Genomic DNA, 72,089 nt, shown 5'->3' with positions numbered 1-72,089 from the left:
ATATCCGCAGTAGCTGCTAGTTCAAAAGGAGGCAGGGTGAGTTTTTCCAGCACAACTGAGGTTCCATGCAGGAGTTGGTGATCTTCCGGGAGGCCTTAAAATTTTGGCCCCTCTAAGATACTGTTTTAGCAGAGGATGAGAAAAGAGGGGAGGCTCCATGTTGTAATGAGCCGAGATGGCAGAGACATGGATTTTTATTTAAGAAAAAGATAGGCCCTTGTCAAGCATCTCAGTCAAGTATTGTAAAATCTGAGGGATATTTGGTTTTGCTGTGTTCGTTCCTTGTGCTTGGTTCCAGGCACAGAATCTCTTCCATTTATCAGCATAAGATTTTCTAGTACTAGGCCCTCTGGCTTCCAAAATGACATCCATCACAGATTTACTGAGAGGTGTTGTCTGAATAATTAAATGATCAGCTATGCTGCAAGGTTCAGAGTTTGGAGATGAGTGTGCAGAATTTGAATGTTCTGCTGAGACAGTAGATGAGGTATTTGAGGCAAGTACCAAGGAGGGAGTTGAGACATATTCCTTAGAATTGCGTACCAGTGCTGGCGAGGCCAGTCCGGAGCAATCAGGATCATTTTTGTTTTTTCCTGTCTGACCTTTAGTAAGACCTTGGAGAGAAGAGGCAGAGCGCAGAAAGGCATAGACTGATAGGTTTTTCCAACTGAAGGATAGGGCATCCGCTTTCCATGCTTGTCTGTGATAAGTCCTTGCGCAGAATTTGTCCAGTTGATAATTTTGGGGAGAGGCAAATAGATCTATGTCTGGGCTCCCCCATTTTTGTGTTACCATGCTGAAGATTTGTGGATCCAGTTTCCACTCGTGCGGGTCCATAAGATTGCTGCTTAGGCCGTCTGCCAGAGTATTTTGTTTCCTGGCAGGAATTGAGCTTGAAGATGTACTTGGTAAGTAAAAGCTGTGTTCCACAAGGCCATGGCTAGTCTGCAAAGGGGGTAGGAATGTGTACCCCCCCTGCTTGTTTATGTACCACATAACTGTGGTGTTGTCCATCTTTATCAGTAGTTGTCCTGGATGAAGTAAGTCATTGAAGGCTGTCAGAGCATTCTGAACAGCTAGCATCTCTTTCTGGTTGATATGCAGATTCATTTGTTTTGGGCTCCATATGCCGTGAATGCAACTCCCCGCCAGGTGGGCCCCCCAAGCATAGTCTGATGCTTCTGTAGTTAGGGTTTGGGTGGCAGGGGGTAGAGTGAATGACAGTCCCTTGTTTTGGTGACATGTCTCTACCCACCAAAGAAACTCCTGTTGTAGGCAGGGAATGAGAGGAATCATTGTTTCTAGACTGTGACAACGTTGACTCCACAAATTTTTTTAGGTACCATTGACATTTCCTCATATGCAGTCTTGCATATGGAATTAGTAGAATGCAGGATGCCATGAACCCCAAAGCCTGCAGAATTTGTCTTGCAGATAACTGGGTTTTTGTTGCCATCTGTTTGAAGTATGTTGTCAGTTGCCTTTGTTTGTCTGGCGTAAGGTAAGCCATCTGGGCAGTTGTATTCAAGCTTGCACCCAGGAATGTAAGTATTTGAGAGGGTACCAGTTGGGATTTCTTTTCATTTATTGTGTACACTAGGCATCTTAGTAGCCTTTCTATAAATGTCTGACGTTGAAGAATGTCCTTGTTCTCTGCTTGAATGAGACAATCGTCCAGGTAAGGATAAATTTGTATGCTTCTTTGTCTGCAAAATGCAATTACTGGTGCCAGGCACTTTGTAAAGACCCTGGGCGCAGTAGATAAGCCAAAGGGCAGTGCAGAGAATTGGTAATGCAAGAAACCTGCCTTGAAGCGGAGGTATCTTCTGCACGATTCTCTTATTGGGATATGCAAGTATGCCTCTTTTAAGTCTAGAGTCACTAACCAAGCGTTCCTGCCCAGCATATGCAGTAGCTGTTGTAAAGTTAGCATTTTGAATTTTGGAATGTCCAGGAACGTGTTCAAAATCGATAAGTCCAGTATTGGACGCCAGGCATTGTCTTTTCTGGGTACCAGGAAAAGACTTGAATAAAAACCTTGTCCTTTTCCTGTTCTGGTTGAATAGCCCCCATATCCATGAGGGACGTAACCTGTTTCTGAGCCTCTGCCCATTGATTTTGTGGCATATCTGGCCAACCGTTTGGAATTGGAAAAGTATGGAAATGAAATCTGTACCCCTGGAATACTATGTTTAATACCCACTTGTCCTGGGTTATTACCTGCCAATTTTGAGCATGAAGTGCTAATTTTCCCCAAGGGGGCTACCAAAAGATAAATGCTTGGTGAAGGTACAGGGAAGTCATTGAGACTGCTTACTGTAGGGTTGTGCTTTGTTTCCTCCAGATTTGGAAGTGGAGGCACCCCATTGCTTTGCCCTGTAAGAACCCAGTTATTGGTATCTAGAGCCTTTTCAGCGTCTGGATTTGCCTTGAGAGGCTCTGTTGGACACAGGAAAGGAACAATTTTAGCAGGCCAGTGCCTACTGAACCTGGGTGGCTGCACTTGTAAGAAATCTTTTACAGTTTGCATAGATTTAGCTTTGTCTTCCATTGTCTTTAAAACCTCTTCTGCCTTATTACCAAACAGAGTATCATGCTGTAAAGGGGCATCCAACAATTTAGGTTTAACATGATCAGGCAGATTTTGCTCCTTGAGTGAGGCATGCCTTCTAATCACAGATCCAGTAATTGTGGCCCTGCAAGAGGCCTCCAAGGAATCAAAACCACATTGCAAAGTATGCTTTCCAACCTGTTCTGCTGCATGCAATAATTCCTGTAATTCTTTATTTTCCACACAGAAATCAACATAATTTTCTGTTTCAATAAGGCCATAACATGCTGTTGATATTTAAGTATATGAAACTGGCAGTTTAAAGCCCTAATTGCCAAGGTTGCAGACGTATAAACCTTCTTTCCCCATCTATCCAGTGCCCTGGAATCTCTTATCAGAGGGAGTAGGATTTTTGGCTGTAGAGGCCTTTACACCTTTGGGACCCCGTGAGATAGGATCAGCAGCAGGATTTTTGAATAGAAATTTGTGGGAGTCAGGAACCCTATGATATCTGTCTGGCTTACTAGGAGCCAGAGGTAGGGAATCAGGTGCCATGCTTGATTCCGAAAACACAACAATGTCTAACACAGGAGTTATTGCCAAAGGCCTATGCTGAGGAAAAAGAAGAAAATCCCTAAGCCTCTTTTTTGATTCAGAGAAATCCTGACTCTCCCAATGAAAATGTTCCCTTAAAGTATGTAAGGTTTCTCCAAAAGAATAATCTTCAGGAGGAGATGCAGATGGGATGGATTCTTCTGCATCTGAATCCTCATAGGGTGGAATAGAAAATTCCTGATCAGAAGAAATGGAAACCTGATCTGAAGATTCATAATCAGTGTCTTGCCTAGGCCTCTTAGTGTGTGTGGGGGGGGTTGGGAACCCCTGATCACGGTAATTACGTCCTCAGCCACTTTGATCATCTGTTTTTTAGGCACAGGGGCCTGAGCACGTGGCTCATGCATCAGTTTTAGACTTAGATGTTTTTAGTCTTGTTTTTGAAGCTGGCGTCAGTTTTATATAAAAATGCTGAGGCCTAAAAACACTCTCAGAAGCCGGTGCCTGCTCAGCGGCTCTGGGCCCATCCAAGGGAGAGACATCCGCGGGTTCAATACTCTGAGAATCTCGCAGCATACCGGACTCTGCATGGGTCCCGGTAGAGGCCTGAAACTCAAAAGTAGCTGGTATCAGGAGCTGCAAAGGCACCACACTGCGTACCGGCAAACAGGCGACTGTCTTAGGGGAAGCTTTGTCATCCGTTTTGGACCTCGACGGACTGTCTCTGTCTTTTTCTTTGCGGTTTTTGTGAACTCCAGTAGTCGGATTGCTAACCGACGACATTTCAGGGTAATTAAATCTGGATTCAAAATATTTTGAAGCAAAAATATACAGACGCTTAATAGTGGGTTGGTTAAATCTAGCACAAAACCGACAGCAAGGCACGTTATGGTCTGGACCTAGGAAAGGAATACAGTACAAATGAAAATCCTTATGAGGTAATTTGCTTCCCACAAGTAATGCAATTATTAACTTTTACTGACATCGGTAAGGAGCAAGAAAAAGTTTCCCCAACGGGGTACTTAGCTTTAGTTGAAGACTTCGGTTTTGAAACTCGAATGCGAAAATTTCAGGAGTCGGCCGACCGGCACTTGCGAACTGCTTCTGCTTCGGACACCACGCGGCAAGAAAGACTGAATAAAATGGCATTGGCTGCATGTTTTATACCCCTGATGACCTGACATCATGGAAGAGGAGACAGCAACCGACACAGGACCCGAGACTTTGTTATTCAGGCTGACTGAGGACAACCTGCCAGCAGATTACCCAAATGTAATGACTGCAACAGTGAAACACAAAGAACATCTGAGTAGGTATCTTCTGCAAGACTCCCTGACAGGGATGTGCAGGTATTCTTATTTTAAGTCTAGTGTTGCCAACCATGCATCTTTGCCTAGCATAGGAAGCAGTTGGTGAAGAGTCAGCATTTTGAATTTTGGAATCACCAGAAAGGTGTTTAGAGTAGAAAGGTCCAGGATAGGAAGCCATGTATTGCCTTTTCTGGGTACCAGGAAAAGTCTCGAATAGAAACCTTGTCCCTTTTCCTCTTCTTGTACCAACTGAATAGCCCCCATGTTTAAGAGAGAGAGTAACTTGATTTTGGGCCTCTGCCCACTGATTTGGGGTTAGATCTGGCCACGCGCTTGGTGTTGGTAATGTGTGGAAGTGAAATCTGTATCCTTGGGACACTATATTTAAAACCTATTTGCCCTGGGTAATGAGTTCCCAGTTTTTGGCTTGCAGACCAATCTTTCCGCCTAAAGGAGCATTCAGTTGGGAAGTGCTTGGAAGTTTTAAAAGCAAGTCAATGAAGCAGTTTTCCATAGGGGGGAGTCTTACTACTCCCAGATTTGGGTGTGGAAACCCAACGCTGCTTAGTCTTGTGTGTCCCTTGGGACTGAAACCTGGGGTTTCTGCTGTGTCTGGGTTTGGCTTAAGAAGACCTGGAAGGGGCTGGAAAGGACCAATTTTTAGAGGGCCAGTGACTACTAAATCTAGGAGGCTGAACTTGTAAGAAATATTTAACAGTTTGCATAGATTTAGCTTTATCTTCCATCTTTTTAAGAACTTCCTCAGCCTTGTTACCAAACAGGTGGTCCTGATTTAAGGGAGCATCCAACAATTTAGCTTTAACATAATCAGGCAAAGACTGCTCCTTAAGCCAAGCATGCCTTCTGAGCACAGACCCAGTAACAGCAGCCCTGCAAGAGGCCTCTAATGAATCAAATCCACATTGCAAAGTATGTTTTCCAACCTGTTCAGCAGAATGCATTAAATCCTGTAATTCTTATTTTCAGCACAGTGAGAAATCAACATCATTTTCTGTTTAAGCAATCCAACAACATGTTGTTGATACTTTAACGCATGAAACTGGCAGTTTAAAGCCCTAATGGTCAAGGTTGCAGAAGTGTAAACCTTCTTACCCCATCTATCCAGCACCCTGGAGTCTCTATCAGAGGGGGTAGGATTTTTAGCAGTAGAAGCCTTAATGCCATTGGGTCCTTGTGAAATAGTCTCTGGATCCACAATAGGATTTTTAAAAAGGAACTTGTGAGAATCGGGAACCCTGTAATATCTATCAGGTTTTCTGGGAGCAGGAGGCAAAGAATCAGGGGCCAAACTAGATTCTGAAAAGGCATCATCAACAATGTCTAGTACAGGGAGTTATAGCTAAAGGCCTATGCTGAGGCAGGAGTAAGAAATATCTATGCCCTCTTTTTTGAATCATAAAAATCCTGGCTTTCCCAGTGGAAATGCTCTGTTAGAATATGTAAGGTCTCACCAAAAGAAAAATCCTCTGGAGGGGAAGCAGAGGGAATACAGTCCTCTGCATCAGAATCCTCATAAGTAGATAAGGGCAAATCCAGATCATTAGAAGAATCAGAAAAAAGAGAATCCTGGTCAGAAGATTCATAAACAACTTCAGTCCTAGGTCTCTTAGAAGGGGAGGTTGGCTTCCCCTAATTCGAGTTATAAGATCTTCAGCCATTCTTACCATTTGATTTTTAGGCATAGAGGCCTGAGCATGCGGCCTGGGCGTCGGCTTCTTAGGCATGATTTGAGATTTTGTCCTAAAGAAGAAGGAGGCGTCGGTTTAATATGCAAGTCCATAGGCCTGAATACACCCTCAGAAGCCAGTGCCTGCAGAGCGGCTCTGGACCCATCAAAGGTAGAGAAATCCACAGGTTCCACAGTTGAAGCATCTCACGGCATACCGGACTCCGAATGGGTCTTAGTAGAGGCCTGCGAGTCAGAAGTAGCGGGTATCAGGGGCTGCAAAAGCACCTCACTGAGTACCGGCGAACTGGCAACTGGCTTAGGAGAAGCTTCGTCAGCAGCTTTGGACCTCGGCAGCCTGTCTCTGTCTTTATCTTTGCGTTTTTTCAGAATCCCGGTAGTCGGATGGCTAACCGACATTTCTGGATAATTAAACAGAGAACAGGAATATTTAGAGGCGAAAATATACCGACGATGGATAGTGCGCTGATTAAATAAAGCACAAAACAGACAGCAAGGTACGTTGTGGTCAGGGCCTAGGCAAGGAATACAGTACGAATGAAAATCTTTGTGAGGTATTTACTTTCCACAAGTAATGCAATTATTAACTTTTACTGACATCGGAAAGGAGCAAGAAAAAGTTTCCCCAATGGGGTACTTAACTTTAGTTGAAGACTTCGGTTCTGAAACTCGAAAATGAAAATTTCAGGAGTTGGCCGACCGGCAATTGCAAACTGATTCTGCTTCGGGCATCGCACGGCAAGAAAGACTAATGTAATGGCGTCAGCTGCATGTTTTGTACCCCTGACGACCTGATGTTATGGATGAAGGGACAGCAACCGACGTAGGACCCAAGACTTCGTTAATCAGGCCGACTGAGGGCTACTGCAAGCAGATAACCCAAATGTAATGACTACAACAGTGAAACACGAAGAACATCTGATGATGCATAGATCCTGCCCTGAAACGTAGATATTTCCTGCGCGAGTCCCTGACAGGGATGTGCAGATAGGCTTCCTTTAGGTTTAGGGTGGTTAACCAGGCATCTTTGGACAGTATAGGGAGAAGCTGCTGTAGGGTGAGCATTCTGAAATTTGGTACTACCAGAAATGTGTTCAGAATGGATAGATCTAAGATTGGGTGCCAGGTGCTCTCTTTTCTGGATACCAACAAAAGTCTGGAATAAAAACCTTGGCCTATCTGTTCTGCAGGAACAGGCTGAATTGCCCTTATGGAGAGCAGGGACTGAACTTGGTTTTGTGCCTCTGCCCACTGTTTTGGTGGAAGGTCTGAGAAACCTTTTGGGGTTGGCAGCGTGTGGAAATAAAATTTTTACCCTTGGGATACTATGTTGAGGACCCATCAATCGTTGGTGATGGAGGTCTAGATTTTTGCATGGTGGGAAAGTTTTTCTCCTAGGGGCATGAGCAATTGGGCAGAGGTAAGGAGAGGAGTTGAGAAGTCATTGTGAATTGTTTCTGTAAGGGGGTAACTTAGCACTCCCTGTTTTAGAAGTGCATGTACTCCATTGCTTAGATCTCTGCATACCCTGAGACTACAATCTGGGGGGGGGGGTCTGTTTCTCCTGGGTCTAGTTTGAGATGGCCTTGAGGGGGGCTGGAAAGGACCAATGTTTCGAGGGGCAATGCCTACTGAAACTTGGAGGCTTCACTTGCAAAAAGTCTTTGACTGTCTGCATAGACTTAGCCTTTTCTTCCATCTTTTTTAAAACCTCTTCTGCTTTGGTGCCAAACAGATTGTCCTTGTTCAAAGGCACATCAAGTAATTTTGATTTGACATGGTCTGGCAAGGTCTGCTCCTTAAGCCAAGCATGCCTAAGTACAGAACCTGTGACTGCTGCCCTGCAAGATGCTTCTAGGGCGTCAAACCCACACTGCAGGGTATGTTTCCTGACTTGGCTTGCAGAATGCATAAGCTCCTTTAATTCTTTATTTTCTGCACAGTCAGGAAAGGCAGATAATTTTTGCTTAAGTTCCATAGTATGTTGCTGGTATTTCAGCATGTGGAACTGACAATTCAATGCTCTAATGGCGAGAGGTGTATACTTTCTTACCCCATCTGTCTAAAGTTCTGGAATCCCTGTCCGAAGGGGTGGGATTCTTAGCTGTAGTTCCTTTTATTCCTTTAGGCCCTTGGGAGATGACCTCTGAGTCAGCAGTAGGATTTCTGGAAAGAAATCTGAGAGAGTCAGTGACTATGTGGTACCTGTATAGTTTCCTTGGAGCAGAGGGTAAAGTATCAGGAGTTAGACTGGATTCCATGAAGACATCATCCACAACATCCAGAACAGGAGGAATAGCTAAGGGTCTGTGCTGTGGTAAGTTTAAAAATTCCCTGAGTTTCTTTTTTGACTGGAGGATAATCCTGTCATTCCCAGTAGTATGTACGGTTTCACCAAAAGAAAAATCCTCGGGAAGGGAAGCAGAAGGATTGGATTCCTCTGCATCTGAATCCTCACAGGCAGATAAAGGCATGTCTTCATATTCTGAAACCTCAGAGTCAGCGGACTCTTGGTCAGTCAAAGCTGCTATGGACAGGTCTCTTTTTCTTTTAGCAGGGGAAGACTGGCTTCCCCTAATCAGCATGATCAGGTCTCCTGCCATTTTAAGCATTTGTGATTGTGACAAGGAAGCAGGCGCTTGATTTTGGGTCGTCGTTTTTTTAGGCGTAGCTTGTACTCTTGGTCCTAGAAACTCAGTAGTTTTAGAGAGAACTGAAGACGCAAAAGTAGTCGGCTTATGTCGAATATCGTTAATGCGAAGAACTTCCTCAGAAGCCGGTGTCTGCACTGTAACTCCAGACCCATTCAAGGTAAAGACATATGCAGGTTCCGTAGTGAAAGAAGAGTTTTGCGGCATACTGGACTCCAAACGCGTCTCGACAGCGGCCTATGAATCTCTCGAAGCAGCCTATGAATCTCTCGAAGCAGACATCAGGGGCTGTGAAAGCACCTCACTGAGTGCAGGCGAACTGGCGACTAGCTTAACGGAAGTGTCATCGGCAGTTTTGGACCTGTGCAGTCTGTCTCTATCCTTACGTTTTCTTGCTGAAATTAATGCTAGGAGCAGAGCAGTTTTCCATGACAAGAATTTTAGATCAGCTGTGCTGGCTGGTTCAAAAGGAGGCAGTGTGAGTTTTTTCTAAAACAAAATTGAGGTCCCAAGTAGGTACTGGTGCTCTCCTTGGGGGTCTTATATTTTTTACTCTGAAGTACTGTCGTAGTAGAGGATGTGAAAAAATAGGAGGTTTCGTATTGTAATGAGCTGAAATGCAGAGGCATGGATTTTAATAGATGAGAAAGATAAGCCTTTGTCCAGCATCTCAGTTAGGTATTGCAAAATCCGAGGTATATTCGGGACAATTGGTTCGAGCCCTTGTGCCTGGTTCCAAGCACAGAATCTCTTCCATTTTTCTGCATAAGATTTCCTAGTGCTGGGCCTCCTGGCTTCTAAAATGACATTCATAACAGCTTTAGAGAGAGGTGCAGTCTGAGAGGCTACATTATCTGCCATGCTGCCAGGTTTAAGGTTCTGAGTTGACTGCGCAGAATCTGATTGTTTTGTTGTGTCAGATGAGGAATTTGAGGTAGAAGCCAAGCTGGGCCTTGAGATAAACTCTTTAGGATTGGGTACCAGTGCTGGCGTGGCCAGCCCGGGGCAATCAGGATCATTTTTGAATTTTCTTGTCTGACTTTTAGTAGCACCTTGGTAAGAAGAGGCATCAGAGGAAAGGCATAGACTGTCAGGGCTTTCCAGCTGAGTGATAGAGCATCCACTTTCCATGTTTGAGAGTGATAAGTTCTTGTGCAAAATTTCTGTATTTGGTAATTGTGAGGGGAGGCAAAAAGATCTATGTCTGGGCGTCCCCATTTCCTCATTATCATGCTGAACACTTGTGGATTTAGCTTCCATTCGTGAGGATCCATTAAATTTCTGCTTAGTTCGTCTGCCAGAGTATTTTTTGTTCCTGGCAGGAATTGTGCCTGCAGGTGTACTTGATAGGTCAGTGCTGTGTTCCACAAAGTCATGGCTTGTCTGCATAGGGGGTAGGAATGTGTGCCCCCTTGCTTGTTTATGTACCACATAACTGTGGTATTGTCCGTCTTTATTAATAGTTGTCCTGGATGAATGAGGTCCTTGAAAGCTGTCAGGGCATTCTGTACAGCTAGCATCCCTTTTTGATTGATGTGAAGATGCATTTGTTCCTTGGGCCACGTGCCCTGAATACATTTTTCTGCAATATGTGCCCCCTGGGCATAATCCGATGCATCCGTTGTTATTGTCTGCCTGGCAGTGGGTAAGGTGAAAGGCTGTCTCTTGTTGTGGTGACAGGCCTGGGACCACCATCGAAACTCCTATTGTAGGCAGGGAATTAAAGTTATGATTGTCTCCAGGCTGTGACAATGCTGAATCCAAACACTTTTTAGGTACCACTGTAGTTTCCTCATATGTAGTTTTGCATATGGAATTAGTAGAATGCAGGATGCCATGAACCCCAGGGCCTGCAGAATTTTTCTTGCATTGTTGCCATCATTTGAAAGTAATGAGTCAGTTGCCTTTGTTTGTCTGGCGTGATATAAGCCATCTGGGCAGTTGTATTTAAGCTTGCACCCAGGAATATTATCTCTTGAGAGGGCACTAGTTTTGATTTATTTTCGTTTACTGTGTACCCTAGGCAAATTAGCAATCTTTTTACAAACGCCAGATGCTTTAGAAGAATGCCCTTGCTCTCTGCTTGAATAAGGTAGTTGTCCAAGTAGGGATATATCTGAATTCGTTTTGTCTGCAAAATGCAATTACTGGTGCCAGGCATTTTGTGAAGACCCTGGGTGCAGTAGATAAGCCAAAGGGCAGTGCAGAGAACTGGTAATGCATTGAGCCTGCTATGAATCCGAGGTATCTTCTGCAAGATTGTCTGACTGGGACATGCAGGTATGCCTCCTTGAGGTCCAAAGTAATTAGCCAAGCCTTCTTGCCCAGCATGGGCAGAAGTTGCTGTAGTGTTAACATTTTGAATTTTGGAACATCCAGGAAAGTATTTAGGATTGACAGGTCCAGTATTGGTCTCCAGGCTTTGTCCTTTCTGGGTACCAAGAAAGGTCTTGGGTAAAATCCTTGTCCCTGTTCTTGCTGTGGAACTTTTTGAATAGCTCCCATGTCCATAAGAGCAGCAATCTCTTTTTGTGCCTCTGCCCATTGGTTTTGTGGCAGGTCTGGCATACCTTCTGGTTTTGGAAGTGTGTGGAAGTGGAACCTCTAACCCTGAGAAACAATATACAGTACTCATTGGTCCTGGGTGATCATGTACCAATTTTTTGAGAAAAGTGCTAGCTTTCCCCCTAGGGGTGCTGTCAAAAGGTACGTGCTTGACATTTGTAGAGGGAAGTCAATGGGACCGTTTCCTATAAGGTTGTGATTTGTCTTCTCCTCCTTTGGGGGCTGAAGCACCCCACTGTTTAGGTCTGTAGGAGCCCTGGGGCTGAGATATGCCTCTTTGTGGCCTGACACTGGAAAGGACCAATTTTTTGAAGGCCAGTTTCTGCTAAATCTAGGTGATTGAACCTGTAAGAAATCTTTCACTGTCTGCATTGACTTTGCTTTATCCTCCATTTTCTTTAACACCTCTTCCGCCTTAACACCAAACAAAGTATCATGCTGTAATGGAGCATCCAATAATTTTACTTTAACATGGTCAGGTAAACTTTGCTCTTTCAACCAAGCATGCCTTCGCATAACAGAGCCTGTAACTGCGACTCTACAAGAAGCCTCTAATGAATCAAAACCACATTGCAGAGTATGCTTTCCCACTTGTTCAACTGCATGCAATAAATCCTGCATTTCCTTACTGTCAGGACTTTCTGTATTTGTAACCATTTTCTGCTTTAACAATGACATGAGATACTGTTGATGTTTAAGCATGTGAAACTGACAGTTTAAAGCTCTTACAGTTAAAGTAGCAGAAGTGTAAACTTTTTTCCCCCATCTGTCCAGAGCTCTGGAATCCCTATCCGAGGGGACAGAATTTTTTGCAGTGGAAGCCTTAACCCCTTTAGGACCCTGAGAAATTGTTTCTCGGTCTGCAGCGGGATTTTTGTAACGAAATTTATGAGAGTCAGGGACCCTGTAATATCTGTCTGGCTTGACTGGTGCAGGGGGTAAAGAATCAGGATTCAAAAAACATCAACAACAATATCAAGCACAGGGGGGATAGCCAGGGGCCTGTGCTGAGGCAATAAAAGGAAGTCTCTGAGCCTTTTCTTGGATTCTGAATAATCCTGGCTCTCCCAATGGAAATGCTCCTCATGGTGTGCAGGGTTTCCCCAAAAGAATAATCCTCAGGCGGAGAGGATGAAAGTATGGACTCTTCTGCATCAGAGTCCTCATAGGGAGGGAGAGAATATCCCTGATCAGAAGAGAAATCAGAGGAAATGGAAACCTGGTCAGAGGAATCATAGTCAGTGTCTTGCCTACGTCTTTTGTCAAGAGGGGGATGGGAACCCCTGATTAAAGTAATTAGGTCTTCGGTCATTTTAAGCATCTGTTTCTTTGGCATGGAAGACTGTTCTGGAGAATGCTGTACTTGTTTCATAGATTCATAGCTTAATACTAGGCTAACTGCCCTCATGGGCCATTTTAAGCCTAGCCAATTACCCCACGTGAGAATCAAATCCTGCACCTTCTGCTTCTAAGGTAAGCACCTTAACCATTACACCAATCTCCCACTCCTAACATGCTTTATTGTGCATAAGCCTCCTTCACAACAACTTTCAAACCTTAACAGATTCTCCAAAACATGTACAATGCAGCGTCTCTCTCATATATTGCTGCTTATCTTTGAAGTACACAACTATAGGAAGGCTTTGTTACTCCACAGCTGTTAAAATTTCTCAGCTTTAATAATTTTTAACACAGTTCAAAATAATGTAAATCTTCACTTTACTCCTGTTGAAACTTTGATGCCAGTATTACTTTCTCTAGTTTGTGGATGAAAAATGCTTACTTTCAAAGTTAACAAAAGAATAAAGTAATAAATAAAAAGAAGTAACATCAAGAAAGATGGCAAAACCTAGATCCACTTTACCTGATCTTCAGGCATATACAATATACCCACATCTTTACCTGTACTTGTCAAATGTAGTCCAGTCAACACAGATAATCCTCAATGCAAGAAACAAGAATAGCCTGTATACATAAAGCAACTCTTTACTGGGAGTGCTCAATCTCATGGTCAGTTAACACTCACATTTTTGAAACCAGCATTTATCTTTGAGTTTTCACTTCACCTGTGGGTACTTCTACCCACTATAGCCATTACCCCAAACAAACTGAGGAATCCAAGTCAACACTCCTTGAGGGCTACTGATTACAGGACAGGACCTTCTTCCTGTTGTCCACTAGATCCTATATGAACAGCAGTCCAACTCCTACAAGTATCCCTATCCCATGGTGTTCAGTCTTCATGCTGCATATGTATGCTTTTCTTTAAGACTGCACATCTCCCTACTACAGTGCTTACAGATTCCTTTAGCTAGGAAAGTATATCACCACAGATTCTACCCTGATAGTTTACTTCCTTAATTTGTAATTGTGCTGTTCCTAATCACATCTCTCAACTGTACAGATGCTCGGAGAATGTCCAGATTTTTGCCTCATATTTTTGGTCCATTTTTCATAAAATTGTGGTTTTCTGGCAAATTACTGGCAAGGCATTAAAGTTTGAAATCAGAAAATAATGACGCACACTTGAGATTCAGACTTCATACCCTTCAGAAACTTCATGCTAAAGTAAAACCTGCTATTTTATTAACTAAGTTTGTAAGTGCAATATTTAAAAAATTGTCCTTACTTTTGGGCCTTTGTCCCCCCAATATTTATGACTTTGTCCAGATTTCTTGCTCTAACAGGTTGAGAGGTATGCTCATCATAATGGTCTACTTCTGCTACTTCTGATAGCCTGCAAAGATGTCATATTCCCTTGTGTCACACAGCACATCTTTGCATTGTGTATATGAAACCTCCCGCCACTGTCACTAAAACACATCTCACTGACACTGAACACTGTCTCTAACTCTCAACTTATGACCGCACATCTCTTGGCTGTCCAGTGGCATTCCAATTACAGCTCTCATCTCACTTATATAAGGGGTGAGGGTACTGGATTGATTCTGATCTCTGGTTATTGGCTAAGCATATGACAAACTGCAGATTGATAGACTGTTATTTCCTATGAAGCTTTAAGCTGGTTAAACACATGTAGCTGCTGCATCCTTGATCTGCTTATAACTGAACATTTCTCTGCATCTGTTTCCTTGTCTTTAATGGTGTTTTTGACTTTGCCTTTGCTGCTGTAGTGGGCTTAATTGTAAGCTGTGAAGGTCTGAAAACACCCTCAGAAGCAGATGCCTGCTCAGTGGCTCCGGACCCATCTGAGGGAATAGTTTCCGTAGGCCCAATACCTTGAGTTTCCACAGGCCTCGGTGTCTCCACGTGGCTGTCTGTTACGGCCTGTGGCTCTGAGGTAGCGGGTGTCAGGGGCTGCGAAAGCGCCTCACTGAGAACCGGCGAATGGCCTAGAAGAGGCTTCGTCGGTTTTTTACCTCGGATGCCTGTCCTTTTCTTTGTCTTTGCGTTTTTTTATAAATTCCGGTCGTCGGTTGTTCCGACGGCATTATGTCATTAAACCTTCGGCCAAAATAATGTAAAGCAAAATCAAACTAACGTTTAATAGTGTGCTTATTGAATGTAGCACAAAACCGACAACTAGTAACGTCGTGGTCATGGCCTAGGCAAGGAATACAGTAAAGTGAAAGTCCTTATGAGGTATTTGCTTTCCACAAGAAATACAATTATTAACTTTTACTGACATCGGTCTGGAGCAAGAAAAAGTTTCCCCAACAGGGTACTTAGCTTTACTGAAGACTTTGGTTCTGAAACTCAATTTTTGAAAATCTCAGGAGTAGGCCGACCGGCACTTGCGAACTGCTTTTGCTTCCGGCACCGGGCGGCAAGAAAGACTGAAGGAAATGACGTTGGTTGCAACTTTTATACCCCTGGCGCACTGACGTCAGGGATGAGGTGACAGCAACCGACACCGGACCAAGACTTTAGAACTCGGGCCGACTGCGGGTCACCTGCCAGCAGGATAACCCAAGTGTAATAACCGCAACAGTGAAACACAATGAACATTGGGTCTCGATAGTGGCCTATGAATCTCTCGAAGCAGGCATCAGGGGCTGTGAAAGCGCCTTACTGAGCACCGCGAACTGGCGACTAGCTTATCGGAAGAGTCATCGGCAGTTTTGGACCTGTGCAGTCTGTCTCTATCCTTACGTTTTTTCAGAAGATCGGTAGTCGGATGGCTTACCGAAGCCATTGCGGAATATGGAGATCGAGAATGAAAGTATTTAGCTACAATAAGGGCCCGATGATGAATAGTTCGGGTGTTGAACAAAGCACAAAACCGACAGCGAGGTATGTTATGGTCTGGGTCTAAACAGGTGATGCGCTAGAAATGGAAATCTCGGTGTGGTATTTGCTTTCCAAAGGTGAGACAATTGTTAACTTTTTCTGACATCAGTTAGAACAAGAAAAAAGGACTCCCAACAGGGTACTTAGCTTTAGAGGACTTCAAGATGATTACATTTCGGAAACGAACACTCAGGTAGCGACTGACTGGCACTCGTGCAAACTGCTTCTGGCTCCTTGGCAAGAAAGGCTGATGTAATGGCATCGGCTGCCCGTTTTTCTACCCCTGACGACCGGATGTCAGTCCTGAAGCTACAGAAACTGATGCAGAAATACTAAGTCTCTGGTATTCGGGCTGACTGAGGGCTACCTGCAGGCAGATAACCCAAGTGTGACGACTGCAACAGTGAAACAAGAAGAACATCATCACAATTTTCCCACTGAAACAAATGACTTATCCTGGAAACATTTTCATAGAAAGAGAATCCTTCAAAAGGAATGGCTGAAGACAGACTCTCCTTAGAATCTGAATCAGAAACCTGGACAGACAAAACAATCTGTCCCTTCACAATCATTATAAAGTTCAAAATCTTGAATGAATTCAGAAAATGAAGTCCCTCTTTTTCTTTTACCAGAAAAAGCCATACTGAAAGGGTCAACAGCCTGAATGAAACCCTGAGTTAAGCTGAACAAATCACTCCAGTCCAGAGTAAATGAGACAGAAGAGCAATGCAAGTTTTTGATTCTTTTTTCACAGGAATTTCTGAAGAAAACAGATCCACGTTTGCCAGGAAAATCTTCCCCAGTAATACACACAGGTTTCTAACTAGGCAGAGTGGCATTCTCTGATCTTTCTCCCAGGACAGGCAAGACTGGCTATTCCTTGCCCACCAAGGGCATCCCAATAGTCAGAGAGGACATGTTTAACCCTTGGTCCATGCTGGTAGTAGGAACTACACCAGTGGGAGTCAGGGAAAAAGATGGCCTGAGATACCAGTTTTGGTCACAACAGTTACTCATCTGCAGCTGAGGCACTTTAACAACCTGCTGTGGTAGCAAACTGCATTTAGTAATTTTCTTCATTTTGTGACTGGAAGAAGGAAGAACTGCGGAACCGGTAGGTTATTCTATTTTTAAACTAAAAAAAAATTATTCCCAAGGAAGTCAAGCAGCAGTAGTTGTAAAAAAAATAAAACAAATAAAAAATACCCCCCATTAAAACACAGTAAAAAGCACTTTACAAACTTACGTGAGCTCCAAAAGTAAAACCTCCTCCTTTACCATAGAAAATAGTAGTTTTAAATGCTTTGTAACAACCTTTAACCATAAAAGTAAAAAAGGGACAGTATTGTTTAAAAGTAATTACATTTTACGTGACGGTCAATTAAAACACTTTTTTTAGCTTTAAAAATAAATTTCAAAGAAAAAGTACAATTTCTCTCATAAAAAATAAAGTAGAAGGTTCACCCATCCAAAATGGAACTTATTTACTCAGCATCGAACAGTGTAAGGCAACTGTTGATGCTTGAAAGCCAGCAAGTGCCCTATGGTAAAAGGAAAGCTCTGAAGGGCATGGCATCCAAAGAATTTTCAGCTCAGCTCCAGATGACTAATGGTTTCAGGCACATGGAAGGCGCCCTGAAGCTTTGGAAGCCAACAGATATATCCTTAGCAGAATATAACCCATATAGCTAAGGCTACTGCAGCAGTCATCCACAAGATGATCATCAATGAAAGACAGCTGTCATGTGCTTCAAGGATGCACCAATACCCTGAGCAACTGTTGGGTCCAAGCCTTACATGCCAGCCATCCCACAGTCCATGAAGTTGTTGCATGCCCTGATGCTCTCCATCTTTATCATGGTGTGTGTAGCACTTGCTACGTCTGGATCACGGATCTGCACATTCATTAATGCCACATGTAGTACCTGGGTAAGGGAAAAACCTTTAGTAGTGTAGGCAATGCCCACCAACATTTTCTTCTCTGTAGTGAGTGCATGTAAACTGAAAGCAGTATGGATAAAATAAGCCAGATGTAGTGGTAACTCTTGAGCAGCCTGGGTGGGGCTCACACTCACAGTGTTCAGATCTAAACATAGGTGTCCCAAAAGTTCGGCATGCACTTCCACAGTTGCCTCTTTTGGGGGTGGGCATCTGCAAGCTCTCCAATGGTGGCACTGCTTGCACTGCTGTGTCATGTGCACAATGCCATCATCAGCCATGGTTATCCTGCTAGCATCATCATGTGTTGTCCTGTTTTGCTGACCCCCTCCATCAATGGAAGCTGTGGCTGTACTGCTCCTCTCAACCCATGCTACATATACTGGCACATGACAGTTGTGTGAATAACATGGGGCAAAAACATACCCTGGTGGTACACAGTATTGTAAGTGCTGCCCTGATGTACCTGTGGAACAGACATAGAGAGGTGTTGTTCTGAACAAGTCATTTTCACATGCAAGTCAGTATACATTATTGAAATCTACCTGTTATCACTAAACTGGAGTATTCCGTGCAAACACATGAGCAATCATCACCAGCCCTGCATGACAACCAAGCCACTGTCGGATATGATGGATCATTCACCATCCTGTACAGTGATAACAAAACTTTTCCATCTCTGTCAGCCACTTCTGTGTGTTGATGGTCCACATCCTACGGTGGACCTCTCCCTGGCGATGTCTTGTGTCTTGGTATGCAGAATCATATCAGTGATCCTGCAATGCTCCAATAATAGTGCTCTACAATGGCCACCCAAAGCATTGCTATCCTGCATTACTCCCTGCCATAACTCATCATGGAAACCCTTGGCAGCTTTAACTTTGTCCAGATGCATGTCATGTGAGCATACGGCATGCAATAACACCTCCGTCTCATGGTTGGTGATTTTTTCCATCTGTTGCCAACTCTCATGGGTCCACAATAAGAAGTGTATGCCAGTTTTACACGTTTGTCAGTTTGTGCCATCCCGTGAAAAGTCTTTGGTTGACCGATATTTCTCAGTAATGCCCCTTCCCCCGTTTGGTTGCCACAAACCTACCTCTTGTGTTGTGACCATTTCCACACACTCCAATACCAACAGCAGCAAAGGGCACGATATCACTGTCCACTTTCCTGCAGCACTGTGCTGACAGTTAGTAGTGCCATGCCCATCCTGTGCCTCTCCACTGTCTCTACACACACAGCTATGACATGACCTAAGTACAGCAGCTAGAGTGTCCTCTGCAGCACATATTGCACTTTATTAGATAGACCAGAGTGCGCTCCCAAAAAGGACACTTACCAGTCATGCCCTTATGATGCATTTTCTGTCATGGTGACATTCCATATGTACATTCACATCCATATGTCATAACCTTGTGCTGTGCTATCTGCTAATGAGAGTTTCCAACCCAACTGAACATTTAACGGTCAAGTTCTTGTGTTATTCTACCTCATGTTCATCTACGGGGTTTCCTCCATCCCCATTGCTGGCATCCACGGGTGCTCAGTAAAGCGCAGAAGTACACTACTAAGTTTCTTGTCTTCCTTCACTCTATCATCAATCCTCTCTTCCCCATTTTCTACATGGGGTTGGGGTGTTGCGTCAAATGTCATTACCTCTCTCAATTCACTGCCACTCTCCTAACTTCTTGGACAGTCAAGCCTGTCTGTGGCAGGTCTTCTCTTACACAATCCTTAACTAGGTCTATTTTACAGTTCAAAGTCTTCTCCAATTAATTCTTATTCCTGACTTGATTGTGATAATAATTTCATCTGCAATATGGTAACTGCATTTTTATAAAGCAATAACAGGCTTCATACAATGGGAATTTTGATAAGGTAAGTTAGCACAATTGTCTCTGATTCACTGCCAAAGCACACAACGCTATCATAACCTAGCAGTGGTATATTCTTGTACCTGCCCTTTTTGGGGCAAATTGGATGCATATGCGCTAGGCTTATGCTTGGAGTCTGAGAAGCTCCTATAACAGTGATAGAATGTTAGTAATATATTAGACAGCGCACCAATGCTGACTAATAATGTGATCATTAAGCTATTTAAACATAGGGATATATGAGCAGGAATACAAGTCCACTCACTGTGAAGACAATTAGAGTGGACATAGCTTCAGGCATTTGTCTCAGTAGGGCTCCTATCTGGTGCAACCAGCAGACCAAAGTACCTCAGTATCTATTGCACAGAAATAAGAGCACCCGTTGGGCCATTATAATGGTCCATTACAAAAAAGGTTGCCTGGCATTAGCTTAACAGGGTAGTGAGCAATGCCAATAGAATAATCTATTATGACTAGCAGCTCTCTCTCTCTCTGTATATACATGTATGTATGTGTATATATAGATATAGATATATATATATGCACACACACACACACACACACACACACACACACACACACACACACCTATAGTAAACAAATTCCGCTGTGGAAACACCTTCTATGCTACTGAGACTCAGGACCTGAAAATATTCATCAGACCAAGGAAAATGACATAATTGTTAGCTCTTGCATCCCATTTATTTCAAAATTGGAACTTCTTCAGAATAAAGTCAACTTCCTTCACCAACATTTAAAAAAAAAACATCCAATTCAACACCAGTTTGAAACTTCCAATAACAACTGAATTCATAAGTCATGTGATGCCACAATTCCAAGGAGCCTGCCACCAAATGACATAACCCCTTAGTTACACCCTTCAGATCTGACTCGTACAAATATTTAAAGTCATCATCAAAACAAAGTAGAAAGTAAGAAAAATGTTCAATATAAGGTATGAAAATATAAAATACAAAGTATAAAACTTACCATCACAGGGTATTTAATGAATAACCACATCTTTAATCTGAATAAACATTTTATATTTAAAACCTCATTCAGACCAGGAAACTTATCCGCTCAAACAGATTTGCCATTCAAGTTCCCTGGCCTCTAAAATATTGTAGCTGAGATCCCTCATAAAATCCTCAAAAGCTAGTTACGAAAATAAAATTGCCAAAGATTCCAAAGACAAGCACAAGGCATTCTATAGTTATGTCAAGAATCTAAATGGCAAAGCTCAGATCTGCTCTGAGCTACAACATAATGGCATTAAATATACTGATCCCAAGGATATTGCCAATATCCTGGCAGATCGATTTAGTGCCATCTTCACCCCCCTCTCACCCCCTAAAGGGCCCATCTCAATACCAAAAGATTGCCAAATTCCGATAATCACAGCCACACAGGTAGAAACCGCACTCTCCAAAGCTAGGAATACAGCATCCATGGGACCAGATGACATCCCAGGCTGTGTACTACATGAACTACAAAATGAATTGGCACCTCACCTAAGTGTCATGTTTAATCATAGCCTCACCTCAGGCTTCGTGCCCACTGCGTGGCGCACAGCTACAGTTATCCCGCTCCACAAGGGAGGATCCGCTTTGGATCCCGGGAACTACCGGCCCATCAGTCTGACAAGCCTGATCTGCAAGGGCATGGAACGCATTATCATGGAAATTGTAAACGAAGACATTGGCAACCTTCAAACACTGGACCCCAAACCAGTTTGGGTTTGTGAAGGGCCGATCTTGTCTCCTGAATCTGACTGACTTCTGGGAATCAGTCTCCAGAGCTGTGGACGAGGGTAAGGTGGTCCACACAGCCTATCTGGACCTCGCCAAGACCTTCGACACCATCCCCCACTCTGGAATCATAGATAAACTTACTAAGCTGGGCATAAATCCCTACATCACTCGATGGGTTGCCAACTGGCTTACTGACAGAACCAAGACTGTAAAAGAAGCCGACTCCAAATCCAGCTCCAGACAAGTGGAGTACCTCAGGGTTCAGTCCTGGGACCACTCTTGTTTGGCATCTACTTCTTTGAAGTACAGGCCAACACTAAGGGACTTTGGCTAACAAAGTTTGCAGATGACTGCAAACTGGGAGCCATTATTGAATCCCCAAATGATGTGGATATTCTACAAAAAGGCCTTACAGAAACAGATGCCTGGTGCCAGAGCCATGGGCTCAAGCTTAATGTCAAGAAATGTATAGTTATCCCCTTTGGAAAAAAAACATGTACCCATGAATTACCACATAGGTGGCAAGACGCTAAACATCGAAAGTGTGATGAGAGACTTAGGGACACAGGTGGACAGTGGTCTCACTTTCGATAACCACATCACCACAACAGTCAGGAAATCCTTCTATGTGGCACACCTCATCACTAAGAGCTTTTCATTCAGAAAAAAATAGGTCATTGTCTCACTATACCCATCCCTCATTAAACCCATTATAGAGTATAATGCCCCGTTTGGTATGTACCTCACAAGACAGATGCAACAGCTGGAAAGGCCACAGAAATGCCTCACTAAAAGAATCACAGGCCTAAAGCAAATGCCATATGCTGACCGTCTAAAAGAACTCCAGCTATACTCTGTGGCACATCGTCTACTCAGAGGCGATCTCTGCTTAACATACAAGGCCATGTCAAACCCTGAGCTGCTGGACATGCTCCACTTAAAGAAATCCCAATCCCTCAGAGCCACACGCTCCAGGGATCTAAACCTTGTCATCACAATGAACAAAACATGCTGGAGGGATAGGTTCCTGACCCACAGACTCCCCATACTCTGGAATAGACTGCCCATACATGTCAAGCAGAGTGCCTCATTGGCCCTCTTCAAAAGGAACCTTGATGGTTGAATGGGAGACAGGAAATTCACCCCAGGGATCATGTCAGTCGCCCTGCTAGACAGGGGCCCAGAGAAGCAAATACTGTGGGAAGAAATATCCAGGGAATTGGGAATTGTTATGGCTAGGCTTGCATAAGCCCTAGGGCCGATAGCCTAGTACCAACCTGTAAAACTAAACCCATTAACTTTTTCAGTACAGAAAAGTGGAAATTTCTAAAGCTGCGACAAGCAATACTTTTGTCATGCTAGGGCATTGTTTAAATCCTTTTTACTAATTACATGCACTTATTACCTAATTTTGTTCCTCAGCTCAATCACACTTTTCCCAACATAAAAGCAGGGACATAAACTGCATTCTGCTATATACACTATTCCATAGATAAGGCAAACCAATTTATTAGCTGTGACAGTCAATTTAAGATGGGACACAAAAATCGTGCTGCTTTTACTTATAAATATACATTGTTTGCAGTTTAAACACTGAAAAGTGTCTTTAGATTGACAAAATCTCAAGCCTCCTATTGCTATCAACCAAATCTGACCCTAACAATTTCTTAAAATTAAAAGTTTTTTTTTAGATAAAGTTTGGTGTCTCCCCAATAAACTTACTTAACTCTCGGTTCCCTAATATAATTTTCCAATTATTATGAATAATATTTACTATCTCTTTACCATCAACTGTCATTGGGACTGGAAAAACAAATTTATTAACTTTGGGAATAAAAACCTCTGATCTCTTTATGTTTTGTTGTAACTTTTCTTTTAAAATTGTTGGAAATTTATTCTACCTCTCACTAATAATCTCTACATTAAACTTACATAATTCATCACTAGGATATCCACGCTCCAAAAATAACCCCTGGGTAAACTTGACCTCTTCAGTCAATTCTTCATCCCTCACTTGTGAAGCAACTAGCCCTAATTCACTGACCCCTGTAAACATTCAGTTCCATCCATTTTGGATTACTAAAATGTAAATAATTCTTTTTGAAAGTGGCTTTCCTATAAACAGAGGTAACAAATGTAGAACTGTCTACATCCATGGACATATAATATTAAAAAAGCTGACTTCATACACATTATATATAACATATATAATACACACACATGTACACAAACGCACACACACACATATATATATATATATATATATATATATATATATACACACACACACATATATATATATATGTATATATATATGTATATATATATATATATATATATATATATATATATATATATATATATACACACACACACACACATATATATATATATGTATATATATACATATACATATATATACCTATATACATACATTAATATATATATATACATACATACATATATATATATATATATATGTATGTATATATATATAAAGGTGACTCAAAGTATTAGTTTAAGGGTGTGCACACTTATGCAACCAGCTTATTGTATTTTTTTAATATTTTTTCAACTAACAGATGTGTTTGTTTTTCAACTAAATTGTACAGGTTATAGGTCACATTAAAGGTGGGAAAAGTTTTAAAATTATTTATTGGGATCTCATTTTATATCACAGAAACCTGGCATTTTAACAGGGACGTGTAAACTTTTTATATCCACTTTAGATATACATACATACATACACACACACACACACACACACACACACACACACACACACACACACACACACGAAGGTAAGACTATGCAAGCACTACATTGACATCTTTTTCATATGACAACGTACTTAAGATGAGTAAACAATCACCCCCCCATCTACCTCTCTCTATCCTATAACTATCATCTTTTTACGCATATAGTCTAAATACTTTACCTGACATATAAAAAGGTAACTGATGCGTCCTTATACTTTATGTAAATAGCAACACTACAATGCTATGTAACCATTCTAGTTTTGTTTCCTTTTTGTATAATTGAAATGCTAATATGAGTTTTTAACCTCACATGTGTATTTTAACCTGCTGTTAAAACTCTCATTTTATTTTGTATTTTTCTTTTTATGTAACGTTTTCCGTTTACTCTCAAGTTGTACAATTATATATTTATGTAATTTTCTTTTTTGAATGCATGTTAATTTTTTGCTTTTCTCCTCAGGTCTCCACTGAAAATGGGCCTTTGACTCAGCTGGACTAAACCAATGAACAAATGACAAATAATAAACAAACTGAATTTTTATATGAAATCCAAAAAAGAGTTGGCTTTTTAAATTTTACAGTGTCGGGTTTGGGTGAACAAGTCCAGGTTTTAGATATTAGTCTGACTTCAAACAAAGTGACAACAGAGTTTGAAACTAATATTTTTTAGGATGGATACTTATAGAAACAACTAGAGTATAATATGAAACATAGCGTTGTCAAGGGGCAATATATTCATTTAAGCAGAATTATAAGTGATGATTCTCCATTTATAAGAGAATGTCTTTTTTTTGAAGAAATTGTTTTGTGGACATATTTGTTGAAAACATTATGAGAGATGTTATAAATTTAATATACAAGAAATGTCAACCTATCCCGAAATTCGGCTTTCAGCCTAAGAACAAGATCAGTGACTAGGATGTTGCTTTAAGGTTTCCTCTGCCTATTTCTCATGACTCTAGTTGTATACAAAGTATTATAAAAAAGAATTGAGTTATTATGCAAGTTAACCAGGACTTGTTTAATGTATTAGGAACATCTCCATCTTTTTGTTATAGGAAAACTCGTACTTTAATAACGTTATTTTGACGTTGACGACAATAAAATGGTCAAGATTAGACATGGGAAGAAGGGTACATATAGATGTGGTTGTTGCAAGTTCTGCATTAATATTAAGGTATGCCAAGAACTTATGAAACATAATAATTATAAAATACAAACTGATGGTAATTTTAACTGCAATACCAGAAACATTTTTTACTGTGGCTTTTGTGAGACCTGTGATTCTTATTATGCTGGTAAAACATCAAGGAAATTGTCTCATCATATTAAAGAGCATTGGCGTCAATACGAAGTAGGGATTTGAAAAATGTTTTAGCAAAACAAAGTGCAAATTTTAACAACTTTGTTTCTTTTAAATTTATCATATCAGAAAAAGTTTCACTGTTTAAAAGTGATGTGAATATTTTGTTAGAAATCAAGGAATTACTCTGGCAACTATTACTTCAGATGAACTGTCAGTTTTGGGAAAGGGAAGTACTTTTATTCCTGCCAGAAGTAGTAAGTATACTGATCTTCCTGTGGCCTTTAAATTGTGTGTGCACAAACTGAACTTAAAATTTATATTAAGTGATGTTAGGTTGTATAAACAGTGAATTGTCTGTAAAAAAAGCCTAGTTGCTTTAATCCTCCACTAAGTATGTTAAATGTATTTACTAAAACACATGAAAATGATTACAATAATATGCTACTAAATAAGCCTAGGTCAAGATTGTACAACTTATCTGTGAATGACTAAGAAGCACTAAAAAATGGGTGCAATACTGGCATTTGCTGTTCATGTGAGCAGATAAAAGATGAGATTTAGTAATAATGGAAAATGCCGAGTACATAAAAAGTTTTAAACATACTGCAAAATGTTAATTATTGGAAAGTTAGTAAAGAATTTGTTAGTAAATGTTTCTCAGAAACAGATATTACTGCTTTTGAGTTTTTCAATCAAGGCTACCTAAAATATGATGTTTATGACTTTTTACTATTCGAACAACCTGAAATTAGAATACTTGGAATTTCTAAAATTCATAAAAATGAACCCCCCCTCCCATTTAGACCCACTGTCTCATCATCAAGACATAAAATGGTAACTATTTCTAGTTACATGGACAGTCTGTTAAATCCAACAGTGTAAAAAAGCTAATTTTATTTAAAGGATTTGTGGATGTTTTTAGACTGTTTACATAATTACAAATTTATAGATGAAGAATCTTTTCTTGATGCCACAGATGTGAAGTCTTTGTATACCAGCATTCACCAAGATATGGGTCTAGAATTTGTTGGTTTATACCTTGAAAAGTTTGCCAATATAGATTCAGTAACAATAAACATTACTTCTACTTTATTAGGCATAGTATTAAAAAACATTTTTTATGTTTAATCACAGTATTTACCAACAGATGACTGGAGTTGCAATGTGGGCCAAGGTTGCTCCCGCTTTCACTAATTTAGTATTATGTTGGTGGGAGTCAACCATTTTAGTTTCCCTGTCCTTGTTTAAGTTCATTAAGTTTTACAAAAGATATATTGATGACCTTGTATTTACTGGGGGGGGGGGGGTGATATGCAATTTGAAGAATTTGTCAAGGATATCAATAAAAGCATTACATGGTTAAGTTTTACTCCAAGTGGAAAAGTTTTATAAGTTAACTTTGTAGATACTACCATCACAATGGATACTACGAGTAAGAAGTTTATCAATTCCATTTATAAAGAAACATTTAGAAACAATTATTTACATTTTTCTAGCCAACATCCAAGGTTTATGAAATTAAACACTTTTGAGGGCAATTAACAAGAGCAAGCAGAATCACCAGTAACAATGCTGAATTCCTAGAGATTAAATATACTAAATTTATTTTTCTAAGCAGAGGGTATCCTATAAACAATTTAGATATTATTGAACAAGAAATAATTAATATGTGGAATTTGAAATTTCCCCCAATTTTAACTAAGGGCATTAATTTTATGAAAGAAGAAAGGGATTCAAAGAGAAGTCCTATTGACAAAAGTTTAGCGTTTCCAATCACAATGACAAAAGATAGTCAGGAAATTAGAGAAGTTATTAAACTGAAAAATAATATTACGTAATCTTGACTTAGCTAAGGTCATAGGTCATGTTTCACAATTTGTGTGGAAAAATCCTGAAAAAAAAGTTTTTGGAGTTTGACATGTCAGAGAAAGCAAAGTTTTAACAAGGTGTTTGGCACTTACTCATGCACTAATTGCAAGTAGTGCATATTTAAACATAATAGTAATATTAGCTAAAGGTAAGTTTGACTGTCACAGTTCTAACATAGTTTATTCAGCCAGTTGTAGTTCTTGCCCCCAACATTATGCACGTACAAGTATCAAAGAACTTGGAATCAAGATTAGGGAGCATGCCAAAGGCAATTAAGGATTGTGACATTAGTAATGCCTTGGCAAGGCACAATTTAGAATGTACAGACTGCAAAAATTTACTTTTTGTTATTTTAAAAAACACTAACAAATTTAAGTTAATTAGTAATTGCAATAACGTTGTTGAGGCCAAGGAACTTAAACGGCAATTCTGCTTAAGGATGATAGGTTTCCTGACCTGAATGAAAGCATTAATGTTAAATGCTTATTATTAATGCAATAATGGATTGTGTTTATACATTTTATATTGTGTATTTCTTAAAAAGGTTTTATTATATTGTTTACATATGTTTACATATTTGCACAAGTAATTTAAAGCATTTAATTAATTGTAACTGGAAATGACTGCTGCTTGGCTAGGTCTGAATTACGTCATTTTAGACTAGGGTTATTTAAACATATTCTTTCATTTCTGATGAAGTTCTGTGGTCTTAACATTAAATAAGGAACACGAGCTAAAATAAGTTCTTAGTTCGTATTTATATATATATATATATATATATATATATAGAGAGGTCTACCTGAAAACATCAAACGCCGATAACGCCGACAATGAGATAACAGACACCGGAAGATCGACAAAGGAGATGACCGACGATTGAAAATCCCGACGCTGAGAACACCGACATGTTAAGGTAAGTGTGTGATAGTGATGGACATTAGGGTCAGGGTGCGGGTAAGGTAAGTGTGCGATAGTGACAGACTTTCGGGTTAGGGGCGGGTTAAGTAAGTTAGGGTTATGGCGCGGGTTAGGCGAGTGTGCGATAGTGACGGACCTTAGGGTTAGGGTTAAGGTTAGTGCATACATAGTTGTGTATGTAAGGTTTAGTGTAGGTTTGTAAGGTTTTTGGTGTGCTTGTGTTGTGTGTTTTACGGAAAAGGTATTTGTTTTGTTTTGTTGATTGTCAGGATTGTGGTTTGTCGGGCATGTGAAGTTTCATGTTTTTGAACTTTCGGTTTTGTGGTGTCGGTTATCTCGTTGTCGGTGTTTTCAATTACACACACACATATATATATATATATATATATATATATATATAAATCTACACACACACACACACACACACACACACACACACACACACACACACAGTGGATATTTAAAGTTTACATACCCTTGTTAAAATGCCAGGTTTTTGTGATATAAAAAAATGAGGCCACAATAAATCATTTCAAAACTTTTCCTACCTTTAATGTGACCTGTAACCTGTACAATTCAATTGAAAAACAAACAAATCTGTTAGAGGAAAAAATAAAAAAAACTACAATAAGCTGGTTGCATAAGTGTGCACACCCTTAAACTAATACTTTGTTGAAGCACCTTTTGATTTAATTAACCATTCAGTCTTCTTGGTTAGGAATCTATCAGTATGGCACATCTTGACTTGGCAATATCTGCCCACTCTTCCTTGCAAAAGAGCTCCAAATCCGTCAGATTGCGAGGGCATCTCTTGTACACAGCACTCTTCAGGTCACCCCACAGATTTTCTATTGGATTAAGGTCTGGGCTCTGGCTGGGCCATTCCAAAACTTTAATTTTCTTCTGGTGAAGCCATTCTTTTGCTGATTTGGATGTAAGCTTAGAGACATTGTTGTGTTGAAAGGTGAAACTCCTCTTCATCTTCAGCTTTCTAGCAGATGTCTGAAGGTTTTGAGCCAAACGTGACTGGTATTTGGAGCTGTTCATAATTCTCTCCACCTTGACTAAAGCCCCAGTTCCAGCTGAAGAAAAACAACTTCAAAGTATGATACTGCCACCACCACGCTTCACCTTGGGGATGGTGTTCTTTTGGTGATGCCTGTTGTTTTTGCACCAAACGTACTTTTTGGAATTGTGGCCAGAAAGTTCAGCCTTGGTCTCATCAGACCATAACACATTTTCACGCATGTTTTTGGGAGACCCGATGCACTGTTTTACAAATGTTAGCTGGGCCTGGATGTTTTTCTGTACAAGAAAAGGCTTCAGTCTTGCAACCCTATCTTATAGCCCAGACATATGGAGAATATGGGAGATTGTTGTCACATGTAGTACATAACCAGTACTTGCCAGAAATTTCTGCAGCTCCTTCAGTGTTGCTGTAAGTCTCTCGGCAGCCTCCCTGATCAGTTTTCATCTTTGTCTTTTCATCAAGTTTGGAGGGACATCCAGTTCATTGCAACATCACTGTTGTCCCATAGTTTCTCTACTTTTTCATAACTGTCTTCACTGTGTCCCATGGTATATCCAATGCTGTGGAAATTTTTTTATATTCTTCTCCTGACTTGATACCTTTCAACAACGAGATCCCTTTGATGCTTTGTAAGCTCTCTATGAATCATCGCTTTTGCTGTAGCAGGCAACTGTGTAAATGTCAGGAAAATCCTACTAGGACAGCTGAACTTTATTTGGGGTTAATAAGAGTCTCTTTAATTGATGGCAGGTGTGTACCCAAGAAGACTGAATGCTGTAATTAAATCAAAAGGTATTTTGACAAAGTATTAGTTTAAGGGTGTGCACACTTATGCAACCAGCTTATTGTACGTTTTTTATTTTTTATATTTTTCCCCTAACAGATTTGTTTGTTTTTCAATTGAATTGTACAGGTTATAGGCCACATTAAAGGTGGGAAAAGTTTTGAAATGATTTATTGTGGCCACAAAAACCTGGCATTTTAACAAGGGTGTGTAAATTTTTATATCCGATATATATATATATATATATATATATACACACACACACACACACACACACACACACACACACACACACACATACATGCGGTAGTGGTGCTGCGGTAGCGTTGTCGCCTCACAGTAAGACGCTGTCCGGTTCGATTCTCAGCTACAGCATCTTCTGCGTGGAGACATGCATGAATGGGCGTACCTTCGTTGAAGGTTGTGCGTCAGAGCTGGCAACTCGGCACGTAAAAATCTACTGCCAATCATTAGCGGACCAGAGTTCCGCTGTGGCGACCCCTAACCGGGAAAAGCCAAAAGACACAACAACAACACACACATACATACATACATATATATTAACTACTTCAGATCATGCACCGATAAAAATGCAGGGTAATGATGCAAATATGAGACACTGGCACTTTCCCACCTATCTGTTAAAAAGAAAGGAATTATTAAGAAAGACAGAAATATCTTCAGATAGATAGATCCACCCGGCAGTGTAAACCTTGGCTCTAGATGATTGTCACTATTGAGTGATACTGCAATCCCATGGGAAAAACTGGCTAAAGGGGTTGTGGATGGATGGACAGAAATATCTTCAGAAGTGATAATTAATTAGTGGGATAAAATGGAGTTTAAAAATGGGGTAGAAATAAAACAGAGAGATATGGTTAAGAAGCAATAGGAATTACTTAGAGGGGCTGACAGTATTGTAGAATAAGTAGAATCTCAAAAAACAAGAAAAGGCCCAAATGCAGAGTGCTAAAGAGAAAATAAGGAAGTAAGTGGATAATGCTCATGAGTTTTAAAAGACTGCTGTTAAGCAACTATTTGTTACAGTAACTCTAGAACAGAAAAACGTTTAGCACAACAACTTAAGCAAAGGAAAGTACAGAAGGGTGGTCACCAAACCAGACATCCTAAATAGGTTATTAGAGACATTTCAGAAATTTTATGACAACTACTCCAATCCCTCCAACATACACAGTGTTTTAGGCCTTTGTAAAGAATCTGACTTACTGCTACTAAACTTAAATCTAAGAAATATTTTGAATAAGATTTCTGAACTTCACATCACACTCACCCACTACTCCACAGATATTGCCATTCTAACAGAGACCTGGCTGAAACCACATATTCCTGATAATGAACTACCCCCCCCCCCCACGCTATAACATACTAACAGCTGTCAGCATAAAAAGGAGGCAGAATGGCCATATTATTCAAGAATAAACTCACTCTACAAGTAAATATCAATACACCAATACCCAACAGTACCAAGATGCTACTTTCCAAACTGTAACTTAACAATAACAAGTACAAAATATTTACATCCCACCTGGTAATAATATTCCAGTAATTGAGAACCTCCTCCAATACATCTCAAATGTTATCACCCTTGAAACCATCATCATGAGTGACCTAAACAGACTGGCTCTCATTCAACTAACATACCCCCCCCCCAGCAATCCCATTAACCTTTTCGGATTCTCACAGGCATGCAAACCCTAATCAGAATAAACAAACATACAAATAAACATTCTATTCCTGACTGGACCCTAACCAACAAACCCTCCATCTACCAAACTGCTGGCTGTCTAGCTGATAGTCTAAGTGACCATATACCCACCTTCCTGCTCAGAAACAAACCTAAACCCCAGCAAACTAATAATTTTTCACCAGATTCGGAATAGGCAAATTCAATCCCTAGGAACTAGTAGTCATACTAAAAAAAGTATAACTGGGCTCCTCTCAAAACTCTGCCCCTAAACGATGACGTCAATTACTTTATCCAGACATTCCTTACCATCAACAGGCTGGCACCTCCCAGAACAATTCCTGTTAAGGCTAACTATACCACTTAGCTGTCAGAAGAAACAAAATCCATCCTCAAGCAAAGAGGCAAAAATTGGGCCCTATGGCAATACAATAAAACTCAACCTAATTGCTCAGCGAGTCTATATTAGAAAACTGAATAATCTAAATAGCGAATAGCGAACTGGGCCCTGTGGCAATTCAATAAAACTCAACCTAATCGCTAACGAGTCCATATTAGAACACTGAATAGTCTAAATAGCGAACGCTCACATGAGCGAAAATGCAGGACCTCGAAGTTTTTTTTTGATCGCAGTACAGTGAAGATCGGAATATTTGCCCTTTCGTTATTGTAGTGCGATCTCGGTGTTGGAATATATATTTAGCGAGGGGGTGTAGGGGGCAATAACGATTTCGAGGTCCTGCATTTTCGCTCATGTGAGCATTCACTATTTAGAACATTCAACTTTCTAATATAGACACCTGCTCAGCATACCAACAAATTAGGAACACGTTTAAGAATCAAGTTAAGGTTGACAAAAAAATATTTCACCAATATACAATGGAAACACCACAGAAATTCACAAAAATTCTGGAAAACTATCAAAAAAAACTCCACCCAGGACAAAACAACTCCCACCCCCAATATACCAAAAATCCTCTATCTATTGCCAAAAACTTCAACCACTGTTTCACTGAAAGCATTAAACCTCTAGCTAAATATAATCATTCCCAACAGAAACCATCTCCAGCCATACACAGTAGTAACCAGGCTACCTTCTCTTTTCAACTAATTTCCACCAAAACTATAGAAAAACTTGTGAAAAAAATTAAACCCACCAGGTAACTTCCCAGCCTAATTTCTCAAAATAGCTGCAGAAGGTATCTCCTATCCCATATCAGTCTTGATCAACAGATCCATCTCTGAACATGTTCCATCTATATGGAAAGTTTCCCATACAATACCCCTGCACAAAGGTGGCCAATCAACTGAGCTCTCCAACTGCAGACCCACTGCTTTACTATCCGCTCTTTCTAAATATTCTTGAAAAGTGCATACACTTCCAACTTCTAAGTTACCTCACTGCCAATAACCTCCTGGCATCTACGCAACCTGGTTTCAGAGATTACCATAGTACTATCACAGCACTACTTAGTTTCACCAACACCATTAATCAGCTCTGAAATGAAGGAAAAATTGTCTCAGCAGTTTTATTGGATATGTGAAAAGCCTTTGATATGGTCTCTCACTGTAAACTACTACCTGTTCTCAAAAACCTAAATCTTAACTTTGAAACCAGGATGGTCTCTCACTGTAAACTACTACCTGTTCTCAAAAACCTAAATCTTAACTTTGAAACCAGGAAGGGGCAAAAGGGCTATCAGACCGGATGCAGGCAGCGAAATGGCTTCAAGGCCTTTCTCCCATAGTGCCAGTGACACCGAGTTTCAAAAGGGTCCATTCTCAGACCACTTTTCTTTAGTATATTTACAAACGGCATTAACACTTCCACACCAATCATACAATATGCCAATGACTCCACCCGTATATGCGCAACCCCTATCATTCACCAACTACATAACACAAAACTCCTTCACTCAAACTGAAACATGGCTAACTCCCAACTCATCTTTAACCCTAATAGAAGTAAACTCATGACCTTCCACATCCAACCAAGCCCACAGAACCCCTTCACACCTTCCATATAACTGCTACAGATAACACAAAAATAACCCCCAACTCTCATACCAATTTTTACAACAGATAAACTTAGTTTGACACTCATATCTCAATCAGAAAAGTATACACAAAAAATGGGCACCCTCTATAGAAGCAAAACATTTTCTAAATGACGGCTCCCGTGTAACCATTGCCAGAACCCACCTAATGTCAACCCTTCTCTACGCCTTACCCATACTTACCAATCTAAAAAAGTCAGACCTTGACAAACTAGAGATGTGGTACAATAAAATAGCAAGATTTGCCACTGGCTCCACACCAAGGACACACCACTGCCTTGCTCTAAAAGAAGTAAACTAGCTTTAATTATCACAGCTTTTGACATGCAACCAGTTAATAAAGGCCCATAAACTTCTTCATCAACCGGAAAAAATTCCTTCGCTTCTAAACTCAGTGGACCCCTACACCAACTTATGTACACTTTGATCTACAAATAAATCTCTATTACAAGTAATCAAAACTAACAACACTACAGGAAACTCATTATACTCGTACCATGTCTCAAAAAAACTGGAACTCACTTCCACAACTCATAAAAATTACTACCAACCCAACTCACTTCAAAACATTACTTAAGAAACACCTTGTTGATTTCATGGCTCTGCTCATGCTACAACCCGGGCTAATTCTCAAACACTTAATTTCACACCCTTCTCACCCTTTTAACCATCTTAACTTAGTCATTACTAGCTCAGATTACTAGTTCTTGACTTACTGCTGTTATGGATTAACTGTACTACTGTGACTGGCTGCATTTCAACTTTTAATAACCACATTTCTTTTTACAATCAACCTTGAAGTAATATTCCTACTGTGAAATTCAAAATCACAACAGTACGTGTATCTGCCATGTCTACTTATTACCTAATATGTTAAACTGTCAATGCAATTTTTTAGTATGTGTAATTGAAATTTTATATGTGGAGCTTCTCTCCCCATCCTCTACTGAAAATGAGCTTTGCTCAAACGGACTTTTCCTGTAAACAAAATGTGAAATAAATAAATAACATAAGTTTGTATTAACTAGAGAAATGTGGAAATAAAGAAAAAGCACTAACATAAATATATATGTAAGACTTAATTATGCACAGGTTAGAGGTAGATGAGCCTCAACAACTAACAGTTAATAAAGGAAGAGATGAAGTAAAAATGGTGAAGTGTGATAATCATCAGAAAAGTCTCCAGGAACAGATGGTATTCCTGTGGAAGTTTGGAAGCTAGGAGGAAAGAAAGTGATAAAGATCTGGAAGATTTTATTGTGCTATATTTTAAAAAAAAGAAGTGAAGAGCCAACATCTTGGAAGAAAGCTGTGGTGGATGGCCATATTACCTAAAGATAGCAAAGACCCATCAGACACTGCCTCATACAGACCCATTTCAATTTTAAAACATGATTATTAAGTGTTTTAGTGGTGCTGCGGTAGCGTTGTCGCGTTCGATTCTCAGCTAGAGCATCTTCTGTGTGGAGGCATGCGTGAATGGGCATGCCTTCATTGAAGGTTGTGCATCAGGGCTGGTAACTCGGCACGTAAAAATCCACTACCAAACATTAGCGGACTGGAGTTCCGCTGTGGCGACCCCTAACTGGGATAAGCCGAAAGACACAACATTAAGTGTTTTGGTATATACTAGTTAAAAGAATGGCAAAGGTGTTGCCAAAACTGATAGACATGGATCAATGTGGTTTGTGGAGGGGAGGCAAACATTTGACAACCTTAATAGAAGAATGATGATCTAGAGGGAAGCAGAATGTAAGAATAAAGCTGTTATTTTTAGTGGGTCTTGATGCAGAGAATGCATTCTATAGAATAAGCTGGGATTTTTATGAGTAGGACAATGGAAGCATTTGTGTTCCATGACACAATACTAAGGTTAACAGGAAGATAAATTCTTGCCTCCCATCCTGCATGCAAGTCGGAGGGTTCCTCTATGGTACATTGTATGTGAACAAAGGAACCAGGCAGGGATGTTCTCTTTCCACTTTGTTATTTGCTTTACATTTACAGCTAACAATATATACATAACTGAATAAATTAATGAATAAATAAATAAAAAATAAGGAACAAAATAAATAAGGGACCCAGAAATGCAAACATAAAATACAATCGGTAATGTAATCAACAAAAATTGGCTTTCCTTACAGATTACATTATTTTGTACCTGATAAATTCAGAAAAGGACAGCTGAGTGTTATGGAACACTTTGAGGCAGTTTAAATTTTTTGGGGTGGAAATAAAATTAAAGAAGGTAGAAAAAAGGCTATAGCTGTAAGTTAGGAACCCACACATAAATTGGTTTAGGAATACCCATAATTATGGGGCATGATAAGATGTATTTAATATAGGCTAAAAAAGGCTTATATTAAGGGAGCTAAGGATATGTAGGAAGAGACTAAACGAAAGTCAATACAAAAACTGAAATTTGAACCCAAAGACACTAAACAGCTTATAGGAGAGGAATAAACCAACAAATATCCACAAAAAGTACTCGCCATATCTCCTGAAATGAGAAATGTATTTAATATAGTTAAGCACTTTCATCTATAATATATAAAGACTTCATCAGAACAAACACCAAATGGACATACAATTAAGTAATTACATACATATCACTTAGTCCATACTAACCAATCCCAACCATCCATCTTTAATGTGTTATGTTTCCCCTATGAAAATGGTTTTGATAGAAATAAAATAATTAATACCCAGACCCGAGTCCGCACCCAACTTGAGTTGCCAACCGAGTTCCCTTTTCAAAAAAAAAAAAAAAAATATATTATCCCAGTCACCCCTTTCATTCTTTTCCATTTTCTTCAATATAAAAAAACATAATTTATTGGAAGACAGACAATCTTTGAAGTGTTTTGCTAAAACATAGTTACTGTTCTTCTTCTTAACAGAGTACACGTGTTGATAAATTCTTGAAAGATTTTTCTTAGTGCTGCACACAAAAAATGCAGGACAAGATAAGCATATTGTGATGCAATCTACCCCAATGGTGTTACAATTACACCTGCCCCTAATATTTACTGTCACATTGCCATTCATTATAATTTTACCAGTGTGAATATACTTACATAATTTGCATGCTCCACATCGAAGCATACCCTTTACTCTTTGCCCATAAATATCATGATTGCAATTAATTTGTAGCCTCTTTTTAATATAACCACTGCTGTTCAAGGCAAATCTGGGCACTGTTCCTATTTTTACCGTACTACCTTCACAATGTTGAAACATTTTCCAATGGGTCTTTATAATATTTTGTATCAAGCTAGTATCAACTGAAAAGGGGAAGACACTGCATACTTATAAATATTCTCCTTTTCCTTATCTTTGTTCATACTTATTTTTCTCATAATGGGTGCAGAAAAATCAAACCCTTTTTCTGTATCTCCCTTATATCATTATCTATCAAGTGGATGGGATATCCTCCGAGTGTTTTCATTGAAGCAAAACGTTTTAAAAAATGTGATATATTCAAATGGAGGTAAGAAACAACTGTATAATAGATTAGCTTGCCAAACAGTGCATCTAAACAAGAATATGAAAATGCACACTCAAAAGCACTGCCATGTATAACAGGTTTTAATAAATAGATGTCTATCTTAACAGTTCTAGCCATCCTAACAGACCTAGTCAGTTATAAATTCACACAGACTGCAGAGAAGACAATCCAGAGCTTAGCTAAACAATCCTGTCTTGGTTTGTGATTTATTGATTTTTACTGTTAAAAAGAGGTGTGACTGTGAGCGACAGTGAGCAGAAGCTACTGCGCGTGCAACTTAAAGGAGTTCCAACATTTGATGCGACTTTCACAAGTCGTACAGTCACAGCAACAACTTTACTGTACTTAAGTTAATATATTGTTTGTGTGACTTTTCTATTAGAAGTTGATTTAATTTCTCTCCGAATTCTGTAATCACTAATTTGATTATGTTTTCTTTTAGAAGTCTTTATTCATTTGCAGCTGAATATGGCTCATTAAATGAGTATGCTATTAATGATTTGCTAAAGCACAAATATCATCTTGTACAGTGTAGTAAATACTATGTACATTTAAAGGTAACACCTGATAACACTAGCGATTTGTGCTCCTCATTTTTTTGCTTACTGTGATGATGATTGCACTTGTGCAACTGGCACAGCTTGGAGAATTATTGTTACATATATCAGTGACTGGACTGATGAGATAAATAATGTTAGGCAAAGAGCAAATAGAACATATTTAGGAAATAATGTGTCTGTTGTCTGTAGAGATCGCTCAGCCCCTGTGAAACAAGAAAATGTCACTGACAAGTTTGGAATTCTGGATACAAGAACTCAGCCATCCAAGGATTTAGACCTTGCAGAAGGACATAAAAAAAAAGAATGAAGGAAAAGTTCATAACAAATAAAGAGAAAAAAGAAACTGATAAATGTCTGTAAAGCAAAGGAAATGCATACTAAAAAGGACACTGCTTTCTTATTTAACAATACAGATTACAAGTAATGACATTTTCTGTCAGAAAGCCTCCAGTCTACAGAAAATGGCATCATTTTTCCAAAAGAGAAGGTAGAAAAAAGAGGCAAGGGGCAGGTGAAAAGGAAATCAAAACTGAACACAGAAGGATCGAAGAACATAACTAAAAAAAAAAGAGGAGAAAGACAGACGCTGACAACATGGCTCAAGATATGGATGTACAAAGCTAGCTGGATAAGAATTACATGCTTGAAAATGTAATAAGCAATGAAAGTAGGGGGATTAATAAGTAATGGTGATGAAGATCAGTTCCTTTACTTCAGGTGTGTTCAGAAAAGATATTCTTGTAAATGGAGATTCAATTATTAGAGGAACTGATACTTAAATTCGCAGAGAAGATAATGAACACTGAATAGTGTTATGCTTACCAGGAGCAAAAATAGAGAATATGAGGCAGGCCTTAGAATGCCTTAATGTAAGGACGTATGTTTTTATTCATGTCAGTACAAATGATCTCAACCACAAGGACTCTCTGACTGTTGAGCAGGGAACTTACAGTCCTCTTGAGATAGCTTGTACAGGTGTTAGGACGTATTTTCCACAAATCACATATAGAAAGGAGAGTCGTGTTACCATGAATGAAAAGATTTGGGTAAATAGCTACATGAAAAAAAAGTTCCATTTTAAAAAATGGAAATGTATAGAGCATCCGAGCCTAGCACGTGTTCAGACAAGATGGCGTGCACTTGTCAAGCTCAGGGAAGAGAACTGTTGCAGCAGATAGTTTGCAAAATTTGACAAAGATACGGCAGGATTTTTGCCAGGCTGAAAATTTAACAGTTCACAGAGAGCAACATTTGATGCATCTCTGATGGTTATTAATGCTAGGAGCATTAATAATAAAGCTTTTTTATTTAGAAAATTTGCTAGGATCTCAAAAGACCAATGTTGTTACTGTTTGTGAATAAGAAGTTATGTACTCACCATAAAGTACAGTTTTGTACCTACCATAAATGTAGATGTTCGAAGATCCACATTGCTGCAGTCCTTACACTTGGGGTAGTCCGCTGTCGAATATCAAAGTATAAATATCCTCAGTCTTTTCTTGCCCCAGATGTCAGAAGACCCTAAAATAAAGGTCAAAACCAAAAGACAGCAAACAACCAACCAACCACGCTTGCACTAACTATATGTACAATATATACAATATACACAATATGTACAACCCAACCCACACAACCACCTCTAACTGCAGAGGAACATCTACATTTATGGTAGGTACAAAACTGTACTATGTTCTTCATCTCACATTGCTGCAGTCCTTACACTTGGGTAGAATCCCAAAGCAGAGGAAAGGGAGGATGGCCAAATGCAAAACAGCAGTGGCAAAACCAGCCCTGGATTTAGAGTAAAGTGGTAGGTGATAATGCCTGGAAAAAGTATGCACTGAACTCCAAGTAGCTGCCTCAAAAAGCTGTTGAAGTGGCAGTAGCCCTAGTGGAATGAGGCCTAATCCCAGCTGGAACTTCCTTGCCATGATGGGAATAACAGAAAGCAATGCAAAACCCAATCCACTTAGAAATAGTTTGTTTTGACACAGAGAACTCAAAGCAAAAGAAACAAACAACTGCTGAGACTGCCTGAACCCTTTAGTTCTGTCCAAACAATAACGCAACTGCCTGTGTACATCTAAAGTGTGCAAAATCTTTATTTTGGGGATTTGCATAAAAAGTAGGCAAATGAATAGTTTGGATTAAAGCCACACTAGAAACCACCTTAGGCATAAAGGAAGGATTAGTAATGATACCCTATCCTTATGGAAAATCAAGAAAGGCTCAACCGCCATAAGGGCCTGCAATTCAGAAACCCTTCTTGCAGAGGTAATTGCCAACAAAAAAGCAGTCTTCCATGATAAATATTTCAACTCAGAAGTAGCTGCAGGCTCAAAAGGTTGTAGAGTGAGTTTCTCCAACACAAAATTGAGATCCCAAGCAGGAGTAGGAGCCCTTCGTGGGGGTCTTATATTCTTTGCCCCTCTAAGAAATTGCTTGAACAAAGGATGAGAAAACAATGGTGGGTCACAATCATAGTGAGCAAATTGCTGCAGCATGAACCTTAATAGAAGAGAAAGACAAACCTTTGTCCAATAACTCAGTTAGATATTGAAGAGCCACACTCAAATTAGGCTCAGAAACATCAAAATCTTTGCTGCACTCCAAAATAAAAATCTCTTCCATTTATCTCTTTCCTTGTACTAGGCCTTCTAGCTTCCAAAATCACATTCAAAACTTGTTGCGGAAGTTGAGACCCTCTATGGTTCAAAACAGAATATGCCAGGCTGTTAGGTGAAGAGAGTGAAGTTTGACATTCAGCAAATGGCTGTCCTCCTGTGACAACAGGTGTGGACTCAAGGCAAAGGCCATGGAGGCTTCGACTTCTCAATAATGGGTACCAGTGCTGTCGAGGCCAATCTGGAGCTATTAAAATCATCCTTGGCTTGTCCTGTCTGACCTTTAGAAGTACCTTTGGGAGGAGAGGCAGAGGAGGAAAGGCATACACATGAAGATTGCTCCAATTGAAAGAAAGAGCATCCACTCTCCAAGCTGTGGGATGAAACCTTTTGTGCAAAACCTTGGCAGCTGATGGTTCAGTGGAACAGATCTATGTCTGGAGTTCCCATGACACTGTCAATTTCTGAAATACATGAGGATCCAATTTCCACTGCGGGGATCCATAATCTCAACACATCTGCTAAGGAGTTCTGTGCTCCTGGCAGAAACCTTGCCTGAAGATTGAGCTGTAAACTGAGAGCAGTCTCCCACAAAATCATTGCTTGCCTGCATAGAGGATAATTGATGTACCACATGACAGTTGTGTTGTCTGTTAGAATCAACACCTGCCCTGGAAGAAGTAATTCCTTGAAAGCTATTAATGCAAACTGGACTGCTAACATCTCCTTCATGTTGATATGTAGATGTTGTAGTCTGACAGGCCACTTGTTTTGTATCCACTTTCCATTTAGATGAGCTCCCCAAGCTTTGTCTGAGGCATCTGTCGTTAAAATCTGACTCACCTCTGGCCTGTTTCCCACAAGAAATGCAATTATTGACTTTTTCTGACATCCGGTAAATCACTGAGGCAAGAAAAAACTAAAATATTCCCCATACTTAGCCAACTTTAAACTCGCCTGAAACTTTCAAAATAAAAAATCTCAGAACGCCAACCGCACTTGCAATGCTGCTTCTGCATCGGACCATGCGGCAAAAATTTGTACCCTGATGTCAGTCAAATGTGTAAGGACTGCAGCAATGTGAGATGAAGAACATCGTTCCATCTGAGTAGGTAAACTTCATTTGTAAGCAACCTATGGGATTCGGATCCGAGCCGGCAGTTTTCAACAGCTTTAGATCCGAGCTCCAAGCCCCTCCCCCTACCCATAATCCCCTGCCAACCCTGACTGACCTCAGATCAAGTTTGCCCAAAAGCAGATACTGCTCGAAGACTAATACTTTCAAGATAAAGTGGGTAACACCCATGGACCTGAGTATGAAAACATTCGTAAGTGAGGGGGCAGGAGGGAGGGACGGTTGCTGACAAATGAAGTTTACCTACTCAGATGGAACGTTATGGCGAGTACATAACTTCTTAATCTGAAGTAGTTAACTTCATTTGTGCAGCAACTTATGGGACAGAGTCCCCAGCTACCTGAACCTTGGGCGGCCTTCATGGAAGGATGTTTCGGAGCACTGCAGAGCCAAAGGATGCTCTACCTCTGGAGATAATGTCCAATTTATAGTGATTGATAAAGGTATGAGATGAGGCCCAAGTGGCTGCCTATTAAATATCATCCAAAGAGACTCTAGCTCTAAAAGCCGCAGAGGTAGACATAGACAGAGTAGAGTGGGCATGGACTCCCTGAGGTGCGGGCCTGCCAGAACTTTCATATGCTAAAAGGATACACTGCAAGATCCATCTAGACAGCGTGACTTTAGACACAGATTTACCCAAGTTAAATTTGGCAAAGGAGACGAACAACTGGTCAGATTGCCTATGACCAGATGTCCTGTGGATGTAGAAGCGAAGTTGTCTATGCACATCCAGTGAGTGTAACTTGTATTCCCCCTTTGTTTTGGTAATTAGGGAAGAAGACTGGTAGGTTGATGGACTGGTTAATATTCAATTCAGAGGCAATCTTGGGAAGAAAGGAGGGATTGGTCCTGAGGTAGACTCTATCCTTGTGAAAAGTCAAATATAGGGGTTTTACACAGAGGGCCTGTAGTTCAGAGACCCTTCGAGCAGAGGTGATAGCGACAAGAAAGGCCGTTTTCCATGACAAGAATTTAAGATCTACTGAAGCTGCAGGCTCAAACAGGGGGGGGGGGGGGCTGTTAAGGCCTGAAGCACCAGCGTTAAATCCAAAGGAGGGACTACATCCTTCACTGGAGGTCTGAGCAGAAAGGTGCCCTTCAAAAAAGTCTTACAAAATTTCGTGGTGATCAAAGGGCCCAGTTCATTTCCCACGTGATAATGAGAGAGAGCTGCTAGTTGAACCTTGACTGTGGAGGAGCTAGCCCCCTGATGAAACAGCCCTGACAGGAAGTCTAATACCGCCCGCAAAGGAGCTGTGAAAGGATCCAAATTTCAATGTTCCGCCCAAATGGAGAAACGTTTCCATTTGCTACTATAGACCTTTCTAGTAGAAGGCTTGTGCGCTGCTACTAGAATAGTTTTAACTGGGGAAGAGATCCCGGGAGTCCTAGCTACAAGTGGAACTGGAGCAGCCAAGCTGTGAGCTTGACATTGTCCAGATTCGGGACCAGGACATCTAGGGGGTGGGATATTAGATCCGGACGGGGATCCAGAATCCAAGGAGGATTCACCAGATGAGACCAAAGGTAAGGGAACCAGGGTTGATGAGGCCAGAATGGGGCAATGAGGATTACTCTGATCCCCAACCGGCTGGCTTTCTGCAGAAACGTCAGCATCAGAGGAAGAGGAGGGTAAGCATAAAGTAGCCAGGGAGGCCAAGCATGCACCAGAGCATCTCTCGGAGGTTCCCCGGAGGGGGAAATGAGAGCAAAGTAGTTGTAACACTTTGTGTTCGAGGGAGAAGCAAAGAGATCGCAACAAGGTTGACCCCATTCGGCGAAAATCCGATTCGCTATCTCGGGATCCAGAGACCACTCGTGTGGTAACAGGATGGTGCGACAGTCTGTCCGCTAGGATGTTGGACCGCCCCGGAATGTGCGTTGCTATAAGAAAGCAGCTGGTGGAGATTGCCCATTCCCACACCCTCATGGCCTCTCGACAGAGTGGGTAGGACCTGGTTCCCCCCTGTTTGTTGATGTACCAGACAAAAGACATATTGTCTGACTGAATCGCAATAGTTCCTACAGGAAGAAGGTGCTGAAGTGCTTGCAATGCTAACAGCACTGCCGTCATCTCTAGGACATTGATATGCAGAAAGGTCTCCGTGGGGGCCCACATGCCTTGGACTGTCCTGCCCGAACAATGCCCCCCCCACCCGAGGCGGGAGGCGTCCGTGGTCACTGTGGCTAGGGGAGGGGCCACAGAAAAGGGGCGTCTTTCCTGGAGGTTCGGAGATTGGGGCCACCATAAGAGGGCCCTCTTGCAAGCCCTGCTGAGGGGAATGGGATGGCTCAGAGGAAATCGAAGGAAGGACCACTGGACCTGGAGGGTCCATTGCAAGACCCTCATGTTCAAACGGGCCATTGGCAAAAAGTTGATTGCCGCCGCCATTGAGCCTAGAGCCCTCAGGACCAATTCCTCCGGTGGAGCTGGAGAATGCAGAATGGCCCGCACATGTAGCCTCACGGTTCGTAGCCGGTCTGTGGTCAAGAAAGCTAGGATCTTGTTTGTGTCTAACCTTGCCCCTATGAAGTCTATAGTCTGAGTCGGGGTGAGAGACGACTTCTCTATGTTGATAGTGATTCCCAGCCGGGGAGCTAGACGAAGAAAGTAGTTTCTGGCTGCGCAGAGTAGATGCCTTGTCGGGGTGGTCAGGAGCCAGTCGTCCAGGTACGGGTAGACCTGGATTCCCTGGAGCCTCAGGTGGGCCGCAACCACTGCTAACACTTTGGTGAACACCCTGGGGGCTGTGGTGAGACCAAAGGGAAGGACCCTGAATTGGAAATGACTGGCTCCTAGCCGGAAACGGAGGAACCTTCTGGATCGCCTGTCCATCAGAATGTGGTAGTACGCATCCTTGAGGTCTACAGAGCACATCCAGTCATTCTTCTGCAAAAGGGGGAGAATGGATTGAAGGATGACCATGCGGAATTTCTCTTTGGTTACTGACAGGTTCAGGGGGGAGAGGTCGAGGACCGGTCTTAAGTCCCCTGTCTTTTTTGGCACCAAGAAGAACCTGGAGTAAAACCCCGACCTGCACTGGTCTGGGGGGACATGTTGGATGGCTCTTTTTTCCAGCAACTGTTGGATTTCTGTTGCTGCGGCCTCCCTCTGATCGGGTGGGACATCGGGGAGGTATCTGGGGCTGCGTGGGTAAAGCAAATCTGATATCCTCTGGATATAATGCGAAGCACCCAGCGGTCTGTCGTGATGGACTCCCAAGCTGCTAGGTGCATCGAGAAATGCCCCCCGACTGCCTCCACAGTAGAGCAGACGGGCAACTCCTCAGGGGTGTTGCGTGGGTTGGTCCGAGAAGGGTTCGCTGGATCCAAAGTTCTGCGGGCCCCCTCTGCCTCTAGGGCGGCGTCCGCCCTGCCCTCCTCTGCCGCAGAAGGGCTGGGAGTCTGGAGCGGGATGGGACTGTTGTGACTTCCGGAACCACATCTTCTTCTGTCCCTTTTGGTTCTTGGAGAAGGACCTCTGGGGAGCAGAGAAGCGGACTCCGACGGCAGACGTCTTCCCGTCCTTCTCATTCTGGACCAAGGTATCACGAACAGTTTTGCCAAAAAGGGCAGAACCATCAAAAGGGGCATTAGCGAAAGACGCCTTGAAGGGTTCCGCGAAATCACAGTGCCGGAGCCAGGCCTGACGCCTCATGACAAGGCCCGCTCCGCAGCTTTAGCGGCTCCCTCCGTGGCATGGGATAGTAGCCGCATAGAGGTGTTTGATATGGATCGGAGAGTGGCCATCCGGGTGGAGTGCAAACGTTTGTCCTCCGCCGACATGGACTCGGGGGGGGGGGGGGTGACGCAGCGTACTCTTTAATAAGGTCCCGCTGCAGTCGAATCACATGTGCCATGCAGTTCAACGACCTCACAGAGAAGGTAGCCGAACTAAAGACCCGCTTCCCTAAACGGTCCATCGACCGAGACTCCTTGCTCGGGGGATGAACCGAGGGACTCTCCTGAGCTAGTTCCCTCTTGGTGGCCGCTGCCACCAACATGGCATCTACAGAGGGACCCTTACTCCAGTGGGACTTGTCAGAGGGTGGGCTAAGAATCTTGTCCGGGTGCTTGGGGACTGGCTCCACAGTGTCCGGCTCCTTCCACGCCCTGGTAGTAATCAAATCTACCAGGGGGTCAGCCGGAGGGGACACCCAAGAGGTAGACGGGCCTGCTTCAAACGCCTCCAGGAACACGGATTTGTCAGAGGTAGGCTTTGGGGCAGACCACCCCCCTTTATCCTGAGCATCTCTATGATGTCACCAAATGAGACATCTTCGGGGGGTGATCTTGGGGAGCCTTTCCCCTCCTCCAAATCCGTGTCCTCAGTCAAGGACTCGGGGGAGCCCAGGTGCCTCTTTTTGCACTTTCGCTTGTGAGGAACCTCCTCGGGGGGGCTGTCCGATGAGGTCTCACCAGCCACGTCTTGTTCCAAAGGAACGACCTGGGATGTCAGAGCAGGCTGTCCCTGGGGCCGGGTGATGGAAGTCGGGCCCAATAGAGAAGGAGTGCAGGGTGGAGCTGTGGCAAGGGCCGGGGGGCCTGGAATCTCTTGACAGGCCCTCTCCACCACATCGAATGCCAAGGGAGAGCTGCTCTCTCTGGGATCCGAAAGCAGACCCTCACTCAGATCCGATGGACGGATCGAGGCCGGCGCCAAAGCGATCGAATCTGACGGACCAGTATGCTCCGACCTGGACGGAGCCGAAGGCATACCAATACCCCTGGATCTGAAGCTCAGCCCTCAGCTCTGAGAGCTCGGATCCGAAGAAAATGGACCCAACAGACTCGAGGGAAGTGTCGGCGCCAAAGTACCTGAGACTATCGGCACCGACATCCCCCCGGCTACAAGGCTGCCCGGCTCCGAAGACTCCGAGGCCAGGAAGCGGGACGGAGAAGGAGCTATCAGGGCAAAAAAAGGGGTTGAGCTCCCCCCCCAGAGGGGGGGGGGGGGAGGCAGGAGCACTCCCATCTGCAGTTGGGCCTGGAGGAATCTTCTCATAATCCGGTCCAAATCTGCATCCGTGAGACTTCGGGTTGATCTCGATGAGGCCACCGAGGCGGGATGGGAGCGTCGTCTCGATGACCTCGAAGGAGATCGGATCTCCTCCTCCTCAGTACCCGGTGAAAAGCACAGGGAACGGATCCGAGACAGAGGAGACCCAGAAGTCCTGGAGGGAGAAGACCGCTTAGCCGGGTGGACGAAGCGGAGGCCTTGGCCCACTGCTTGTGGTGCTTCTCCCTCCTTTTCTTTTTCCTGGCCTCCCTCTCCTCCGGGCCTAAGGCAGGAGGTTGAGTCCCAGCTGGGGGGAGGGAAGCAGGAGTCGCAGCGGGAGCCACAGGAGGACCGGAGGTAGAAGCCGAATCCGGGGGCAGAAGACCCGCCAGAATCAGCTTAGACCTCCGGTCCTTGAGTGCCCTGGGGTTGAACGCCGCACAGATGGAACAACCAGAAGACAGGTGTTCAACCCCAAGGCACAACACACACAGAGTGTGGCCATCTGCCGGGGACAGCTTATGGCCACACTCGGTGCACTTAGAAAAGATCAATTTTGGGGCCTCAGCCACTTAAACGAAGAGAGAAAAACAGACATGTTAGGCCCCAAACACACACACACACACACACACACACACAAAACCCTAAAGGAACCACGAAGAAAGCAGGAGGTAAATGACAAAAATATGATGTTAAACTAGAGAGGGTTTTTACAAAAAAGGGACCTGTAAACACTCACAACAAAAAAACAGAAGAAAGGAGAGGAAAAAGGTAAATTTTTTTCTCACAAAAGTCTCAAACGCCTGGAGCTGTAGATCAAGCTGCTGTTGGATAACCGCGGCAAACTAGATCTGAGGTCAGTCAGGGTTGGCAGGGGATTATGGGTAGGGGGAGGAGCTTGGATCTTGGATCTAAAGCTGTTGAAAACTGCCGGCTCGGATCCAAATCCCATAGGTTGCTGCACAAATGAAGTTAACTACTTCAGATACATTGTTAAAGAACAATGACTGGAAATTAGTTCTGTCAGGGTATAAACATTTTTACTGCAACAGACATTCTAAAATCAAAGGAGGTGGTGGTGTTATAATAGGGATTGGTCACGGTAAGCATCATACATTAACTGGACAGTTGAAATTTGGTTACAGTCAGGGTGTCCCACAGGGCTCTATTCTAGGCCCATACTTGTTTAAATTGTGTCTTTCAGATCCTTTTCATTTAAGGTGTTTCTACAGTCTGTATGTGGAGAACTTGAAACAGGGTAAACTGATTGTGTGTCTTATTGAGTATGGAATAACAATATGGAAACCTTATAAAGAAAAACAGGCAAGAGTAGACTGGAAAGAGTACAACAGAAATATACCAAGGGTATCCATGGATCTGAAAATTTAAGTTATTATGAAGGACAAAAATATCTGAACTTGTATAGTGTTGTGTACATATTCAAGAAGAGACCTAATTCAGGTACATAGGGCATATAGGGGCAACTACCTTCCGGGAATGTTTGGGGTTATCAAAAATTAGTAGAGAATCACACAACAGAGAAGATTCTATAGGAATGAGAAGTGAACTAAATGGTTCTCAAAGAGCTGCTGATGCATGGAATAGACTACCAAATAATATTAAAGCAAGCACTAGTTTAGATATTTTTAAGAACAACCTGGACACTTGTTATGGGGAAAAACTGTTTTGTTATATTGGCAGGCTACAAGAGTATTAATGCCCGTGCTGGAAATATTTGCATGTATGTATGTATCTATGTACATACATATATAATAGCTACTCTGTCTATATCACAGAATGTAAATGACTTTTTATAAGTACATCTGGAAAAAAAAAACAGTGTACCGAATTATACTAAGAAATGTAAGAGGCAAATAGCAATGCTGCAGGAGACACACTTGGATAGAAATGAATACGCACATATAAAAAAATTACAGGATTTCAGGGTGGATATTCAGCAGGATATCTGAAAAAAGGAAAAGAGGTGTAAATGAAAAGGCTCCAACAGTGATAGAAGGGTAATAAAAAGACAGTATAGTAATTTCTGTTTGTAAAGGACCATTGGACAAGAAGGAGGATTACTCTGGTATGTATTTATATTCCACCAAAAACTATTATGGAGCAAGAAAACTTTGGGAGAAATAATCAGCTTTCATCAGGGAGTATTATTTATGGGTGGGGCTAGAAACTTGACTTAAATAGTGAGGACATATCAGGAAGGCCTACAGGGGGAAACTGAACAAAAGAGGATAGATTATGAACATACTTTGTATGGAGATATGAATTCAGTAGCAGGAAAGAACAGTTGTGTAAAATCTTACCATAATGGTAGATGTCCTTCTGTTCACTGTTACAGTATTCGTTACATAGGGATCCCCTGCCAAGGGCGGCCTGATGTCCAGTCAGTATACCAAAGCCTTTAGGTTGCTTTAAGGTACACTGTACATCACACATATGATTCGTGCGTGGAGTAGCACATAAAGGTGATGTCTGGACGTACCAGCCTCAGAACTTTTCTGCTGCCAGTCCGAACGCCTTTGCTTGATCATTGGTCTGAAAGCCCCTTCCGTTGCTGGTCCACCAAGCCATTACAGATAAGAAAATAGAAATAAAGTTTACAAATATGGAAGAACTAAAAGAAAAAGAGATATGGGAAGAACAGGAATTTAGACAGACTGGCAATGGTTAAAATACTGCAGAATAAAAGGAATCTTACAGAAAAAGAAGAGGAGCAACTGTGGATGGCTAAAGTAAAAACAAGGCAGTACTGGATAATATGCACGAGTTTGCTGTTAATCAACTGTTTTTTGATAACTCTGGAGTACAAACACACACAACAGCTTAGGCAACAGAAAGTAGAAAAGGTTTTCACCAAACTTAGGGAGTCTACCACATGAAAAGTAACCAGAGATCCTACAGTGGTATTAGAGTTATTTTGAAAATGTTATGTAAATCTGTACAAAGCAATGTGGAAATCAAGAAACAGCACAAATGGAAATATTTACGCAAGACATAATTATGCTAAGGTCAGAGAAAGATAGTTAAAATAGTTAAAAACAGTGATGCATAATCAATCAACTGGAAAGTCTCCAAGAACAGAAGGCATTACTGTGGTAGTCCGGAAGTAAGGAGGGAAGAAAGTAATAAAAAGATCTGATCTAGAAGTTTTAACAGTAATTTTAAAAGCAGGGGAAAACACCAGCATTTTGGCAGAAAGTTGAGATGGCTGTATTACCCACAAGGGGTAACAATCCTTCATACAGACCAATTTCATTTCTAAACCATGATTATAAAAAGTGTTTAAGTTTATAGTAAGAGAATGGCAAAGACGTTGCCAAAATTGATAGATATAAGTTAGTGTCGTTTTGTGGAGGGAAGTAAACATCTGACGACATTAACAGACCAATGATTATCCAGAGAAAAGCAGATAAGGAAATACTGCTATCGGTGGTGGGTCTTGATGCAGAGAAAGCTTTTGACAGAGTAAAAAAAAAAAAAAGTAATGTACTTACCATAACGTTCCATGCGAGTTGTTCATCTCGCCTTTATTCTTACACATGGTTTCGGAGCAGAGCCATCGGCTCCGAGTCGGCCGTTTTACCAGCTAAAGATCTCAAAGTAGCTCAAGGCCAGATCCCTATCCCATGATGCTCTATGTCCTACCTCAGATCTAGTTTGCTGAACTCAGCATGAGCAAGTATAACTCACTAAATACTCCAGCCGGAGTAAAAAAAAGTCTCAGAACAAGACTACCAGACCCCAAGTCTACTCACTCTTTGAGACCCTGGAGGGGGAAGGTGGGTGGGAATGCAAGAATAAAGGTGAGATGAACAACTCACGTGGAATGTTATGGTAAGTACATAATGTCTTTATGTGAAGTTGTTCAATCTCGCCGCTTATTCTTATACATGGATAGCGTCCCAAGCACCCTAATCCTGGGTGGCTCAAGGGAGTATATTCCTGAGGACAGTGGAACCAAAGGAAGCCCTGTCCCTGGAGGCCCTGTCCAGTTTGTAATGAGTGATAAAGGTAGGAGTCTTAGACCAAGTGGCAGCTGCACATATAGTGTCCAAAGGTAAACGATCCATAAAAGCCAAAGAAGTGGAGACGGCTCTAGTTGAATGGGCCTTCACACCATGCTCTAATGTTTGGTTCACTGAAGAGTAGATAGGTTTGATGCAGTCATTTAACCATTTGGAAAGGGTAACTTTAGAAACTGATAATCCTTTCTTAGCATCAGCATAAGATACAAAGAGTTGGTCAGATCTTCTAAATTCCTTTGTCCTGTCCAAATAGAATCTCAAATGTCTGTGGACATCAAGTTTATGCAACATGTACTCCAAATAATTAGAATGATTACTGAAAAAGGTTGGAAGTTCAATAGTTTGGTTCAGATTGGTCTCAGAACACACTTTTGACAGGAACGAAGGATTAGTCCACAGTGATACCCTGTCTGGATGGAACACCAAATACGGGGGTTTGACAGAAAGGGCTTGAAGCTCAGATACCCAGCGTGCTGAAGTAATGGCCACCAAGAAAATAATCTTCCAAGAAAGAAACTTCAACTGACAGGATGATGCAGGCTCAAAGGGGGGAGAATAACACATGACAGCAATACATTTAGATTCCAGGGAGTAAAGGGTTGTCTAACAGGTGGCCTAAGATGAATGGTGCCCTTAAGGAAGGCCCTACATAATCTGTGAGACATTAAATTACAGCCTTCAGCTCAGAGGTGAAAATTCGAGGTGGCAGCCAACTGAACTCCAATAGTGGCAGCTGCAGCACCTTCGTGGAAAAGCTTAGATAGGAATTCCAGGATACTAGCAATCGGGGCAACATAAGGATCAATGTTATTCTGAGAGGCCCAAAAAGCAAATCGCTTCCATTTACTAGCATACAACTTTCTAGTAGAAACCTTATGCGAAGATACAAGAATGTGCTGTACCTCCGAAGAAAAATCGTGTGACCTGGTTTGGTAGGGAATCGGAGCAGCCAAGCTGTCAATTTGAAGGAATGAAGGGAGGGATGGAGGGCCCCTGATGAATGTATCAGTAGGTCTGGAACTGGGCCCAGAATCCAAGGTTCCTCCAGTTGATAGGCCGAAGGAAGGGGAACCAAATCTGACGAGGCCAAAGAGGGGCTATTAAAATTACAGTCCTTCCCAGGGTTTTGGCTTTCTGCAAGAATTCTGGAATCAGGGGTATAGGTGGAAAGGCATGCAGGAGTCCCTAGGGCCAATCGTGTACGAGCGAGTCCCTTGGGCTTTCCCCTGGCGGGGTATTTAGAGCAAAGCAGCTTCTGCATTTGGCATTCATAAGGTATGCAAACGGGTCGCAGCAACGCTGGCCCCATATGTGGAAAATCTTCTCCACAACTTTGTTTTTGAGAGACCACTCGTGCGGTAGCAGGATGGCTCTGTTCAATTTGTCCGCTATCATGTTGGATTTCTCCAGGATATGCGTTGCTATCAGAACGTGCCCGGTGGACACAGCCCACTGCCAAATTCTCAAGGCCTCTCATCACAGAGGGTAAGATTTGGTTCCCCCTTGCTTGTTGATGTACCAGACTACTGACATGTTGTCTGCCTGTATCGCAATCGTCCCTAGAGGCAGAGAGTGGTGGAAGTGCTGCAACACCACTCTCAGCTCCAGAACACTGATGTGCAACTGTGACTCTGTCTCCGACCAGGTGTCTTGGGCTGTTCTTCCCTGAAAAAGCCCCCCCCACCCTATCAGAGAAGTGTCCGTGGTCACTGTGGCTGATGGCAGGGGGAGAACAAATGGTCGACCCACTGTAACATGTTGGCTGGTCAACCACCAGCGAAGATCCTTTTTGCAAGATTCCGTAATCATGATCAAGAATGACATGGGAAGTTGTTGGTATGACCACTATGTGAATAGTAACCACTGAAGAATTCTCATGTGCATATGTCCCAGAGGAACTGCTGTGAGCGCAGCTGCCATGGTGCCTAGGAGTTTCAGTACTTGATGGGCCAGTACCTTTCTTCTCTGCAGAATGTCCGAGACCTGATTTTGGAGAGTGGCTATTCTGCCCAGGGGCAATCTTACGGTGGCAGTGGTATTGTCTAGTTCTATTCTGACAAAGGAGATACGCTGTGATGGCTACAATGCAGACTTTTTGAAATTGATAGTGATGCCTAACTGAGAGCAGAGATTGAGAGTGTGATCCCTGGACAGAATTAGTTGATGCCTGGAGGTGGCAGTGAGGAGCCAGTCGTCCAGATACAGAAACACTCGAATCCTAGACACCTCAAGTGAGCCGTAACCACTGCCATGCATTTGGTAAACACTCTGGGGGCTGGTGTGAGTCCAAAGGGCAGTGCTCGGAATTGGTAGTAACTGGCTCCCAGCTGGAAACGCATATGATCTCTGGATGGTCTGGCCATTTTGATGTGGTAGTACACATCCTTGAAATCTATAGAGCACATCCAAATCACCCACTCTTGAGGAATGGGAAAACAGACTGAAGTGTGACCATCCGGAACTTCTCCTTCTTTACAAATGTGTTGAGTCTGCTGAGATCCAAGATGGGCCTCCAGTCCCGTCTTCTTTGGAACTAAAAAGAATCTGGAGTAAGTTCCGGATCCTATCTGGTCTGCTGGGACTGGCTGGATGACTCTTTTCCTGCAGCCTCTGGATTTCTATGGCTGCTTGATCCCTAAGACTGGGTGGAACATCTGGGATTTTTTGGCCAAAAGGTGGATTTACTAGAAATGGAATGATGTATCCTCTGGTAACGATGCTTTGTACCCAAGAATATGTTGTAATTCCTAGCCAGGCATCTGGATACAAAGCCAAGTGATCCCCAACTGATTCCAGAGCAAGACAGTCGGGCCTCCTTTCAGGAGCGCTGATGGGGCTTACCAAGGAACTGATCCCTGTCGCCCTGGTTCTGCAGACCCCTTCTGCCGCCGGGGCGGCATCTTCCATTATTGCCCCCTGGAGGGGGGTACACTTTTACGTGTGTTCTGGAAAGCTCCTTGGAACTTTCAGAACCACATTTTTCCACCTTTCTGCCCTTTGGGGTATGGTCTAGTAGGGGTGGAAAAACGGACTTCTACGGCAGATAGAGTCTTTTCCTCCTGCTCACACCTAGTGAGAGTCTCCTTGACTTGGGCCCAAACAGAGAAGAGCCATCGAATGGGGTGTTGAAAAAGGAAGACTTGAAGGCTTCGCAAAGGAGCATAAGCGCATCCAGGACGGTCTTCGAAGAGCTATCGCTGAACTCACTGCCCGATTCGAACCATCGGCTGCATAGGAAATGAGCTGCATGGATGAGTTCACAATGAAGTTAAGGGTATTAAGTTGTGCTGTCACTTTGTCAGAGACAGCTCCATCTGTATTACCCTGCAGAGCAGCTCCAAGCTCTTTCAGGAGATCTCTTTGAAGACGGGTAAAATGAGTCAAATAGTTAAGTGATCGCATAGCAAATGTCACAGAACTACATATGCATTTCCCATATCTGTCCATCGTTCAATAAAATCGTATTAGGAGGATGTACAGTAGAAGAGGTTTTTGACATGTCTTTCTTGGTGGCTGCTGCCACCACCATGGCATCAACGGGGACTCCCTTAGTGAGGAACATCTTGTCTTGGGGGGAGGTGATAAAATTGCTGGGCCTCCGAGGGACCGGTTCCATCGTATCAGGAGACTCCAACGCCCTTCGATCAACCACTTCCATCAACTCGAAGGGCGGAGTCACACAGGAGGTGGAAGGTTGAGACCCAAAGGCCTTCAGAAGAAGAATGTCCTTGTTTGGGATGGTATCAGCCTTGACTTTTGTAGGTTGACTGTGTATCCCAGTCCTTGTAGCAAGTGAATGACCCTTTGTAAATCTGTTGTCAGCTTGCTTTTGTTAGCAGGCAGTCGTCCAGGTATGGGTAAATTTGAATTCCTGTAGTCTGCAATGGGTGATTACTGATGCCAGGCATTTTGTGAATACTCTGAGTAGATAAGCCAAGGGCAATGCTGAGAATTGAAAGTGCTCTGATCCTGCAAGAAATCTGAGGTATCTTCTGCAGATTGGGCAGGTATGCCTCCTTGAGATCTAGAGTTACCAGCCAAGACTCCTTGCCCAGCATGGGAAGAAGTTGCTGTAGGGTCAGCATTTTGAATTTTGGGACAATGATGTAAGTATTTAAGGTGGACAGGTAGAATTGGTCTCCAACTTTTTTCCTTTCTTGGAACTAGGAATAGTCTGGAATAGAGCCCCTTTCCTTGTTCTGCTGTTGGCACTCTTTCCACAGCTCTCATGTTTGCTAACTCCATTATCTGGCGAGCCTCTGTTTTTGATTTGGAGGTAGATTTGGCATTCCCTTTTTACTGGTAAAGTGTGGAAGTGAAACCGTAACCTTGATCTATGGTTTGTAAAATCCACTTGTCTTTTGTTACGTAGTGCCAGTTCTTTGAAAATAAGGTTAACTTTCCGCCTAGAGGAGCTGCTATTTGTTCCCTGGTAGCGGATTTAGGATTAAGTCACTGTGGTTGTGCTGATGTAGTGGCAGTGGCTGTGTCTGTGCCTCTGTTGTTACCCTCTGTAGGCACCTCCTCTGGATTGGTTTCTGCCTGGAACGTCTATTCCTGCCCCTTTGAAATTTTGTGGAGTCAGGAAAGGACCAATTTTGGCAGGCCAGTTCCTGCTAAACCTTGGGGGTTGAACCTGCAGGAAATCTTTAACAGTTTGTACAGATTTTGCCTTTTCTTCCATTTTCTTCATAACCTGCTGGGCAGGTGTACCAAACAAACTTGTCTTGTCCATAGGAGCATCCAGCAACTTAGCTTTAACATGATCCGTAAAAGCTTGTTCCTTTAGCCATGCATGCCTTCTTATCACTGTGCCTGTCATGGCTGATCTAAATGAAGCCTCCAGTGCATCATAGCCACATTTTAAGGAATGGTTGCTAACCTGTTGTATGTTATTTACCATCTCTAATACATATTTCTTATCAAGAGATTCATCAGTGGTTAGTTTTTAGTTAACTGATCAAGCATAAACTCTTGGTATTGTATCATGTGAAACTGACAGTTTAAAGCTCTAGCTGAGAGAGTAGCTGAAGTGTAGACCTTTTACCCCATCTGTCTAATGACCTTGCTTCCCTTTCAGAAGGAATAGGTTTTAGGCTACTGCCTTGGGACCCTGGGATATAGTTTCTGGGTCTGCAAGAGGGCCTTGTAAAGGTGGTGATGAGTATCTGGCACCCTGTAAAATCTGTCTGGTTTGGCAGGGGCTGGGGGTAAAGAATCTGGCGGAGCAAACATCATTGAAAGCATCATCCACCACAGAGAGAACAGGAGGTATAGCTAAGGGCCTGTGCTGTGGGAGGTGCAGAAAGGTCCTAAGTCTTTTCTGGAGTCTGAAAAATCCTGTTGCTGCCATTGGAACTGTTCATGGCATGCAAGGTTTCCCAAAGGAGAATTCTTCTGGTGGGGAAGCAGCTGGAATGGATTCTTCAGCATCAGAATCTTCAAAATTGGGAGCCTCTGGCTGGTCAGTTATGTCTGATTCATTAGCAGAATCATCAGAAGACACTGGCTCAGGGGCTCTGCCCTAGGTCTCTTCTCTGGGGCTGAGAGGCCCTGTCTGGGTGAGATTGAGATCCTCTAATTAAAGAAATTAAATCTTCTGCCAAAGTAAGCATTTGAGAACTAGAAGAGGGCCTGGATGTGGGGGTTTAACAGGCCCTGTTTTAGTAGTCTTGGCTGCTTTAGCCTGGCGAAGGCCTTAATGGACATGGCTGCTGGAGGCCTAGCAGCACCACGTGCTGGGGTAGAGACATCCAAGGGATGGTGTCTGATAAGTCAACCACCGTAGGGTAAAGATTCTGAGGTCGATTCAAGAGTTGTAGCAGGGGCCTCAGTTGTAAGAATAGTTTCAGCTGTACTTTGATCAGTTTTCGGAGACACTGCTGTTTGTTTACCTCGGTTTCGGCGAAACCGCCGGACCGCGAGTGTCGGTCTTTATCTTTTTTGGTAGATTGGGTAGTCGGAGGATCCAACAGAACGCTGTTCTGCAACTCCGACCTTGAAAGAGGCACCGAACAGGCTGCTACGGGCTGGGCCTAAACAAGGCAGACAGTAAGGTGGAAATCTTTATGAGGTATTTGTTTCCCACAGGTTAAACAATTGTTAACTTTTTCTGACATCGGCTGAGGCAAGAAAGAGTCCGGGTACTTAGCTTTAGAAGTCTGTAGTATTCGTAGAAGTAATCTCTGGATCCGACCGACCGGCTTAACAGCTTCTGCTTGCAAGAAAGACTGAGGAAAATGGCCCGGCTGATGCTTTTATACCGCGACCAGAGATGACGCCGGGTGAGGCGACATCAGCCCGGACTTTGGAATCCGGCCGACTGCAGGGCTGCCTGACGACAGGACAACCCACTTGTTATGACTGCAGATGCATCCATGAAGGACATGCACCAACTCATCCTCAGAAGGGCTAACGGACTGCCAGTCACCCCTCTGCTTCAGGACTTCCAGGATATCCGCAACTGAGATACCCCCCGAGGGGGACCATGGGGACCCTTCCCAATTCCTCTAAGTCAGTATCTGAGACTCCTGTGGGGAATCTAAATGCCTCCTCTTACATAATCTCTTCCTGGGAACCTCAGCAGTGGGGGCTTCTGGTGAGGTCTCAGTAGAGAAAGGGTCACCCAATAGGGTTACCTGAGGCTCCGGGTCCCAACGCTTCATAGGGACATGTGAGGTAGAGGCAGAAAGTGGCAATTTAGGGGAGGAAGAGGAATGACCTGACGATGTGTGTGTCTTAGATGACATAACCCTCCTCATGGCATTGAAGGCACCACTGCTCCAACCCGAAAAAAGCCGCCTGTTCCGAAGAAGATGGCAACTTTTCCGGCTCCGAACCAGAGGATGGAGCCAAGCTCATCTGTGTCAAAGCCCCGAGAGGAAGGGTCGGAACCGACATATCGGTTTGACCCCCCCGGAGCCGACGAGAGAGAGTGTTGGCTCCGGGACTCTTCCAATGGAACCGAAGAAGTCAGGGTTGATGGAGCCGAAGGCACTGGAACAGGTCTCCTCCGAAGGCTCCACAACCATCAGATCCGGCTCCGAGAGCCCTGCACGGTTTGGAGGAGAAGTAGTCACAGCCGGTGAGATGGTCTCAAGCCTGGAATCCTGTTGGGTCGAGGCAGATAGCAATTTAGTCAGTGCCAGGTTCTCCAGAAGCCTCTGCACCACCCGGTCCACATCCACATCAGAAAGGGTCTCGAAGAACGAGTCGAAGGAACCGATGACGCCACCGATTGAAAGATGGGTGACAAAGTTTCGGAGACCAGCTCCAAGACAGGGGACCGGCTGCAAAACACCTGCTCGGTGCACGGCTCTGAAGACTGCGGAGCTGGCGACCACACCTTCACGGAATGTCTTGGAGCCGATGACCTGGGCTCCGAGGAAGCCTTTGAAGACTTCGACCCCTTCAAAGACTTGGAGGTCTGGTCAGCCTTGTCTAAAGTCTCTTGAAAGTCTGGCTTCAACAAGCCTCTACCAGCTTCCTTCTTCTTTCCAATAAAACTCTACTGCTGAAGGAATGGCAGACAGAGCAATCCTCCTGGAAGTGAACAGGCACCAAACAATAAACACAATTTACATGGGTGTCCGTAATGGACATTTTCTGCCCGTATTTTGGACACTTCTTGAAGCCAGATTTCTGCTTTTCCTTAAGATCAGACATATTAAAGCTACAGAAACAGTAATAAGCAAACACGCTATGATCGTTGTCAGATCCCTGAACAACCTTCAATGCACAACAACAACAAAATACAGTAACACTAACAAGGAATACAGTTACTGACTAACTACACTGAACACACAAAATTATTAGCAGTCCTGAGTTGCCAGATCCCTGTACAACTATAGGATATAAAAGCAAAGAACTAACAATTAACACACTACTACACTATATATATATATATATATATATATATATATATATATATATATATATATATATATTTATTTATTTATATATGTGTGTATATATATATATATATATATATATATATATATATATATATTTATATAAGAGGATATATAAACCAAGGAACGGCCGAGGCCTAAGAGCAACTGCTCTGTAAACAAACAAAATGACTTTAAGGTAAGAATTTAAGAGGCTAACTTCCCAAACATTATCAAAAGGGAAAATACTTTAGTTATCTAAAGATTTAAGTAGAATATTAATAAAAAAAAAAAAACAATAAAGAAAATCTACTGGCCTGAGCTCTCCGACGACCCTGCAATCAGTTGCAGCAGCAAACTACATCTGAGGTAGGACAAAGAGCATCATGGGATAGGGACCTGGCCTTGAGCTACTTTGAGATCTTTAGCTAGTAAAGCGGCTGACATGGAGCCAAAGGCTCAGCTCCGAACCCATGTGCAAGAATAAATGGCGAGACTGAACAACTTCACATGGGATATTAAGATTATGGCGATGGAGGTTTTTTGCATTCCCTGATAAGATAATAGGGTTAATTAGGAGAAGATATGACGGGAAGGAGGCAAGAATTAAGGTGGAAGGATTCCTCTCTAACAAGCTGTGTCAGAACTGAGGGACCACTTAGGAATGTCCTCTTCCCCTTCGTTACTTGCTTTATAGAGAGCCACTACCAACGAAAGTAAGGGACTCAAATTCAATGATACAGTTGGTATGGTAATCAAGAAACATTACCCTCATTTGCAGATGATATTACATTGTATTTTATAAATCCAGAAAAGGGCATTTCAGTGTTGTGGAACATTTTGAGGCAGTTTCAAATCTTTTCAGGATATAAAATTAATGGAGATAAAACAAAGGCTATAGCACTAAATTATGTACCCACGCATGTATTTGTTAAGCAACATCCATATTAATGGGAACACAATAAGATGAAACATTTAAGTATATGGATTAAAAAGGATTCAGATACGGCAAACAAGGATAAGTGGGAAAAGACTAAATAAAAGATAATGCAAAAACTGAGAAACTGAAAGGTCTTGACAGTACAATACAATACAATATGCAGAGGAGAAGCTGTGGACAACTCAAGAATTCAAGGAATTTAGGAGGAGAAAGTACAGTTTTGTACCTACCATAAATGTAGATGTTCGAGTGCTAATACAGCTGCAGTCATAACAGATGGGTTTTCCTGCCGTCAGGCGGGTCCTCGGTCGGCCGAATTCCAAAGTCTAGGTCCGGCGTCGGATGTCGTCGCTTCTTCCCCAACGTCAGTGCGACAGGGGTATAAAAGAACCAGCCAACGCCATTTTCTTCAGTTTTTCTTGACCCAGATGTCAGGTGCCCCCAGTAGGAAGGCAAAACATAAATTTATGTAATAATGCAATGCAATAAAATCAAAAAAACAGTAGTTGCAAGCAAATACACCATAAAAGAATACCCCAATCATGTTGTATGAGGAGGTGTTAGCCATTAGGCCTGTCCCAAGAGGGGAAGGAGGGAGGGAAACCTGGACTGCAGCTGTATTAGCACTCGAACATCTACATTTATGGTAGGTACAAAACTGTACTATGTTCATCGTGCATACAGCTGCAGTCATAACAGATGGGTAGAATCCCAAAGCTAAAAAAGGGGTGGTACGCACTAAGTGGAACTAGGAGGAGCCAGGATGCCCTGCAAGACTGCAGTGGCAAAGCCCGCTCTAGATTTGGAGTATAATGGTAGGTGATAGTGCTTGGAGAAAGTATGTACAGAACTCCAAGTGGCTGCTTCCAAAATATCTTTGGTAGGAACCCCCCTGAGGAAGGCTGCAGAGGTAGCTGCGGCCCTTGTGGAGTGAGATCTGATGCCTGTAGGTACAGTTTTACCATGAAAAGAGTAACAAAAGCGAATGCAGTGGGCTATCCATTTTGAGATTGTCTTTTTTTAAATAGGCTTCCCTTGAGCACCTGTAGCATAGGACACAAAGAGTTGCTCTGATTTTCTGAAAGGCTTTGTTCTGTCCAAATAATAACGGAGCTGTCTGTGAATGTCCAAGGAATGTAGTAGTCTCTCCCCTTTGTTTTGTGGATTAGGATAAAAGGTAGGTAAGTGGATAGCCTGATTCAAGGATACCCTGGATACTACCTTTGGCATAAAAGAAGGGTTGGTTCGTAAGGAAACTCTGTCCTGATGGAAAATGATGAAAGGTTGCACAGCCATGAGGGCTTGTAGTTCTGAAACCCTGCGTGCTGAGGTGATAGCCAGAACGAAGGCTGTTTTCCATGACAAATACTGCAGTTCTGTTGAAGCAGCTGGCTCAAAAGGAGACAGGGTCAGCTTTTCTAGAATGAAATTGAGGTCCCAAGCAGGTACTGGTTGCTTCCTTGGGGGTTTTATATTCTTAGCCCCTCTGAGGAACTGTCTTAAGAGAGGGTGAGAGAATAAAGGAGGATCAGTGTTGTATTCTGCAGAAATGGCTGAGGCATGGATTTTGATGGAGGAGAATGAAAGTCCACTGATTAGCATCTCAGCTAAGTACTGTAATATTTGAGGTAAATTCAGTATTTCAGGATTCTGACCCTTTTTCTGATTCCAGGCACAAAACAGTTTCCATTTTGCAGAGTAGGCTTTTCTAGTAGAAGGCCTTCTGGCCTCCAAAATGACATCCTGCACCTCCTTGGAGAGTAGGGTCTGTTGTGAATTTAAGGAATCCTCCATGCGGCTAGATTGAGTGTTTTCAGCTGACTGTGAAGAGTTTTGAAGTTGTGCTGAGTCAGTAGAAGAGGCATTATCGGAAGGCTCCATGGTGGGGAATGCGTCAGGCTCCTCAGGAGTGGGTACCAGTGCTGTCTTGGCCAGTCTGGAGCAATGAGAATCATCTCTGGTCTGTTTGCTCTGGCTTTTAATAGAACTTTGGGCAGCAGAGGAAGAGGTGGAAAGGCATAAACTGTCATTGTTGTCCAACTGAAAGAGAGTGCGTCCACTTTCCAGGCCTGTGGATGAAAGGTCCTTGAGCAGAATTTTGTCAATTGGTAATTTCTGTGGGTGGCAAAGAGATCTATGTCTGGCCATCCCCATGCTTGAATTATCTTTGTAAAAACTTGAGGATGCAACTTCCATTCGTGTGGATCTGTCATATTTCTGCTCAGGTTGTCCACCAGCGTGTTTTCCTTGCCTGGCAGGAACTGTGCTTGAAGTTGGATTTGTAATTCCAGAGCCATGTTCCAAAGAGACATGGCTAGCCTGCATAGGGGTTATGAATGAGTTCCTCCCTGTTTGTTTATGTACCACATCACTGTGGTGTTGTCTGTCCTTATCAATAGCTGGCCTGGATGCAGTAGGTCTTTGAAAGCCATAATAGCATTTATTACTGCTAGCATTTCCTTTTGATTGATGTGTAGGTGCTTTTCTTTTTGGGACCATTTGCCCTGAATGCACCGATCTGTCATGTGCGCCCCCCAGGCGTAGTCCGAGGCGTCTGTTGTGATGACTTGATTTGCTTGAGGCTTGCAGAATGGGAGAACTATGTTTCTTTGGCATGCTTGATCCCACCACAGAAATTCCTTTTGAAGACATGGAATCAGTGGTATAATTGTTTCCAAACTGTGGCTGTGTTGAGACCATAAGTTTTTTAGGTACAATTGAAGTTTCCTCATATGCAGCTTTGCACATGGGATTAGTAGGATGCAAGATACCATGAATCCCAGAGCCTGCAGAATTTTCCATGCAGTCAGCCTGGTGAAGGTTGCCAGTTTTCTGAAGTAATGAGTTAGTTGCCCTTGTTTCTCTGGCGTGAGGTAGGCCATCTGGGTGTTTGTAGTCAAGCTGGCACCCAGGAAAATTATTGTTTGAGAGGGTATTAGTCTTGAATTCTTTTTGTTGACTGTGTATCCCAGAGAATTCAACAACATTATTACAAACGCCAGGTGTTTCAGAAGTATGTGTTTGCTGTCCGCTTGGATCAGGCAGTCGTCCAAATATGGGTATATCTGTATCCCTTGAAGTCTGCAGAAGGCAATTACTGATGCCAGGCATTTCGTGAACACGCTGGGCTCAGTAGATAAGCCAAAGGGCAATGCAGAGAATTGATAATGGGTTGAACCTGCAAGAAATCTGAGGTATCTTCTGCAATCTTGTCTGATTGGGACATGCAGGTATGCCTCCTTGAGGTCCAATGTTACCAGCCAAGACTCCTTACCCAGCATGGGAAGAAGCTGCTGTAATGTGAGCATCTAGAATTTTGGTACGAGTAAATATGTGTTTAGGATGGATAGGTCCAAAATAGGTCTCCAATCTTTGCCCTTCCTTGGTACCAGGAATAGTCTGGAATAAAAACCTTGACCCTGTTCTTGTGCAGGCACCTCTTGAATAGCTTTCATGTCTATGAGATCTGAAATTTGTTTTTGTGCCTCTGCCCTTTGATTGTGTGGCAGGTTTGGCATGCCTCTCATTCTTGGAAGGGTGTGAAAGTGGAATCTGTAGCCTCTGTCTATAATGTCCAGGATCCATTTGTCTTTTGTGACAATATGCCAATTTTTCGAAAATAACGCCAGTTTTCCGCCTAAAGGTGCTGCCAATTGGGCCTTGCTTGGCATGCAAAGGGGAAAGTCATTGGTTCTGCTTTCTGAATGGCTGTGAACTATCCTCACCACCTCTTGGTATAGGTGCTTGCCATTGTCTGCCTCTAAATGATCCTTGAGATTGCCCTCTACCCCTTGGGCGCCTGTATCTACCTCTTTGAGGTGTGTCCGTGGCTGGAAAGGACCAATTTTTTGAAGGCCAGCTTCTACTGAAACGTGGAGGTTGTATCTGTAGGAAATATTTCACTGTTTGCACTGATTTTGCCTTTTCCTCCATTTTCTTTAATACCTCCTCAGCTTTAACACCAAACAATACATCTTTTTGAAGAGGTGCATCTAGTAGTTTAGCCTTGACATGATCTGGTAAGGTTTGCTCTTTGAGCCAAGCATGTCTACGTATGACTGATCCTGTAACAGCAGCTCTACATGAGGCCTCTAAAGCATCAAAACCACATTGCAAGGTATGTTTATCCACTTGCCCTGCACTATGTAACAAATCCTGCAACTCCTTCAAGTCTGGTTGTTCAGGTTGTGACATTTTACCTTTCAACTGAGATAACAAAAACTGTTGATACTTTAACATATGGAACTGACAGTTTAATGCCCTCATGGTTAAGGTGGCCGAGGTGTATACCTTTTCCCCCCACCTTTCTAAAGCTCTGGAATCTCTCTCTGAAGGTAATGGATTTTTGGCAGTGGAGGCCTTAATTTCCTTGGGACCCTGTGAAATGGTTTCTGGGTCAGCCGCATGGCTTTTGTATAGGAATTGGTGTGAATCAGGAACCCGGTAATACCTGTCAGGCTTGACTGGAGCTGGAGGTAAAGAGTCTGGGTTGAGGCTGGCCTCTGAATACACATCATCTAGTACGTCTAAGACAGGAGGGATAGCGAGAGGTCTGTGCTGAGGGAGCAAGAGGAAATCCCTGAGCCTTTTCTTGGAGTCTGAGTAATCTTGGCCTTCCCAGTGGAAGTGTTCCCTCAAGGTATGCAAGGTTTCCCCAAAAGAGTAGTCCTCAGGGGGGGGAGACAGATGGAATGGACTCCTCTGCATCAGAATCTTCAAAAGGGGAGTATGAATGTTCCTGTTCTTCAGAATGTTCTGAAGTAATGGAGGCCTGGTCCGAGGAAGGGCATTCTTCCTCCACTCTGGGCCTTTTGTCCGAGGGGAGTTGGGAACCCCTGATAAGAGTAATCAAATCATTTTGAGCATCTGCTTTTTAGGCATGGGGTCTTGAGAGGGGCCCTGTGGAGCTTGTCTTTTAGAATGCATGGCTGCTTTAGATTTAGTGAAAGCCTTAATGGAAAAAGAAGAAGAAGGCCTGAAGACACCTTGAGAGGTGGCAGGCCTGTCTAAACTCTGAGTTTCCCTGCCAAGAGTGGCTTCGGTATCTGTAGTCGGGGTGTGGGCCGAAGAGCCTGCGACCTCGGGCACAGAAGACACCGCTAATGAAGTGTCATCAGTACTCAGGGGCTGCATAGGCGCCTCGCTGAGAACCGTGTGGTGAAGGTAGAAGTCGCTGACCTCGTATGTCGGTCCTTATCTTTGTGTCTTTTACTCAAAACTGGAGTCGGATTATCCGACGACATAATGTAATTAAACTTTTTGCCAAAATAGTGTTGGGCGAACTCCGCCCGACGCTTAACAGTGCGTCTGTTGAATGTAGCACAAAAACGACAGGCCGAGACGTCGTGGTCTGGGCCTAAGCAAGGAATGCAGAGGGAATGGAAATCCTTATGCGGTATTTGCTTCCCACATGAAATGCAATTATTAACTTTGTCTGACATCGGTCTGAGGCAAGAAAAGTTTCCCCAACGGGGTACTTAGCTTTCAAGAAGACTTCGGTTGAAAAATATTCGTAATCTCAGGAGCTGGCAGACCGACACTTGCGAGCTGCTTCTGCTTCGGGCACCACGCGGCAAGAAAGACTGAAGAAAATGGCGTCGGCTGGTTCTTTTATTACCCCTGTCGCACTGACGTCAGGGAAGAAGCGACGACATCCGATGCCGGACCTAGACTTTGGAATTCGGCCGACCGAGGACCCGCCTGAAGGCAGGAAAACCCATCTGTTATGACTGCAGCTGTATGCACGATGAACATGTGGGTAAGAGTTATGTGGGATAAGTTGATTCCACAAATAACTAGACTGAAAAAAGGTAGTAAGGTGGGATGAGGCAAAGCAGAAGTTTAAACTGCAGGTTAGAGAGACTGCATTCTCTACCAGGGATTGTTACAGTATAGGCAAAAAGAAGGACAAAGGAGTGCTAAATGAAAGACCAGCTCTGGTAGAGTTTATAGTCTACTCTAGAACAAAAACTGCTCTTAAAATGGGGATAATAAGTAGGGTGTATAAAATACTGCACAATGACACTAAGAGTCAATCAGAGAAGGTTTGAAAAGAAATTTACAAATGAACAATGGGAGGACATCTGCATTGCTCCCAAGTATGCAACAAAGTCAGGAAGGTTTAGGATTTTTGCTTGGAAGTTTGTGTATAGGTAATTTTATAACCAAGCAGACTTCAGAAAACTCTTCCACGGGTAGATAATACATGTTGGGAGGTATGATGGGCAAAGAGAGGTAACTGGGGGCATGTTTTTTGAGAATATAAAAAATTGGCAGATTTCAAAAATTACCTGCAGACTGCTCGGTCAGAAATGTTGGTAGAGCAAGTCAGTGTAACTAAGGAAAGGTTTATTTTGAGTTGAGATACAGGATTTGAACTTCCTAGATATAGTAAAGGATTTATAAAGTTTAATGTTATTAAGCAATTACAAGAAAGTGGAAGACAAAATCTAAATCAACTGTAACTGAAGTCCTGAATATTGTAAAGGAGCTAAAAGAAAGTACAGTTGTGTACACTTACCATAAATGTAGATGTTCAAGTGTATTCACTGTTGCAGTCATCACACTTGGGTTATCTGCCTGCAGGTGGCCCTCAGTTGGCCCGAATTGTCAGGGGTATAAAAACAGGCAGCCAATGCCATTACATCAGTTTTTCTTGCCCCAAATGTCAGGAGCCCCCCAAATAGGGAGCTACGTTATGGTGGGGAAAACACCACCAGTAAAAAGTTAATGCCAATAACAATACCCCTGAAAGGGGTTGAGTAACAGACAGAGAGAGAGAGAGAGAAGGGGGCTGGAGGGAGGGAAACCAGGACTGCAACAGTGAATACACTCGAACATGTACATTTATGGCGAGTGTACACAACTGTACTATGTTCTTCATGTTTCATGTTGCTGTCATCACACTTGGGTAGATTCCCAAAGCTGAAGAAGGGTGGAGTCAGTCAAGATGAGTTGGGGCCGGCTAGTATGCCCTGCAGGACTGCTGTTGCAAAACCCGCCCTGGATTTGGAAAAGATAGGCAGGTGATAATGCTTGGGTTGGGAGGGTGGCCTAATGGTTAAGGTGTTTGTCTTACAAACACAAGATGCAGAGTTTGAGTCTCACAAGGGATAATTGGCTAGGCTTAAAATGGCTTGCAAGGGCAGTTAGCCTAGTACTAATCTATGAATCTATAATCTATGGTGAAGGTGTGTACAGAATTCCAGGTAGCAGCTTCCAGGATGTCTCTGGTAGGAACTCCCCTGAGTAATGTTGTAGAGGTAGAAGTTGCCCTAGTGGAATGTGTTCTGACCCCCTGAGGGGTTGGTTTCCCATGGTGCTTGTAGAAGAAATGGATGCAGTGTGCTCTCCATTTGGAAATTGTTTGTTTTGAAATGGCTTTGCCCTCTGCCCCTGGTGCAAAGCTGACTACTAACTGGTCAATTTTCCTGAAAGGCTTAGTCCTATCAAGGTAGAATCTGAGCTGTCTGTGCACAGCTAGGATTAGGGAAGAAAGTTGGCAAATGGACAGATTGGTTGACAGCGACACTGGACACCACTTTAGGCATAAAGGAAGGGTTAGTCCTGAGGGGAAACCCTGTCAGCATGGAAAATAATGAAGGGTTCCACAGCCATAAGAGCTTGTAGCTCAGACACTCTTCTAGCTGAAGTGATGGCCAGAAGCAAGGCTGTTTTCCAAGAGAGGAATTTTAAATCTGCTGACGCTGCAGGCTCAAAGGGGGGAAGCGTGAGCTTTTACAGTACAAAGTTAAGGTCCCAAGCAGGGGTGGGTGTTCTCCTTGGCGGCCTTAAGTTGTTTGCCCCTCTCAGGAACTGTTTGATAAGAGAGTGAGAGAAGAGGGGTGGCAGAGGCATGGATCTTAATGGAGGACAATGATAGGCCTCTGTGGAGTAGATCTGCTAAGTAATCCAGGATTACAGGCAGGGAGGGCAGAGTTGTGTCCTCTCCTTTAGAATGAATCCAGGAGCGGTACCTTTTCCACTTATCAGTATAGGATTTCCTTGTACTTGGTCTTCTGGCTTCAAGAATGACATCCAGCACCTGCTTGCTCAGGCTGGTTACTGGGGGAGAATACAAGGAATAAGCCAGGCTGCAAGATTTAGGGTTTGCAGTTGCGGATGCAAGATCTGTCCCCCCTGATGAGAGAGCATGGTCGGGTTCTGGTGTAGGTGTCAGGGTGGCACCGGTGACAGGCTGCGCAGGAGTGGGTACCAGTGTTGGCGTGGCCAGTCCGGGGCAATCAGAACTGTCCTTGGTCTGTCCTGTCTTATCTTGAGCAATACTCTTGAGGGTCAGAGGGGGAAAGGCATAGATTGAGATATTTACCCACTGGAAGGATAGGGCATCCACTTTCCAGGCCCTGCTGTGAGGTGCCCTGGTGCAGAACTTGCTGAGCTGGTGACTGAAGGGGAGGCAAAGAGATCCACCTCTGGGGTCCCCCATTTCTGAATCAGAAGGTTGAAGGTGCTGGGCTCTAATTGCCACTCGTGTGGGTCTAGGAGTCTGCCAAAGAGTTTTGTTTGTCGGGCAGGAATTGAGCTCGCAGGTGGACCTGCATGTCCAAGGCCGTGTTCCACAGGGCCATGGCTAGCCTGCAGAGTGGGCTCCCCCCTGCTTGCTGATGTACCACATAACTGTGATGTTGTCTGTTTTTATTAGCAGGTGTCCTGGTGAGAGTAGGGATCTGAAAGCTGTGCACAGCTAGCATCTCTTTTTGTTTGATCTGCAGATGAATTTGACTTGTGCTCCAGTGGCCCTGAATGCACTTGCCGTCCATGTGTGCCCTCCAGGCATAGTCTGATGCATCTGTGGTTAGGGTATGGGTAATGTGGGGTTGAGTAAAGGGCAGTCCCTTGTTGTGGTTGCATGCTGCTGCCCACCAAAGAAACTCTGTCCTTAGACAGAGTATGATAGGAATGACGGTTTCCAGGTCCTGAGAATGTTGGCACCAAAGACTTAAGTAGCACTGAAGTTTCCTCACATACAGTCTGGCATATGGAATTAGTAGGATGCATGAGGCCATGAACCCTAGGACCTGCAGGATTTTCCTTGCGGATAGCTGGGTTCTGGTGGCCATTTGAGTAAAATAGTCTGTCAGATAGGTTTGTTTTTCTGGAGTGAGGAATGCCATCTGGGATGCTGTGTCCAGCCTTGCTCCCAGGAATACAATCTTTTGACTAGGGATTTAGTTTTGATTTCTTTTCGTTGATGGTGTACCCCATGGAGGTTAGAAGTTTTTTTTACAAATGTCAGGTGCTGCAACAGCATTTCCTGACTGTCTGCCTGAAATCAGGCAGTCGTTCAAGTACGGGTAAACGTGAATATTTCTCTGTCTGCAGTAAGCAATGGCTGGAGCCAGACATTTTGTGAATACTCTAGGAGCAGTGGATAAGCCAAAGGGAAGTGCAGAGAACTGATAACTTGTTCTAATCCAGACTAACACCCCCACCCTTACTCCCCCCACCTAGACTCTTAACCCAACTATACTACCGCCACTACTAGCCACAGTCAGAATTAGCTAGTTGTCTTTACATACTTTAAAATCCTGTCTGACAGCTTTGTTACTAATATTATAAATGACAAAAAACTATCTTAACTTGCAACATTTACTGTATATACTGTTGATAATCAATATCTTGTTATTGTATTAAAGCTAACAACCTGTAATGTTGTTTACTATTGCTGCAACTTTGTATCTCTATTTATCGTGTACATGATGTGGAGTTTTTCTCCCCGGGCATCCGCTGAAAAAAGACCTGCGTCCAGTCGGAATTTCCCGGTAAACAAATGTAAATAAATAAATAAAATAATGCTAGATATTTCCTGCATGACTCCCTTATAGGGATGTGCAGATAGGCTTCTTTTAAGTCTAGGGTGACTAACCAGGCATCTTTGGCTAGCATAGGTAGAAGCTGCTGCAGGGTGAGCATTTGAGCATTTTGAATTTTGGTAACCCCAAGAAGGTGTTAAGAACTGAAAGATCTAGGATTGGGCACCAAGTGCCCTCTTTTCTAGGTACCAGGAAAAGTCTGGAATAGAATCCTTGATCTATCTGTTCCGCAGGAACAGGTTGAAGTGCCCTCACAGAGAGCAGGGATTGAACTTTGTTAAGTGCCTCTGCCCACTGGTTTAGAGGGAGGTCTGGGAACCCTTTTGGGATTGGCAGTGAGTGGAAGTAAACTTTGTACCCCTGGGATACAATGTTGAGAACCCATCTGTCTTTGGTGATGGAAATCCAGTTTTTTGCATGAAGGGCCAGTTTTCCTCCTAGGGGCACAAGCCGCTGGGCAGAAGTGGGGAGTGGAGTTGAGAAGTCGTTGGGAATTCTTTCCGTAAGGGGGTGGCTTAGCATTCCCTGCTTTAGAGGTGGAGGCACTCCATTGCTTAGATCTCTACATACCCTGAGACTGTAGTCAGGGGGGGGTTTCCCCTGGGTCTAGTTTGAGAAGGCCTTGAGGGGGCTGGAAAGGACCAATGTTTCGAGGGGCAATGCCTATTGAATCTAGGAGGTTGTACTTGCAAGAATTCTTTGACCATCTGCATAGATTTAGCTTTTTCTTCCATCTTTTTAAGAACCTCTTCTGCTCTTGTGCCAAACAGATTGTCCTTGTTCAAAGGAGCGTCTAATAACTGATTTGACATGGTCTGGCAAGGTCTGCTCCTTAAGCCAAGAATGCCTTCTCAGTACAGAACCAGTGACTGCTGCCCTGCAAGATGCTTCTAGGGCGTCACAGCCACACTGCAATGTATGCTTACTAACTTGGCCTGCAGAATCCATAAGCACTTGCAATTCTTTATTTTCTGCACAGTCTGCAAAGGTAGCTATTTTTTTGCTTATGTTCTATATGTTGTTGGTACTTCAGCATGTGAAGCTGACAATTCAAAGCCCTAATGGGGAGCATTGCAGAGGTATATACTTTCTTACCCCATCTATCCAAAGCTCTAGGATCCCTGTCCGAAGGGGTGGGATTCTTAGCTGTAGTTGCTTTGATACCTTTAGGCCCCTGGGAAATGAACTCTGGGTCAGCAGTAGGATTTCTGAAAAGGAATTTGTGAGTCAGGTACTCTGTAGTACCCTTCTGGTTTCCTAGGAGCAGGGGGTAAAGTAACAGGAGTAAGACTGGATTCCATAAAGACTTCAACAACTTCCAGGACTGGGGGGACTGCTAAAGGCCTATGTTGTGGCAAGTCTAGAAATTCTCAGTCTCTTTTTGGACTGAGGATAGTGTTGCCATTCCCAATGGAAATGCTCTCTTAAAGTATGTAAGGTTTCACCAAAATAAAAATCCTATGGAGGAGAGGCAGAGGGAATGGATTCATCTGCATCTGAATCCTCATAAGCAGATAAGGGCATGTCTTCATAATCAGAACCCTCAGAGTCGTTGGGACTCTTGGTCTGTTGAAGCTGCTGGGGACTGATCTCTTTTTCTTTTAGCAGGGGAAGGCCAACTTCCCCTAATCAGCATAATAAGGTCTTCTGCCATTCACCATTTGATGTTGTGGCAAGGGAGCAGGTGCATGCGCTTTGGTCGTCAGTTTTCTAGGCGTAGTGCGTACTTTTGGCCTTAGAAACTCGGTAGTTTTAGCCAGAAATGAAGCAGTCAGTTTGTGTCGAACATCGGTAGTACAAAGAACTTCCTCAGAAGCCAGTGCCTGCTCAGCGGCTTTGGACCCATCCAAGATAGAGACATCTGCAGGTTCCATAGTCGAAAAAAAGTCTTACGGCATACTGGACACTGAACGGGTCTCAGTAGAGGCCTGCGAATCCACTGAAGTGGGCATCAAGGACTGCGAAAGCGCCTCACTGAATACCGGCGAACTGGTGAATAGCTTAACGGAAGCCTCGTTGGCAGCTTTGGACCTGTGCGGTCTGTCTCTGTCTTTATCCTTATTTTTTTTGGAATATCGATAGTCGGACGGCTTACCGAAGCCATTTCGGAATATGGAGATCAACAAAGTACAGTAAATGTAGATGTTCAAGTGTATTCACTGTTGCAGTCATTACATTTGGGTTATCTTCTTGCAGTAGCCCTCAGTTGGCCTGATTAACAAAGTCTTATGTCCTGCGTCAGTTACTGTCCCTTCTTCCGTGACGTCAGGTCGTCAGGGGTATAAAACATGCAGCCGATGCCATTAATCTGTTTTTCTTGCCTCAGATGTCAGGTGCCCACCTAACGGAAAGCAATTAAATCTATAAATATACATGGTTATACCTCCAACAAAAAAGCATACACCAAAAAGCTTTTGAGCATAGTAAAGGAGAGTAGAGGTACAGCCAAAAGAAGTCAGGGGGCTGGAGAGAGGGTAACCAGGACTGCAACAGTGAATATACTCGAACATCTACATTTATGGTAAGTGTACACAACTGTACTATGTTCTTCGTGTTTCACTGCTGCCATCATCACATTTAGGTAGATTCCCAAAGCTAAGGATGGGAGGGGGAATTTAGATAGCATTAGGACTGGCTAAAAGGCCCTGCAAGACTGCAGTGGCAAAGCCAGCTCTGGATTTAGAGAAAAATGGCAGATGGTAATGCTTGGTGAAAGTATGTACAGAACTCCAGTTAGCAGCTTCTAGGATGTCCCTGGTAGGGATGCCTCTGAGAAAGGCTGTAGAGGTAGATGCAGCCCTGGTTGAGTGGGGTCTGACCCCTGTGGGATAGGTTTTCCATAGTGCTTGTAACAGAAATGAATACAATGGCTTATCCATTTGGAAATGGTTTGCTTTGAAATAGCCTTCCCCTCTGCCCCTGCAGCAAATGCCACCAGCAGTTGTTCAGATTTCCTTTGAGGTTTAGTCC

This window comes from Protopterus annectens, chromosome 2.part1, assembly GCF_019279795.1.
Source record: "Protopterus annectens isolate FY-2018-M chromosome 2.part1, PAN1.0, whole genome shotgun sequence".
In the NCBI taxonomy this organism is placed as follows: Eukaryota; Metazoa; Chordata; order Ceratodontiformes; family Protopteridae; genus Protopterus; species Protopterus annectens.
This window is presented reverse-complemented; position numbering follows the sequence as displayed.